At 40.7% G+C, this 70,184-nt stretch overlaps 7 protein-coding genes and 1 long non-coding RNA gene across 14 annotated transcripts in view; 3 read left to right on the top strand and 5 right to left on the bottom strand.

Moving 5' to 3' along the window:
- The window catches only part of LOC109858979 (mucin-17-like), an 11,424-nt gene extending 10,102 nt beyond the window's left edge, over positions 1–1,322 (bottom strand). The window contains exons 1-2 of the mRNA XM_020436761.1: positions 1,291–1,322; positions 1–1,203 (exon numbers count right to left, since the gene is read on the bottom strand). The exon at positions 1–1,203 is cut by the window's left edge and continues 10,102 nt beyond it. Coding sequence (XP_020292350.1) covers positions 1–1,165 — 1,165 coding nt within the window. The 5' untranslated portion in view covers positions 1,166–1,203; positions 1,291–1,322. The remainder of the gene's footprint in view (positions 1,204–1,290) is intronic.
- Positions 1,323–1,328: 6 nt separating this feature from the next.
- On the bottom strand, positions 1,329–1,899 carry LOC109858977. Its single transcript, XR_002250660.1, has 3 exons — positions 1,809–1,899; positions 1,457–1,723; positions 1,329–1,367 (listed from the first exon to the last, which is right to left on the bottom strand). It is a non-coding gene; the product is annotated as an uncharacterized LOC109858977 (long non-coding RNA).
- A 1,028-nt stretch (positions 1,900–2,927) lies between these two features.
- On the top strand, positions 2,928–5,893 carry LOC109858968 (G kinase-anchoring protein 1-like). Of its 2 annotated transcripts, none has more exons than XM_020436738.1 (7): positions 2,928–3,001; positions 3,728–3,925; positions 4,080–4,145; positions 4,434–4,644; positions 4,739–4,996; positions 5,094–5,248; positions 5,339–5,893. In XM_020436738.1, the coding sequence occupies exons 2-7, from the start codon at positions 3,746–3,748 to the stop codon at positions 5,369–5,371; spliced, it is 903 nt and encodes a 300-aa protein (XP_020292327.1). In that variant the 5' UTR covers positions 2,928–3,001; positions 3,728–3,745; the 3' UTR covers positions 5,372–5,893. The 2 variants fall into 2 exon arrangements, with proteins under 2 accessions (XP_020292327.1, XP_020292318.1); XM_020436729.1 differs by having other exon boundaries at positions 4,410–4,644.
- An 11,931-nt stretch (positions 5,894–17,824) lies between these two features.
- Positions 17,825–24,771, top strand: LOC109858597. Of its 2 annotated transcripts, XM_020436029.1 has the most exons (3): positions 17,825–17,957; positions 22,443–23,717; positions 24,098–24,771. In XM_020436029.1, the coding sequence occupies exons 2-3, from the start codon at positions 22,451–22,453 to the stop codon at positions 24,265–24,267; spliced, it is 1,437 nt and encodes a 478-aa protein (XP_020291618.1). In that variant the 5' UTR covers positions 17,825–17,957; positions 22,443–22,450; the 3' UTR covers positions 24,268–24,771. The 2 variants fall into 2 exon arrangements, with proteins under 2 accessions (XP_020291618.1, XP_020291627.1); XM_020436038.1 differs by lacking the exon at positions 17,825–17,957 and having other exon boundaries at positions 21,840–23,717.
- Positions 24,772–24,870: 99 nt separating this feature from the next.
- LOC109858614 lies at positions 24,871–26,276 on the bottom strand. The gene is made up of 2 exons (XM_020436049.1): positions 25,962–26,276; positions 24,871–25,284 (listed from the first exon to the last, which is right to left on the bottom strand). Exons 1-2 carry the CDS (start codon positions 26,172–26,174, stop codon positions 25,060–25,062), a joined length of 438 nt encoding a protein of 145 aa, XP_020291638.1. The 5' UTR covers positions 26,175–26,276; the 3' UTR covers positions 24,871–25,059.
- Positions 26,277–28,399: 2,123 nt separating this feature from the next.
- Positions 28,400–31,869, bottom strand: LOC109858742 (probable isocitrate dehydrogenase [NAD] subunit alpha, mitochondrial). The gene is made up of 6 exons (XM_020436296.1): positions 31,691–31,869; positions 31,078–31,206; positions 30,295–30,467; positions 29,831–30,065; positions 29,484–29,762; positions 28,400–29,394 (listed from the first exon to the last, which is right to left on the bottom strand). The coding sequence occupies exons 1-6, from the start codon at positions 31,715–31,717 to the stop codon at positions 29,155–29,157; spliced, it is 1,083 nt and encodes a 360-aa protein (XP_020291885.1). The 5' UTR covers positions 31,718–31,869; the 3' UTR covers positions 28,400–29,154.
- Positions 31,870–32,672: 803 nt separating this feature from the next.
- On the top strand, positions 32,673–40,163 carry LOC109859038 (myelin expression factor 2). 3 transcript variants are annotated; one of them, XM_020436897.1, is made up of 9 exons: positions 32,673–32,815; positions 33,727–34,099; positions 34,166–34,471; positions 34,555–34,801; positions 34,879–35,055; positions 35,166–35,617; positions 35,686–35,821; positions 35,930–36,016; positions 38,894–40,163. In XM_020436897.1, the coding sequence occupies exons 1-8, from the start codon at positions 32,799–32,801 to the stop codon at positions 35,983–35,985; spliced, it is 1,764 nt and encodes a 587-aa protein (XP_020292486.1). In that variant the 5' UTR covers positions 32,673–32,798; the 3' UTR covers positions 35,986–36,016; positions 38,894–40,163. The 3 variants fall into 3 exon arrangements, with proteins under 3 accessions (XP_020292486.1, XP_020292477.1, XP_020292467.1); XM_020436888.1 differs by lacking the exon at positions 38,894–40,163 and adding an exon at positions 36,088–38,522; XM_020436878.1 differs by lacking the exon at positions 38,894–40,163 and having other exon boundaries at positions 35,930–38,522.
- A 479-nt stretch (positions 40,164–40,642) lies between these two features.
- On the bottom strand, positions 40,643–63,143 carry LOC109859020 (protein fem-1 homolog CG6966). Of its 3 annotated transcripts, none has more exons than XM_020436850.1 (8): positions 62,504–63,143; positions 44,298–44,457; positions 43,669–43,869; positions 43,084–43,335; positions 42,776–42,932; positions 42,224–42,662; positions 41,927–42,139; positions 40,643–41,839 (listed from the first exon to the last, which is right to left on the bottom strand). In XM_020436850.1, exons 1-8 carry the CDS (start codon positions 62,561–62,563, stop codon positions 41,423–41,425), a joined length of 1,899 nt encoding a protein of 632 aa, XP_020292439.1. In that variant the 5' UTR covers positions 62,564–63,143; the 3' UTR covers positions 40,643–41,422. The 3 variants fall into 3 exon arrangements, with proteins under 3 accessions (XP_020292439.1, XP_020292447.1, XP_020292456.1); XM_020436858.1 differs by lacking the exon at positions 62,504–63,143 and adding an exon at positions 49,601–49,740; XM_020436867.1 differs by lacking the exon at positions 62,504–63,143 and adding an exon at positions 44,635–45,286.
- Positions 63,144–70,184: the final 7,041 nt, after the last annotated feature.

Below are 70,184 nucleotides of genomic sequence, written 5' to 3'. Positions count from 1 at the left end.
TTTCGTTTTTCAAAGCTTGACTCATTTCGAACTCCTTGATAATTTCCTTTTTCAGAGATAAACTTTTCTCGCCAAATACTCTGGGAATTTTTCGTACAGGCTGTATGGAAGGCTCGCTCAAATCGTCTTCGTCAAAATCGAAACACGACAGTCGTGATTTCTTATCGTCTTTGTCGGATGCATTTTTGTTCTCACTGTCGGAACTTGAAGCGTCTTTCTTTGGCGGCTTTTTAGTTTCGTTAGACGCATTACTAGAAGTGCCTTTTTCAGAGAGTTTATGTTCAGCCTCAAACTTTCTGTCGAAGCGTATGTTTTTTGAAGTATGCAAATAATCTAATGAATCTCTTATCTTTTTGATCGATAAGTCTTCAGTTTCTTTCAGGAGTTTTTCCGTTTCCGTCATAATTTCATTAGTATCTGCTTTATTATCTTCTTCGTTGTATTCCTTGCTTTCATCGGCGCTCGATATATTTTTCACAGACGAGCTGTTTAAGCTGCTATTTAGGGAACTAGTATTTACATCACCATTTGTATCGTCGTCTAACTCTTCGTCGTCCCAGTCGGCCAATAATTTCTCTTTCAATTTTGGATCAATCTTCTTCTTCTTACTACTTTTCTCACTCTGTTTCTGGCTTTTTCGTTTGCTCGATTCCTCTCCGCTCTCGCTCTTCTTCCTACTCGATTGACTCTTCTCTTTCTTCACATATTTTCGTTTTGGTGTGCTCACATCGGATATTCTACTGTGCGATTGTGAGTATGTTTTTGATTGTGGCGACGGAGATTCGCTTAAGCGATGACTTTTTATGTGACAGATAATTACATTAACGCGTGAAGAGGTAAAACTACAAATATGACAGCGATATACAGAAGAACCCATATTGGGTGATATTGACGGTAAGCTGCCGGGTTGCTGACGAATACGAACCTCATGATCGCTTTCTCCGCGCGAGAAGCGTGGATGTGTGATCTTTTTTATAAGGTCCGAACCGTCACTTCGCCTATGTCCATCTTCTCGATCGCGTCGTTTCTTCGGAATCTTCTTCTCGCCAAATAGTGCAGAGATATCTGGCTTTTCTTCCGGACAGAATTTTTCCTGTCTTAATATGTTAGGGTCACCGCCTGTCAACTTTTCAGCTGTTTCCACATCACCCGGAAATTTGTCCATGTAATTTGCACCATCCTTACTTTTGCTTCGATATTTATCTGTCAAAAATTTAAAAATTCAATTTGGAAAGACAATTGTCAGGAGACAAATTTTAATATCTAAGAAACAAATTGTATCATATTTACCTAATCCCTTTTTAATAAAATCATCTTTTAGGGTACAATTATATTTATAGATTTGTTGATAATTTTTCACAAATTCACTGAAAGAAAAATTAGTTGAGTAATTGTCCTAAATATACTAGACAGTGCAAAATAATTATGTAATAAAACTGAAATTTCTCTAGCTTACTAGGTATCTTCCTGAAAAAATTTCACAGCTGCTATAAGTGGCTTCTTTCGAAACTCAACCTGTATATCCTCTGGCAAATTATGCAATCCAGTAACCTGACCAGGCCACCAGCATGCACCCAGTTTAACCCAGACAACATCTCCATCCAGATAGTTGATTTCTGTTTGCTCACACATCTTGGCAAAGTAATTGATCCAGTTCTTTCATAAAATCAACATTGATAAACAAAGAAATATTGGTAATATTATAGCCCAAACTGTCTGCACGCTAAAATAAAAATTCCCAAGAGTTAGATACAGCAGTGTTACACAATATATCTAAAGTATCTCACGCTTAATTCAAGGATAGATACCTTTACAACTACGTACAACTGTGTGTATATATATATATATATACTATCTAAGCAAAAATGCAGAGTTACATCAACCAAATTAATACATATATGGATTCTATTATAATATTCTTCTCTACTGTTTTGACGATTATTTAGTACTTCATAGATATAAGAGTTGTCGAATACACATTATACATCTGTAGGTTTTATTTGTGAATCATCGAGAAACGTGATAATATGAAAATACACAATCACTGTAAATCACTGGAACTGTTATTGTTTGTATGATGTAATGTTTTCTTGTATCTGCACAACAGCAACACACTGCAACTGTCTTTCAAGCAACTCCTCCTTCTTAATCACAAGCATATTCCTCCACAATAATTACAATAACAATTAGTTCGGAGTTCTCGAACTATATTTAACTTAGCAACAGAATCGACGACACGTACAATTTCACGGTGTATTCATGAAAGAACTGAGAATACGCTCGGAACACGCGTGGTCTGGGTGCTTCAATGCTGACGTTGCTGGCGGCAGCTACGTCGGGCATTTTAGCCCGCGTGACGAGCGCAGTCCGTCTTCGATGTTCCGCGCTGGCGTATATATTTCCAGATCCGGGTGAACCGGCTGGAAACACGATGTACACGCACGAGAACACGCGTGTATACACAAAACGGCAAGGAACCAGTGAGCGTCGTCTCTGGAACGCACAAACGGTGGAAGGCGCGAGCGCGCTCTCTTTCCGTCCGTCCTTCTTTCTCCCCTACGTCTCTCTCACTCGCACGTTCGGTCTTTCTCACGACACCTCGCACCGTTTCTCGCCCGCTTCGCAGCGCACCACCAGGAGGCCGCCAGGAATATCTCGATACGCGATTTCGCGCGCATGCAATCGCCAAGAAGAGCACAGCACCCGTGCTAGGCCGTAACTTGGTAGACACAACGTTTGAAAACGATCTTACGTCGCTCGCGCAACAGACGTACGTACATACTCGGTTACCCGACTTGCAACGGGGCCCCGCACCGTAGATAGATGTGATGGCCGAAGGAATAAACCGTATACTTCTCTCTCTGTCTCGACCGTGTTGCCGCGAGTGCGAGATACTGCAACCGCAGGGTCGCCAACCTCCCGTTACTGGCAAAGCGCGCGCTTTGTTTATCTTCTTCGCTTATTCCGTAGGTGATGACGTTTCTTCTCAGAGATAAGTCAAGTAAGTCATAATTCATCGAAGTGTTATTTCATTTGTGATCGCAAAGCGAACTAGCGTGTGAAAGTTATTATCGCACATTTCTTTTTAATACTCCATAAAACAATGTGTGAACGTATTTAAAGATTATATAAATGTAATATTCACATATATATATTATTATATATATAACGAAAATAAAACTACACGAACTGAAAGAACCAAATCAACCAAAATTTTATCTATATTTGGCAATTGGTTCATAATGTTGAGAGAGGAAGGGTTATCAAATGTTTAACGCGTCTTTAAATTTTGTTCTTGGATTATTTTTAGTACATTTTATAATATCACATTTTTGAGAATGAAACATTCGCGTAATTCTCAACATGTAAAGTGAAATCGCGCGCAAATTTTTTCGCCCGGCGCAGTTGTCGGTCCTGTGTCGCCGGGCGGACAAGTACAGAGGTGATGATTGCGACGATGTTCGCCGCTACGCGACGCTGGTGTCGCGGCTAGCTTCCGGTGCATACGCCGTCTTCGTCGTTCAAGCGGCGCCGTTCAATTTTTTTCGGCGCGCGTTCTGTTTTCCGATTGCACTGGCGTTTCACACGCCGCGGCATTTGACGTCGACGAGCTTATCCTCGACGCCAGGATTCGCCGCCGTTAGCGCGCAATTTCTCCGCATCGTTTCTGATTTAACACCGGAAGTGTCCGGTACGTTGTCACGTCAGTCCTGACGTGTGTTTTCGGCCACTACCAGACGAAAAAATGGCGACCGCTGTGCCGTCACGATTCGCCGTTCTGAGTATCGAGGACGACGACTACAAGCCTAAGAAGACGCAGAAGAGCGCGACGACGAGTAAGACTAACGCGAAGAACAAAGGTGAGAAACCGAAGCAGCAGCAGCAACAGCAACAACAACAGGCAAACAAGAAAAAACAGAACAAAGTACGTATCGCGCAACCATTGTTGGTACGTTTTTGTTTTTGATTAGCCGGCGAAACGTCAAGCCGGATGCGACGTTATGGCGGGAAACCGGGCATTTCAAATCTGGTTTGCGGATTGTTGTGGATACAAATGTTATTTTTTTCTTTTATTTTAGGGAAAAAAGAAGAAAACAAGTAATGAAGATCAGCAGTGGGAGCAGTGGAAACAAAAAGACACGATGGTAAAATTTTGTAGAAAATTAAAAAATGATTTTGTTTTACCCAACGTTTTTACTTTTGTTGCAAAAATTTACTGTTTAAAAAGTGAGTGTCTTACTTTGATAAATACCTTTTTTATTGTTCAGTTAATTTAAAATTAATTATAAAAATATATATTAGTTGAGTTAGGAACTCTTAATAGTATTTATATAATTAGTTATATTTATTTTATAAGTTACTTTTATAATATGTTTCTCTGATGTTTTTCCAATTATAATGTCTTTAAGGCTGTTGAGGAAACATTTGAACAGGAATTGCATCAAGCCATCTTGCTGTCAAAACTGGCATATGAAGAACAATTAGTTAGTACAGCTAAGACGACAAAAGAACAGGATCAGGCTAAGAAATCTAGCAAAAAGTCAAAGAAGGCAACTATGTCTCTGGAAGAGTTCAATAACATGGGAACAAATGCAGCACCCTTAGTTCTAACGACAGATGAATCTTCGGATAATAAATCGAAAGGTGTGCTTTATAGTTAAATACCTTGGGAATGAGCAATTATGCCACCAAAGTCAAAGAAGATTCACATGTAACTGTTAACTTCTAATTGTAACAGAAGTGGATACAGAGTTCTTCGAGAGGGTAGAGAAGGAAACGAAAGACGAAATAACGAAGGGAAAAGAGAAAGATATTCTGAAGGCCAGGTTACATAAAATTGATGATGATATAACGTCCGCACAGTTAAGGGTGGAAATTGAAAAACGCGATGAAATAATCAGCCAATTGAGAAAAGAGGTAAACACATTAAAGGAAGAATTAGCACAAGTTAAAGAAAGGAATAAAAAACTTTATCAAATACTGTCACATGGTGAAAGTAAGTACATTTCTGTGCGATATTAGTTGATATCTACTTTTGATTGTACGTTGAGCACACTTGAAGATATTTATTTATTACGATATTTTCTTTACAGTGAAAGATAAAGCATCGGTATTAGCTGAAGTGGCAAAACTGCAAGAAATACAGGATGAATTGACGTCCGAAGTAGCTTCTTTGCACGCTCAGTTGGAACAGGAAAGATCCAAAACACGTACTTCTAGTACAGATGTGAAACCGTCTAAACAATCTGTATGATTAATTATGCAATTACACATCAATGTGTGTATTTAAATATTTTCAATCATTTTGCACTTATCGCGCGTTTCTTTTTTATTTCAGAACAAAAAAAGGCCGGCCAGTGAAAATGCCTAATTCGCTTCTTGCGGAAAACTGTACCATTGTGATCTACTAATTTTAATTATTAAGCAACAATCTGAGAGAAAAACGTTACATTTATTAAAAAAAAAAAATTTCGATCTCTTATATTTTGTACTTGACCGTTAAGTATAAGTTTAAGATATGTCCAAACAATAAGCGTTGTTAAAACATGATTGTGCATCGTAAAAATGAAATTACAGCCTAGCAGCTTCCAAGTTTTGTTTCTCTCAAAAGACTGTAAACTATATGTGCTTCATTTTCTTTATTTTTAGTTTTAATAAGTTAGAAATTTAAAAAAAAAATGGCGAGTTTCATTAAATACGATAGATCCACTTTACAAAACTGATATTTTGCTCTTCCAAAAGTTAAAAAATTTTTATAAATGTTTTGCATTATTTTTTTCTGGAAATACTCATGCCGACATACATCCGCGCGTGTGTAAATATATATATTATTATTAAAATATTTTGTAATAAACATATTCTACACACAATATGTGACTAGGATTATTGAACATTTCTACGTGTATCCCTTTTAACATTCTATATAATTATTAATAGTTCACATATAAATTTCTTGTCTAATTGTATAAAGGATTGATAATTTTATAATTTCTTATTTATTGGTATATATCTTCATATAATTTTGTTCTATAATATATTATTTGTATGTATTAGAATGTAATTGTAATTAATATACATTAAGTGTTTATATTTTAATTTGTGTATTTTATATATGCATAATTATTTATTGCGTAAACATTTATAAAGCAATTATACAAAGTCTAATGAAAACGTTTTTATCTACGTATAATCGCAAAAAACGTGTGAAGAGTAGAAATGCAACTAATGAATTATAATATGATAATACTTGTGGAGTTAATGTCACGTGATTTTTCAAATTTGCGAGGACTTCGCTTTACGATCATCTCTTTTCTCCAATTTCTGATGCTTTCCACCGTTCCGGTGGATGCCACGTCCATTCGCACGATACTAAGCTTTATCCGGATTATACGTGCGGTTGCGCATTTTTATGGAAATTTTTTTGTTCACTTTTTCTGCCTCGAGTTATTCCGCGTAAATTTTTTTCGGGCTCGCTCACGGCGACTTTAACATGCAGTTCGATACGTTACACCTCACGTTTCGATTCTTTCTTTCCCTTTTTTGTCCTTTTTTGTACGGCTTTGCTTCACATTCGTTCTCCCGTACGCGCGCGCAAAAAAAAAAAACCAGATTTCCATATTCGCGTTAGTTTTAGATACGGATTATATGTCTTGTACAAAAAAAAAACGGATAAACGCGGATTATCGTCTTGGTTTTTAAATAACTGATAAAAATTATGTGTTCGTGTGTAAAATTGAGTGAATTAAAGATTTACATGGAATACCAATCAGATATTAATCTTAGATTTCGCACTTTTAATATGAGCCGCTCATCGGCGTAAATACGGTGATTAAATACGCGGTGTCTTAATTTCGTCCGAGGAGACCGATATGTGGTAGCGACCTGTGCCATCGCGTACTCATCATCTTCTAACGGAGATCTTGACCAATAAAAGGGGCATTAGCGCTAAGTGGACGCTTCGCCTACTCGGTCATAGTTCTGTTTGCCACGCGAGAGCAGAGGGTGGAAAGTACAAGGGGTGATGTGTTTAGCGAGAGATATGACTGCTGCCTTATTGTATTTAAATCTATGCTCTTTTAAATGTTGACGTTTAATAATTAATCGTTAATTTTTACGGACGAGAAACGAAACTTTATTTTTTATAAGTGTTATTGATTTTTTGTGTTTTTAATTTAATTGTTTTATTCTTAATTGCATAACGTAATATGTCAATACTTTGATTAATGAAGAAATTTTTGAAATATCGACAGAAAATGTGTAAGATAAAAGTAACATTTCTTTCCAGGATTTTTCCAAAAAAAAAAAATTTATACGGTAATTAATTGCCGCATTACAGAAAAGTATCTTTTAGACTAGCGAGGTAATTTGTGGCGAAAGCACACAGATAGTTGTTCTCTGGGATAAAACGCGACTTTCTCGAGTCCATCGCTGGCGAGAGGAGAGAAAGACGAGCGTATTATAGGAGGGAAGGAAGAAAGGGTGAGAGAGTCAGAGGGACGGAGAAGAGGGAGACAACACGTCGAAAGGGAACACGGTAGATTGAGGGTTTTAGGACGCGCGGCGGTACAGGGGGCGACAGAGTGGGGATTCATTATCTGACAGTCTATTGTCATTTCTGCGGGCTGAGATTTTGCTCGGGCCAAGAGCACCGGCGCGGTGGCATTACTACTTGCTATATGTATATATAGGATGTGGCGAAATGCGATATCCTCTCTTCAAAAACACGTTTGTTGAAAAGTCGGCTATTTCAGTTGGCTGCATTTCCTTTTACACACGAGACGGCGACGCGCGCGTAGGTATCTCTTTTGCTTTTAAATTTATCCGTCACGCGACACGTATGTGTGAATTCAATGTTTTGTTTTGTTTTTTTTTTTTTTTTTTATATATTGTATATTCAAAAGAACACTATGCGAGAACAGTTACCTATTTATCGAATACGGGTTACAGAAACGTCGAAGCGACGAGAATGAAAAAGGCGAACGGAAAATTAATTCAGCGAACATTAGGCAGGAAAATTAAGGAGACGCGGTGACGACGACGGGGGAGAGACTCGTCACGATGTTATTCATCCTGCGTGTAGCCGCGGTGTCATTAACGCTCTCCCGCGGATACAGCGCACGAAATGTGTCGTCTGTCTCTGTATATATCTATATATATATATATATATATATATATATATATATAAATGTCAAGCGACAAAATTAAGACTAACGAGGAAAGTATTCGGAGAAGAAAAGGATCCTTGCCGAGGAACAGAAGAGATGGTTCCGTTTCTTCGTAGGATAATGAGATCGTGAGCGACGATCAGATCGAAAGATAACATTCGGAAGGATAGATCGTCAAACCTGCATTTTCATATAATTCGATTGAAAATCAGGAACGAGAATGCTCGACGATCGCGATTCGCGTTGTTGTCTGATTCTGTTTTGCAAAAGCAGCTCGTGAAAAAAAAAACAAAACAGAGGGAGAAAGAGAAAAAGAAATGGAGAGAAGGGTGTAATTTAAAGGGACGGAATTCACGTTGTTATATTTTGCGGGACATTTACGCTATTGAACGCACTAATTGAAAAACCCTTGATAAAACGAGGAGCTCGCGACAAGCTCGTACACGCTATATTTTCTTCTGATGTTACGCGATCTCACGCTTTTGCACAAGAACATCGATTTAAGACGATTTCGAAGTGAGCTCTTCAAATTGTGTGTACATTCGAGAATTCGATGAGGATTTGGAAAAGTTTATTCTCAAGTTTCTTTGCTTGTGGTAATAACAAACTTATTTCAGAGTTTGCGATATGCGTATATAGTAGCACACTCCGTTAAGTAAATCGAAATCTTTCTCATTAAAAAAACTGTCTCGCTACAGTAAAAAACTGACCTTTTTTTTCACTCTGTCACTTTTGCTTCTCATTCTTTATTTTTTTCTTCACTGTCTTCCCTTCTTATTTTATCTTGTTAATTGAAATAAAAAATGTTTGTTTGTTTTTTTTTTTTTTACTATTAACGTCGCCCCGATGTGTCGTCGTCGTCGTCGTCTACTAATAAATACAGTTTCTGAATGAGAGAACGAGTCAAGTCGTCGAGCAATCCGCTGCGATCGTTCGATATCTTCCTTTGAATGTCTAATATACATACACATATATATCACGAGTCGGATTACATCGCTCTAAGATCAAGTAGATCCTGCACGATGATATCAAACGATCAGATCGCATACATATTCAACGCGCTGTTTGTCGGCAAATTGTCGCCTAAGATACATCTGCAAGATACACCGATCGAGTCTATTGATATCTCGTGTTCATCGATATCTCATTATCGCACAATGACGATGATCTCTGTACCACGTATTTAAAGCAATCAAATCTGATTTTAAACAGTTTTTTTTTTTAATAGTGTTCTCTGCAAAGGTAGTGTCAGAAAATAATTAACGCGCGTGCAGCGAGCGCCTGCAGCGATACAGTCAAAAATCGTGATGAGGGGGTGTAACGCAAAGCGACGCACATATATATATATATATATACACACACACACACACATGCACGTGAAAAGATCATTGTCATCAGATTGCGAAATCGCGGTCGCGGCTTTGATTACCGTGCGAATTCGAATCGAAGGGTATTTTTACACATCGAGGCCGACTATCGCGGCATGTCAATCCGTCGATGTATGCGAAACGATTAAAATTTTAGAAGTATCGATTCCAACGCGGCGTTACCGTTGACAGACAGAGGGAGATCGTCAAAGAGCATAATAATTACTGCGGGCCCGCAGAGAAGAGGCTCAACCCTTTGTGTTCCGTAGTCATTTTACGAAAAGGGGCCGAACGCGCGAGCGAAGGGGGATACACCCCCTTGTCGCGAAGGGGTTCGCGGTTGGAGAGCACCCGTTTCGACCGCACCATTATGTAATTGATCCGGACGTGCGAGAGCGATCGTGTGCTCCGCACAGATCTTTCTTCTCATACAAAAATGTCGAAAGAGAGATAGAAGAGAAAGAGAGATGTGCGAGATGTATATCAGGCATTTTTTTTTTAAGTAAATTGAAACATTCATCCCTTCTATGCGCGCATTTATATTTTTAGGTCAAGCGACCAACTGAGAAGCTTAAGTCTTAACATAATTCGACAGCGCGGGCGCGGACGTCATTTGAAAAATCCGTTTGTTACGCGCACACCTTTTGCCATGTTCGCGAGCGGAGAGAGAGGAAAAATCGGTTGCATTGCGTTGCATCGCGCGATCCACGGATTTCCAAATTCGCTAGAGAATCATAATTAACAAGAGTCGATGATGCCGCCGTGTAACGATGGACACAATTAGAAAATTGTACACGCGCGCGGATCCCCAGCGCGATTTCTCCGCTACCCTTCTCATCAATCCGCGATACGTTACGATTAACGCGCGCCCTCCATTATTCATTTTCGTTTATATATTCGTCGGCGCAGTTCCCGAAAAGACAATCAAACGAGAATTATATCATCGGTCCACGGGATTCGCCCTCTCCTCACACAGACGCGCAAACGTACAGACACAACCGCGCGCCCCCGCGACGGTAGATATTTAATTAAAGTTGTTTGCGCGACCAAGTTCGGAAACTTCGGGGATAACTTACCGTCCGGGAAGCAGACGGGAGGGAGAACGGAGGCGGGGGGACCACATTTAATTGTCCTCGCATTAAATGCGTCCTTCGAGTTATGCTCGTCATCGTGTCACCGGAAGTCGCTATCGGGCCGCGCGTCACCGCGACGCGCTGTGAAATTTATTAATACCGGCGTCCAATTAATTTCTCCTCCCTCTATTCCCCTCTACTCCGTCCGACCAGTGAACGGAGATCGTTACGAATAAATATAATATAATATTCCATGCTTTTTCCCACACGTTTCGACGCGCCATATTTTATTTGGTTGAAATCGAAAAAATTGAAAAGGCTTTTTTTATATAAAAATTTCGTCGCAATTACTCCCAGACACATTTCTGGATAAAAATGGAATTTTATCTCATAAATAGAAAAAGAAAAAGTCAAAAAGGTTTATTTAGATTTGGGAAACGCGGAGGGGTGAGAGAGACCGAGCGATGATGGTATTCGCGCGCGCGGAACCCTGAGAAACGAGAGGCCACGTGAGATCGCGTAAACGTATTCGTGTCAAAAGCAGCTCCGGTCGAGACCCGAGTTATCCTCTGTGACCCCACTCTGTCATCTCGAACTTACCTCGCCTCCTTTCAACCGCGGCGACCGTGGCTGTTATTTCATACGCGATATTCTATCCCCTTTCCTCTCGAATATTCCGTCGCGATTTTTTTCTCGTCGCGTAAAATCGCACTACAGTAATGTTCCAGAAGCGATTCATCTCCACTCCTCTTATGTGTGTGTGTAAATAACATTTTATTTTATTTTATTTCTTTTCGTGAAAATACGTCTCACACAAATCTTTTCTTACTCGTTCAGCTCGTACAATTCGTGTTCTATTTAAAATTGACATATTCTGTTAATATGATTCGCGCAAATTGTAGATGAAACCAAATCGTTACCGGTAAAAATTTTCGTTCCTATTTTGTAATACGGAAGTGATGATATACATAATTTTACAAGTAATTATTACGAGCGCGATGCGTTTACGCGCGGCGTCTATATCACTCACGGCTGCGCGCTTTTTATTCTCGTAAAAAAAAATTCTCCGGCACGGTGCACTTTAAAACCTCAGTCGCTACGTTCCGAGTGCATGCATACGTTCCGCGAACACTTCGCGCTCTCGAAAACTCGGCGCGATAAAGCTTCTGCCGCGCTTCCGCGATGTTGCCCGTGCTCGTTGGGTCGCGCAAAGATCTCTGAAAGCCCATCGCGGCGTCGCGATGCGCCGGATTATCGCGTTAACATTCCCCGTCAATTAAAACGCGACTCCGTATCAAAAGCACGCTAAAACTGATACTCTTGAAAAAAAACCAAATGTTTATCTGTTTTATTAATGGCGTAATATTAGATTGCATTGTGATCCACTCCGGATCGGAATTCAATATCTGTCCGTGTTGCTCGCGCGCAGCATCCGGCTCGCTCGATATTTTCAAAAGTGAATTTTTTCGCGATTTAATTTTATTTTTAATTGTCACAAAAATCTATTTACTTCTCTTTATTTTAACTCGCAATAAGAATATTTTGTAGTATATTTTTTGTAATACAAAACTTTTTTTTTTTTTTTTTTTTATATATAATAAATAACTTCAAAGAAAGTCTGACGAATGTTCGGTTTTTACTTATCATTTACAATTCATTCACGGCTATTCGATGTGAAAAGTATCGTAATTCTAAAAGAGAAAGACAAGTTACTTTGATATCATCTCGATAAATGCAGTTGTGTATATCCGGATCTTTAAGAACCGTATCTTCGAGCGGCTTCGTGCTCATCGCACTCCCCCGCGCCGGAGGGCAAAGCGAATCCGGCAACCTGCCGACAACAAGGATCCAATATAGGAAACGCGCGGTGAGACCGAGAAGGAGGCTTACGTTTGCGTACACAAAGATATATATACATGTACGTATGCCGCTCGTAAATGTGCGTGCGTGCGTGCGTGCGTGCGTACATACGTGGGTCGCGTTAAGTGTAGCGTAGCTCTATGATTCTCACCCGGCACCCAGGCTCGTTCCATCCACCCACTTTCCACCCCCGCGGGTCGTTTCTGCCCCCTTCCAGTGGCGCGCGTATTCCCTGTCCCACCACCCCTCGGGTAGTCCTCCCTAAACCGCCCCGTGTCGTCCCCCGCGACGCCGCACCACGTCGTCGCTGTCACCAGGCTGGCAGTCGCATCGTATCGCAAACAAAAGACGAGCGAGCGCGCGCCACTCATCGCTCGCGCTCGATGCGACAGCGAGTGACGTTCCCCAGCACCCTCTGCCTCACCCTTGCCGAGCCCACGGCTCCGGCCACCCCCCGCACATGCTTTCCCTTCCCCCCTCTGTTGCACCTTCCTCCTCTCGTCGACTCTCGTCGTTCGTCCTACTCTGTCGTTTCCTCTCTCGCGTGATGACTCGTCCTCCTCGTTTCCACCACACGCACACAATTCGCACCCTTCTATCCCGACTCGGATACCGTTAGACGGAAAAGGAAAGACAGGCACGATCGGAACGACGGGCCGACAGAGAGGGCGACAGGGACTACTACTCTTCCATCCACTCTGCCTTCCATCCGGTCTCTGTTGTCACCCCCTCTTCACCCTCCTCGACGCTGCCGCGTCGCTCTTCTCTTCCGTGGCTCTACGATTCCTGCCTGCCTGCCTGCGCCTGTCCCTCAACTCACCCCCTGGCCTACTCTTCAAGCCCGATTCTCCCGTTACTGTCTCGCTCTTTCTCCCGTTCTCTCTCTCTTTCTCTCTCCCTCTCTCTCTCTCTCATTCTCTTTCGCGTCCCCCCGCTGTGCTGCCCCCGTTTTCGCCTGCTTCTCTTACACCGTCCCCCTTCCTCCCGTCGAAACCCAAACCATCGGCGACCACCACCATCATCGTAGTCACCCACACGCCACGGCGGGCTCCAGGCAGGCGTACCGTACAGCAGAGCTATCTGTTGTTATCACCAGTTATTTGCATCCCTTCGTAGTCGGAGGGGCGGCCGCCGTTCTCTCTCCCTCTTTCTCTACCTACCGCTCTGCTTGCCGCGAGAGAGGACGAGTAGTAGCAGTAGAGATGATAGCGGGCGGGGGAGAAGAGAAAGGCCCATGAGAAGAGCGAACGACGGGGGTTGCGGAAGGGGGCTTGAAATTCTCGGGAGCTTTACTTCCCGGGAATATTACGCACCCCGCTGCGAGCTCTCACTGTGAGCGCGCGACTCGAGTGATTCCTCATCTCTCGCCCTTTTCTCTTAAACCACCACCCGCTGCTGCCTCTTCCTCTTCCTCTTTCTGTTTCACCTCCTGCTCTCGCACCTCTTTCGCGCGCCCCGCGCGCGCGGAACGACAGATGCGCAACAACGGGGATAAATCTCGATTAAACAAGCGCGCGGCCGTCAACCGACTCGCGCTCGACCGAGGGCGCGATTTCGCGAACCGGTTTAGAAATCGAGAATTTCTCCGACGTAAGATTGCGAAAACAGTTTGTTAATTCTTGATTAGAAAAATATATTACAACTTGTGTTTGCTATATCTCGAAACTTTGTCCAATTCTAATTCGCTTTAAATGCGAAGACCAATGGCGACTCCTCCGTCATAAATTTTCTAATTAACAGGAAACGTTCGTTAAATGCGCATTATTGCAGGATATCAACGTCACCCCTTGCCCAGTGGTTTATTAAGCTCGGATTAATTCGTGAGGGTGCCGAATGAATAATGAAGCTTCAGAATCGCATGCGTCCTTGAGAGCATCGGCCGACGATGTTCTCGATATTCGCACGCTCTCAGAAATGCGGAAGGGAGAAAAGAGGGACGGCAAAAATGCAAAAACGCCAAAGAGATCTAGCTACTGTAACCGCATTGTGCCAAGTACCTATATCGGCCAGAGGCGAGCTGTCGAATTCATCCTGCCGGGTAGATGGAGAAAGAGGAACAACGCAAACGGGGATTGAGGAGATGAGCGCAAGAACCACAACGGAAAAGGGGACGAGAAGGCGGAGGAGATAGATACCGAAGAAAGAGCACTGACGAATCGTCGGTGTTTAAAATTCCCGTGAGACTTCGCGGTTTCGCGCTCTTCTCCGTCGCGAAAGAAAACGGCCGGTGTTGGTAGCGCCGATATACGTCGGGGGAATCGAGGAGAAAGGAACGGGTACAGCTATCGGGGTTGCACAGGGGGACAACCGGAAAGGTGGCGGCGGTGGTGGAAGAAGCGATGTCGGGAGAAGGGTTGCAGTCGACAGATTGCCGCGGGGACAAATAAGAGTGTATCCAGTCGCCGAACGCGACGAGGCGAATTTCGGGTAAATTGTTTCCCCGCACCCTCTTTCCCTCCGCTTCTCCTCATTCTCAATCTGTTCCTCTTCATGCCGCCTCTTCGGGTACTCGAGCTTGAAGAAGAGACTCTCGGTGCCGTCGAAACGTCGATTGAAATTTAGGGGTGCTCGCCCGCGAAGGACGAGTTGTCTCTGCTACAGGACCACCCTCTTCTCTCCTCTTCCGTCATGTTACACTCCTTTCTCTCGTTACTCTTTCTTTCGTCTCTCTTTCTTGTCTGGAGAATTCCGCGCGAGTTTGTACGATCCGCTTTGCAAAGTTCATATTTGCGCGAACATCTCATCTTCTTCTCCTCTAATTTATTTAGAGTTATCACCGAAACCAAGCGATCGAATACTCCCCTTCCTCGGTTTTTTTCTCGAAATAATCTACTAAGACAATTCATTATTTTTTTAAATACGTCCGAAATTCTAAATTGTATTCAAGTTTTGTTTACACTTATATCGTTTTGTTCATTCGTTTATTAATTTTTTTAATGCACGATAATGCGGCTTTAATTTGTATACTTTTTCATTCACGCAATAACACACGTGGGTATTGGAAAATAGAACTGAGGAGAATACGGTGGAACACGTTCGACGACGTACGAGGGACGCGGAGGTGCTGGGTCTGAGAAATTCTTTGCATAATTAATGAGCGTGTTGCGAGTGCGTGCATGGATTTAACGCGTCCCTCGCGTCGAATCGACTATGTCAAGAAGAACAGGGAGGGGAGAGGTGGTAAAGGGTAGAAAACGCAGCGTACCGACTTGGGTGGTGTGTGCGAACGCTTTCGCGCGTTTCTACCCCTCGTGGCGGACCAATTAGCATCGTTTTACGTACGGTGCGACGTAAGTGGTCATCCAGCCTCTCGCTACGTCGAGCAAAGAGAACGCGGCTGCGCGTCGCAGGGAAAAGTCCTGGTAAATAATAAATGCGCGCAACGCGCCGGAACAAACTTTCGGCGCATTATTTATTCCTCTTTCCGTTAATCGACCACCCATACATACGCCGCAGAAGGACTAATTACCGTCTTCGCAAAGGAAAACGCTTGTTTGTCAAAAATAATTTACGTGTCATTATTTATTGACAAAAAATGCAAAGTTTTATAAAAAAAAAATCATCTTGTGAACATCACATTTACACATGCATGCGTATGTAATTAAAATGATCAAAAGTTTTTAAAATTTATTTTTATACCGACGTGTTGCTGCTTGGCAAAGAATTTTTGGAATATTTATATCCGAAAGAAATTATTATTTTCAGATCCGTTTCGCGCACACAATGGAGAAGAATATCTTTCGTCGCAAATATCGAGTATACGACGATTGTGCTCTTTCGATCTCCGACGGATTTAGCAATGTGTATTACATTCGCGCACGCAGCTTCCGTACCTACCTATTGAAAAGCACATCGCTCATTGAGCTGCGTTCCCATGCACAGTTCTGCGCGCGTAACGTATCGAGGGAAACCTCGATATCCTTTAAAATCTAAATCCGAGCGCGAAAGAGGGTTCGGCCGTTATCGATCCCATTGCGAAATTTAGAATGTCGATGCGCGCGCGAGGGATCGAGCACCCCCTTTTACACGGATATCTTCTTCTTCCCTGTTGCTTTGTAAAGAAGAGTGACGCATTGTCTAATTTGCGAATAATCCGACCTGTGTCGCAACGTTATTCATATATAATAATTGCAAACTTTTTCTGATTGAAAAATATTAAAATTAAATATGTTTTGTAAGAATTTAATAAAATATTGTTTTTCTACAATTAAGAGAGAACACTCGTGAAGAGATAGAGAGAGGAGTAAGAAGAATTCTGAAACGTTCTCTCTTACTACGCAAAGTTATTCTTCTTTCTGCGAAGTTACTTTGCAGATGCGAACAATGTCTGATGATCTTATCTCATTTGCAAGATGGAGTCCTGCATTCCGCGCTCTCGTGGCTTGCGAGGGGTTGACGAGTCGCGGGGGACACTTGGCAAACTGTACGAGACGCGCAACGTGTGAGTTTTTCAATTCAATCCGGCATTAGAGATCGGCGTGCGCGATCCGATCCCTTCGCGGTAACGTGCAAACATGTTCTGGATACAATACATATATATACGCGCAGTCGAAGAGACACACCGAGAGAGAGAGAGAGAGAGGAGAGAGAGAGAGAGAACGAAGAGAAGCAGAGGAACGAGTCGCGGTATAAAACGGTGGAGCGTGCGGAGGGTAGAAAAAGATTCTCCTTTGCCTATATCTGTTTTCCACTTTTTTCCCCGACAGGGCTACCACGCGAGAGAACCAGCCTCTCTTTCTCCCCGCGCTTACACTCACCCCCTTTTTAGTGCCGCCTTCCTACTCCTCTTCCTCGCGCTACTCTTTCTCTATCTGTCTATCTTCCTCCCGTTTCATTCTTCGCGCTGCAAACGCGCGCGGTTCCTCCCCCCCTCTGCCACCCTCTCCCGCTTCGTCTTTGCCTCGAAATGTGGCATTCAACAGGGCTTCCACGCTGCTTGCGGTGGTGCGGAATCCGCGCCGGTTTGCCGCTACGCGCGCGGCTACGCGGGCGGAGGGGGTGCATCGGGGAAATGATGCGCAGATTGGCCGGATCATCTCAAAAACCACCAACCCTCCCGCCTCCTAGCCCTCCTCCTCCACCTCCGCCTCCTCTTTCATCCCCTCGTGCTCGTTCATCCTCTGCCTCCCTCGTGCTCTTCGCTTTTCCGCAGGCAGCCGCTCCCCGTTACTCTCGCACCCTCGTCGCCGACAGTCGCCAAGGGGTGGAATACAACCCCCACCGTTGCCACCGCCGTCACCACCGCGCTGCCACCGCCGCCGCCACCGCACCATCACCGAATAACCATCTCGACTGCCACGCAGCCGTCGACGACGAGTGACTGAGTCCTCCGATTATTATCTCATTTGCCGCCACGCAAAGCAGCACGCGTCTACATCGCCGCACGGCGCGCTCCGCCAACAGGGATCCATAGATCGTCACCCCCGGGGCGACTGGATCGTCGTCCAAACTTCGACGGCGCCAACTTTGAGAAATCCCCGTCGCGTGTGAAGGTGAGTGTGCAGTTTCTCAGGATGACCGCGTGCCGTCAAGAATATATTTTCATCGGTGACATGGTCTCGCGGGTGACCTCGCGAAAACATTTCACAAAGTTTTCTACGCTAAATTCTACGGTCTTTACACGAGATTCGCAAGTGTTGTCTCATTTATTTGTTACAAGTTCTTTGTTTTTTATTTTCAGAAACAATTTTTATCTCATTCAAGGTCGTTGACAATATAATTTTTCTTCAACTATTGTATAAATCAATTGTTTCGCAACCAAGATGTTGCTTTTAATCATTGTTTTGCGTAAAGCGAAATGTTGCGATGAAGAATATTTTGTTTTGTCCGCGACGTTAATTAAGTACTTATCGTATATTTAAATTTGATTAAATTCATGATTTTACGTGGCATAGCATCATTTTGTGTTTCCGCGATTCTAATCTCACTTGCATTCCTCATTCTTCGAAGCGCGATACAACTCTGATGCACCTGCTACGCTCACCGTACGTGATATCTATCTAATGATGCTGCGGTTGTACCGCTTAACTGGCTATTTAATGTACTTCCCGTTAAACATCTGCCATGCATGTCGCATCTGCATGATAATCAAAACGATCGATTCCGCGAGCGCTTTGTTTTCTTTTGGTGTACATGATTGCGGCGCGATTAACATTCACGATGGATGACCGCAATAATTTCCATTGCGTGACAATGATTGCGTTGACTTTTTGCATTATCTGTAACAGCAATTCGAACATGCACATACAAACACACACACACACACACAGTTTTTTTTAATCATCTTCCGCATCAGTTTAGCTCTTAATCTACGAGAAGTGAGAGAAAAAACTTCGTTTTTGATCAATTATAAATATATGAACATTTTTACTTTAAATTAACGTTGTCTTCTTTTTAAGACGGAAAAATTAAATGTCGGTAATTTTATGAACACGCGACTTTTTTTTCCACGACTTCGGAGAAATTTGTCGAAAATGCTAAAATTGAATATTGAATAATATTGAAAAGTGATAATCAAGTGTCAGAGTGTAACATCTGCTGGCGAAAAATTGTACGCTACTAAACTATAATTATTTCTCGGGGATGTAACATCCCCCACGATTCTTCGAAGTCGTTCGCAACGGACACATTCCTTCGCATGATACAGAGAGGAGAACGTTTGAATTACGCAGAGAGTTCAACCGTAAAAAAGTCCGGATTCTGCTGCGACCGACAATTTTTTTTCTCCCTATGCAAAGCAAGAACATTTTGCCGCTAGAGCACGCTGCAATAAAAATATTTATGTGGATGGTAAAAGAAACTCGGGCACGTCTTTTCTCGAAAAGAGGTTGACGGAGTAAACCTGCGAAAATAATCGAAACAGTGTGATATTGGGGATTAAATATTTTTGAACAAGTGTAATTAATTATACGCGCGAATCATTTATTGCAAACGTAATAAATTTAATATTCATATGTCGCAAATTTTAATGAGAACTTTTTACGTTAAATTGGATCGTTACATCGATTTTAGCAAAAGTTTTGAAACGTGGTTTTATCAGATCGACGATTTTTCATCTTTTTTTTTGCGCAAAATATGCAGACGTCAAATATTGTTTTTAATTTCGAGTAAAAAAACAAGAAGAAGAAAAAGTCTCGAGCGACATTCGGCAGATTAATATTCGCGAACTGAAGAAGATGCGCTCTGTGTATACTTACGGAGGATGGAATGCTTTTCGAAACAATATTTGAGCAACTAACCATAGAAAAATATGAAAAATAGTTAGAGACTGACAACATGAAGAATACAAGATGCCTTGAGGGTGAAAGAAGAGCGCGTTCGCGTTATTCAACAATATGAGATAAAACAGACGGAAAGAGTGGAAAATGGCAATTGTGTCAAAATATTTCTTTTACAATGTACGGTTTTTATAGAAAATATTGGATGTCAATGGAAGGAAAAATATATTGTGAACCGTCACTGAAGCAAATTTCAAAATAGATACGATAGTGTAAGATTTTATTAAATACCAAGCGCAATTAAGAGAAAAAATATTAAAAAATGTAAAAAAATGTCTAATCTAAATTGTATAGACTGATTGCACAAAACTCACATATGAAACATATTTTAATGATAACGCAGAAAAGAAGGAAAAATATATCGTCCAAGAGTTGAATAAAAATCAAAGATAAAAAAAAAAAAAAAAGAAAAGCGGTTCATTATTTGATACGCTCCGCATCTCGCGATGGAGATAGCGATGATAAAGTGAATGCCGAAAGGAGGTTACGCAGAAGTAGACAGTGGAGAGACATGGAGGGGGATGAAGAGGAAAAGAGACCGGAGGATCAGAGTTTAAGAGAGCGACGAGGTGGCAGCGCGGCGGGAACAGGGTAACGGAAACGAGGGGGAGAGAGGGATGAAGAGAGCGCAGGCAGGCAGGCCGAGGGAGGTAGAGCAGCGCGAATGCAAATATTCGCAGCGACAGAGATTGAAACAATCCGCCAATTAGAATCGTCGACGCGAACGGGATTATGCAGATTCGCGCCGCCCGCCCGGTGGCGAACGGGGCTGGCAGCTGCCGCAGCGCGAGCGAGCTTAATTCAATCCGCCGAGTTGTCTTATGAATCGTAAACCGGGCCGTCCCTCGCGCGCCGCGTGAAACCGAGATCGTCGAGAACGAGGACGAGGAGACGGTGACGATGACGATGCGCCCGTTGACGTCCAAGTGATCCGCGCGCTCGATCCGCGCGCTCGCCTCAAGCGGAATAATAATATCACGCCGGCACCGTAAAGTTCCCTTTACGGTCTTTAGAATAGCTCGCGGAGTGTGCCGGTGGTATCATTGTCTCTGAAAGAAGCCTCCGCGCGAGAAAAAAAAAAGATCGTCGACGCCCCGAAGGACCTTCATCCCGGTGGTAACTCCGCTCTTTTGGCAAACGTTTTTTCGCAATACGTCGGTTTTCCGAAATCCGCAAAGAACATCCGCGATTTTATTTTTTTTATTCTAATGAAAAAATATATGTATACCTAAAACTATAACATAATCGCGAGATATTAATTATATAAATCTCAGCGCGATTAGACATTTATTTCTTTTGTATCGCGATAATCGAGACTGTGTGGTCGAGAAACTGTTTTTTTTTTGTTTTTCGATACTCGCGAGAATCTTTTGTCACACCACGACTGCAACTTCGACGTGCACCGTTCGCAATGATACGGATGGACGGAATTATGGCCGCAACGGTGGCTGCGGCGGCGAGCTCCGGCGACGGACGTGTATTTATCACGAAGAGTAAAACTGACAGCAGTCCATTTCCCGTTCGTCCTGCCTGTCTGGTTGAACATAATATCTCCTGACGAAACAACGTGGACGCCGTTTGTTTGGGAAACAATGGACCGAAACAATGCCCGATCCCTCTCTCTCTCTCTCTCTTTCTCTCTCTCTCTCACTCACTCGCTCACTCTTTGCACGCGGACGCGCGGATACAGACCTCCGCTCTCTGTTTTCCACGCCCCGTTGCTCTTCGGTCTTTCTGCCGCATTGAGACCCTTCCAGGGAACCTCTGCTTTCTGCCCGCGAAGAAGAATTTCTCCGCGGTTGTCATTACAAGAATTCAACCGTCGCGATCTAAGTTGTAATATATCACGAATTGTAAAATTGCGAAAATCCTAAGTGCGTCTCGCCAGAAATTATCATCTTCCGCGAAAAGTCAAAAATTTTATTTTATCTCTCTTGTACGGGAGAGGAGAGGTACTGTTTTCTTCTTTCTAAAGATCAAACATGAATAGTTATTACGCGACAATATGTGAACACGCAAGGTTGGAATAAAATTCATTTTAATTTATACATATAGTACAGTTCGATGTATTCTGATATATTGCAAAAAAAAAAAAAGAAAGAGAAAGAATCGGTCATGTGCCAATATCAATAGAAATGTCTACGTGAAAATTCGCGCGATAAATTGTCCCGATAGCTTTGCGGGAATTCACGGCAAAACCGAACGTGCACTTGACAGAAATTAGTATTCCTTAATGGACGGCGCGATATAGCAAGGGCTAGGCTCATCCCATCTTACTGCAAACGCCGTTCTTCCTTGGTCTTAGACTTAAGGCCGGGAACCATTCAATTAATTTCAGGAGACAATGGTAGCTCACACAACGGCGAGCCGTGCTTGTACGCGTCTTGTACACAGTCATTACATCGTCAAACCTCCCCACGTTGTTCCTTCACGGAATATTCGCGATTACTCAGAGAACTTAGAGAAATGACATACGAAGATCTCGTCGCCCTCGGAAATTAAAAAAATTAAAAAATCCTTTTTACTTTTCCGTATATTAAGAGAAAAAACAAAATTTTCCCATCTTTCGCAAGATGAAAAGTGACAATCGGACGAACAAAAAAAACTAAAGTTGAAAAATGATTTAAACATTCGATGTAACAATCTTAGAAATGCAATAATAAATCTCTCGAGATATTCTCTGTTTCTTTGGCCGACCAGCTATTAAAATGACGACGACCACAGGCGATCCGTCGACCCTGAAGACTCCGGCCTCACTGTCGGGCGGAGATCTCGTTTCTCGCTTGTTGGCAGCGACTCCGCCGTACTTGTACAATGTACCACTGACGCCTCACAGCTTCTTCTTCAGCGAGATGCTGCGCTCCTTCGTGCAGGCAAAGACAGAGGCGTCGTCGACCAGCGGTAGCGGTAGCACCAGCAGCGGCACCGGAGCACCAAACGCGTCGCGTCGTCGCAAGCGATCCTGGCGGGACGCTCGGGATCGTCCACTGGAACTGACGACGAAGGAACGGCCGCATCACCATCACCATCATCATCATCATCACCAGCACCCGGATAAATATTATCACTCCGCGTCGCAGCAGCAATCGACGCAAGTGCCACCGGAGACTCGTTTAGAGAACGACGGCAAGCGAGCGACCGACGGTAGTTATTCCGACGTGGAAAACAAGACGTTCGATCAGAAACCGAACTTCGGCAGCGACATCCTGAAACCGATCGACGAGAACAAGACGGAATTTCCGCGGCAGCACGGTAAAAATTACTTCGACGAGCGACCGCGCCACTTCGAGCAAGCTCAGCCGCCGGAGAACGTATTTCCTGGCGGCGAACCGCGAAAAGTGAAGCCGGAGGATTCGCAGCAGCTGGACCGCGGCAGGAATTGTAATTTCGACGGCGGCAGAAGTTACGAGGATCGTTCCAAGAGCATCGCGCCTGGTCAGGAGGTGCCGCAGCCTCTGCAGCTGCCGGATCAGAAGAAGTTGGACTTTCCGCGCGGTCCTTTTCTACCCGGTCTCCCGGGCAGAGGATGCGACGGTGTTCTTCAAGGTGTAAAAGGTTTTCCCTTGCCTGGCGGTATGTCCGGACCGGCCGACTTCTTGCCCGGACCGCTGTGGTACCCGCCGTACCCTATGCCGCAATCATATCCCGGTATCGATCCTTTGCACTTCTTCATCGATCTGCGTGTGTCCGGCCACATCTGGGACCGCAAGCACGCGAGCGAACGGCAGCTGCCCTTCAAGAGCAAGCATTGCTCGGCGTTCAGCGTGCCGCAGTCCAAGGAATACGGCAATCGGCCGTTGAATCTCACCCGCGACGAGGCCACGACGTCCAAGAATCCGGACGCGGAGAACACGCGCGGCACCAATTACATTCTGAAGCATCTCACGAAGACGTATCAGGATATACAGCAGACGAAAACGTCCAGAACGGACGCGCCGACGGAGAACGAGGAGACCTCGAAAGAGATGCAGCAAGGTGAGAAATTGTGCCATTTGCATTTTTATAACTTCTTGCGAACTGTGCGTGTTACGCTACTCGCGGTTTCTCTCTCATCTTTATTCTCTGTAGTTTTGGTTGGGGAAGAGTTGAAGTTAAGCAATCTTGCTTAGCAGTAATACATATCTTTGAAAATATTCTCGGGACGATCATAAAAATTCAATTATTTTGACAATTGTTTTCCAAGTTCTTCTTAAATTTGTACGAAGCTTTAAAAAAAATGCGTTCTTTCTGTCTTCTATTATCTCTGTTCTTTTCCTGACTTCGCGTGAACTTGTTTCTGCTATTTTAACGAAAAAATAGAGTGTATGTGTTATCGCGCACGATAAAACAATCGTAATTTCGCGATGATTTTCAAGCTGGCGAGGATACCGCGAAGGTAGAAAACGCCGGCAGCGCAACGACGAATTCCGAAGAGGAGAGGAAAGATCTGCGCGCTCTGATCGGCCTCGAATTAGTGGTGGACTACGTGAAGGAACCGAAGAGCGACTCGCCGACTGAGCAAACGTCGTCACAAGTAACGGAATAACTTGCACGAACGCGACTCGCAGAAACGCACTTTTTCAGACGGTCTCTTTCCAGTTTTAATCGCTAAAATAGTCGTAGCGTCGTTATTCGACATTTCTCTCATCGTGTAACACCTTCGAAACTCAACAGTCGCACTCGCGCGATCGCATTCTCCGCCGTAATGTAGCACATCCTGACAAGACAAGAGCAAGCAGACCGCGCACGCGAGACCGAAACTTCTCGTTTTACAGTGCGCGATTAATATCTTCGTATTACGATTGAAGAGACTACGTTTGCTGCTTTTCAGACATTTTTTTTTCTGTGTTCTCTTCTCTCTTTTCCGCACTTGTCAGAAAAATTTCTATTTGTTTTACCGATGTTTTCATCGCACAATTCTTTCCCGCGCTTTTGTGATTTCGAACGTTTTCTCACGCGCGCGTCTCTAACAAAAGTATTAACTTGTCTTCACGCAAACACCCTCGAGTTGATTCAGTGTATCTCTATTCTAAAACAATTAGAGAAACAAGTTTTACCGATCGTTTTTCTTAGTTCGGAAACTGAAGGGTCGTTAAGACTCATCGGAGCCGAGCAGCTCCGATCCGAATTTGATATGTGATATGCACTGTAAATATTACAATAGTATATTTCGATGTATCTATATGTATTAATAGAAAGTACTCATTGTTGTAAATTAAACATAATAAAAGCAATGTGGCTTAATTGTGTGGTACGACGTCTTATTTGATCTCCGTTCTTCAGTTGTCGACTTGTCGATGAATGAGCCAGAGTTTCAGTTCAAGCGCGCGGCACGGTATCACATGCTGTTGTGATTGGCCACGACACGAAGCTCCAAGATTACTTCGCCCTTGTTGTTATTGCCGTTCAGCTTCAACTTGCGGCTTCCCTGCGGAACGAGGAAGACATCGTCGTAGCCGCTTCTCCGGGCACTCGGTCCGGTCAATCTGTAATACGCGATCGGCCGATCCGCGTCTCTGTTCAGTTCGATATACGATTTTTCCGGTGCGACGAGAGTGTACACCTAGTGCGAAGAAGAAAAACCTCAATTTTTTTTATTCGCGCACGTTTTATCGAGTGTAATATACTGTACATATCACGGAATCATCTACTTATTATAATTCAACAAGGTATTTGGGCAGATGAAAAAACAAGACGTTTGTGTGCTTTATTGAATACAAAAAAAACTACAGACATTTCGATCCCTTCGTTTAGATTTTCATCGGTGTATGTACAAACAAAATTAAACTTATATACACACGGACATATTGTGTTTTTGCTCACGTCTGCTCAAATATCTTGTTTCATCATCTCACGAGCTTATTCAATTATTAATTATAACTCTTCGCACGCCTGGTCCGAAATAATTAAAATGTCTGCGGTGTGAGGAGGTCTGTAAAACCTTCCACACACAAAAGAGTTAGTTTCTCTGAACAAATGAAGTTTACCTACACAAAACAATCCAATATATATATATATATATATATTTTTTGTAGTTTTTTATATTTGGAAAAAAGATAGAAAAAGTCTGTTAGATCTTACCAACACATGCGAAAAGTTAGCAAAAAGAAAAGATTATTTTCGCGTGTTACAAAGAGAATACAAAAAGGAGAGTGAATAATTTGTTTTAACGCATATATAACTTTCCTCGTTTTATGCAGTTTTAAATAGACTTCTCGGCTTGCAACTGTGCACCCTGACCTTTTTAATCGGAGATACGGCGTTCTCGTTCTCGACGGGGTCTCCCGCGGAGAAGGACAAGTCCAGATCGCGAGAAGCCTGCGGCTCCGCAATTGGATAGAACGTCGCGTCGTTGTTTCGCGAGCCGTCTAAATTTTCCAAGTAATAAACCCTGCCGTTGACGGAAACGACGACGACGACGACGGCAACTACGAAGAAAATAACGTTTCTCATATTCGCGACGACTTTTCCGTTTCGGAAGATGCGTTCGACGCGTTCGACAGTTCGCGACGATAATGGAACGATAGGCTTTTCGACGACGTGACAGATGTCGGACTTGTTAATCCACGGTAAGACGATTACAGATCGTCGCGCACGTGGAATCGGTTAATTAACCGCGTGCGTCAAATAAAATAGACATGTGCACTTACTTAAAGTGGGATTAAAATCTAAATATTCGCGCGATGAGACATGATGGGACTGATAACGGAAGGTACAAGTTGCGTCATTGTGATAAAATATAAAAACATTTCGAAATATCTTCAGTTTCTTTCTTTCAAACAATTTCTTCTCAAAATTCACTATTACAAATAATATGATACTCTAATAACGAAAGAGAGAAATCAGTGAAAGAATACTAATTGTCACGCGCCGCGTATTGTTTGCTCTTCGCAGAATGCATCGGGAAGAGGCAAAATACTTCAACAGGTGATAGTGTCGATGATGAATAAAAAGCGATTGCTCTTCAATGTGCGAGAGTGTATGTACAAGTACGCACCGAGATGTGTCAAAGATCAAGACTTTAAGACTCTTGTTGTAACCTTTCTGAAAAACCGAGGGGCGGCGGCTATGTAAGTTCTCGTGATATCATCGCGAACACACGTAAAGCGTGCCGTGGTGATCCACGCTTCTTAAGGGTGTCGTGACACGTAGGGAGGCGCGTAGGTATACGTACGCGCGTTTATTGGGGCGCGACGAGAGATTAAAAACGACTTTTTTTTTTTCCCCAAAAGGATCGCTCTCCAATGCTATATCGGAGGCGCGGGTTGCATTGCCCCGACGCCCGGGTTCTGAATAATGCATGAAATTTGTTCCCCGGAATCGAATCGCGCCTCGTCACCGGCACGGCGGCACGACGACAAGAGAGCGGGCATAAATCTAAATAATTTCAACCCTCGAATTTTTATTATTCCTATGACTATACGATGGCGCGCGCTCGCACATACGTATGTACATACACACGTATACGACGTAACCCCCGATCCTGCATCTCGAGCGTTGAATATGCATGCGCCGCGCTTTTCCGCACTTCACCACGAGTGTGTCGGACCTTCGTGCGACTATATCCCGTCGCGCTTCTTGCACTGACCTCGCACTCCTCCTCATTGGCATTGCCGGTTACGTCGGGCAGACTTTTTATAAAGAACCTGATACAACGAGAGAGTTTATCACTTTCGATATCGGGTTTTCTTCTCCGAGTTCGAAATATGTTAACACTTTTGGGCCACGTGTCTCTCCATATGTATCTCTCTCCTTCTCTTCCTCTCTCATGTTAATGATTGATAGCATATGGAATACGACACTTTTAGATAAAAAAAAAAAAAAAAAAAAAGAAACAAGCATATATCGAGTATTTTGTTGAATGTGATTCACTGATAATATTGACAAGCAAGTCCGCGCTCGAGAGAATTTAATTATTGTAGGTAAAAATACTTTAAATTAAGACCGCAAACAATCTCGATCTTTTTTCACGACTTATCAACGCATTGTAAAAAAATTCGCGTTCAGGTTTAATTCACGATCGGAAAGCGACGCGCGACGTTGTACTCCCATCGTAAAGAAAATCTAATATCTGAATTTTCCGAGAAGTTAGTCATTACTCACCGCGGGCGGTTCGCGATAAATCACAGAAGGGATTAACGAGCGGCGAAGATGACACTGGGTGTCCCTCCTTCTTCTCATCTCGTCCTTTTCCCCCGCCGTTTTCAGTCGCGGCGGTGAAATATAGCCGGCAACTTTTCTCATACTTGAGAATTTTCTTGAGCGGCGCGCATATCCCGCCTTGCCCCGTATCGCAGAACCGACCTCCGTGAGTAGGGGAAAGTTATGAAGTGGTCGCGCGGGATGAGTGCTAGAACGTAACACCACGAAGGATGGGCCGATACAACCTCCCCCGTGATGTGTCGGTATCAAGAGCGATCAAGAGGACTCTTCGTAAACATTATCACCTTTCTTCGTGATTGTACCCTTCGCAAATGATTATTCGTCGCTTCTGAAATTTTGTACAACGTCTTTTTACACGCGACATGAAAAAAAAATTCATCTTTTGCTTGAGAATAATTAAAGATCGTCTTTGTATAATTAATAATGTGAAAAGTTTTCAAAACAATAGTGAAATTTTACAAAGTTTTTATATGAAAAAAAGAAGGAAGGATTGATTGATTTACGATGTATGTAGATGTCGGGGTTTCGTAAACTTTTTATTTATTTGTAATACTGCGTGAGATTTTGTCATTTCTCAAACTAAGTTGCTAGCGAACATACGCATCTCGCAATAACAATTTCATTATTTAAAATTATGATACATATAACTTTACTATTTAATTTACACGACTAATCTTTACAATGTCTACTAGAGTTCGTTCACAGAAATGGTAGGATTAAATATAAGTCTGCAGCACACACATGATGGTTTTCTTCATCGCTAAATTACATGCGAGCACTACAATTTAGCAATTCTTCGATTTTCAACTCGACACAACTGCTCAACTACCCAAGTAGTGCGATCTAGCGTAAAAAAAAAAAGTATAGTGTGCCGCAGCCTTAATAACGACGGAAGAATGTTGTATGTAACATGTGTCAAACGATGTAATCGAGAGAAACGATGCGTGTGCAAGTAGAACGAAAGTAAATGCCGTTCTATATTTGGCAAATTCGTTACAGTCAGAGCATTAAAATGAATAATGTAACTAACTAAATCACGAGAGAATATATTTAGAGAAAAACCTGCTACGTGCGGACGAATTGGAAAATACTCAAAAAACACGCGAACCGCGTAAAATTCGATTGCGGATTTATACTGAAGACGTACGCGTGAGAGACTGTGCATAATTACATGACACGTGGTAGAAAATAGCGACCCGTTAAAATGCAGGCGCGCGAATTCTACGAGTATTTGGCAGTTCAAGTCTAGACCAACGATCGTATCCGCTCCTTATTGGGTTTGCGCGGAGACCTTCTTGCAAATCTCGTCGGTATACTCGCTGCACTTTGCGCTACCACCTAGATCCCCTGTCAGATACTTCGCTTCTTTGATAGTGTCGTAAGCGGCGTATTCGATGATCTTCGCATGGCTATTTAGACCCATGTGCTTCAACATCATCACAGCGGAGAGCAGCAGTGCCGTCGGATTCGCTTTATCCTGACCGGCAATGTCCGGAGCTGTACCGTGCACCTGTGTGTGATTAGAAATTACAACTTTGCGTCGCACAAAGCAAGATTTGCATGTAACTATAATTTATTAGTCGATAATAGTAGTCGTACCGATTCGAACAAAGCTCCGTTCAGACCAATGTTGCCACTCGGTGTGAGACCGAGACCTCCGACGAGGCCAGCGCACATATCGGACAATATATCACCGTATAAGTTAGGCATGACGAGAACGTCATATTGACTTGGATCCTGCACCATGTTCAAACAAACCGTATCTAGATACTTCTCTTCAAACTTAATAGAAGGGAACTTCTGTGCGGCTTCCCTACAACATCTCAAGAACAAGCCATCCGACATCCTCATAATATTCGCTTTATGTACAGCAGTAACCTATGTAGTAAATTTAGTCAGTTTGGTTAATAAGAATATGTCGCGTAGTCTTTAAATCACGCACAAACCTTTTTCCTATTATTGTCTGTGGCATATTGAAAAGCAAATTCTGCTACCCTACTAGAGGCTTCCTCTGTGATTAATTTAATAGACTGTACAACACCTTCTACAATCTCATGTTCTATACCAGAATATTCGCCCTCTGTATTCTCTCTGATAGTGACAACGTCGACATTGTCGTACAACGTCTTATATCCTTCTAAAGACCGACACGGCCGTACATTAGCATACAAGTTGAATTCTCTGCAAATATTTGCACGTAGATAATTAAGACATATGCAGACTTGTTTCACAGATAATACAATATGAAACACATTTAGAACAGTTGTTTGTATTCACCATGATATTACGATTATGTAATCAAAAATATTGCCTAATACAACTATGTTAATTTTCACACAATATATGTCAGTGTATATCTCAGTTAACTTAAAGAATACTTGAGTGTATGCGGGATTAACAATAAACTTACTTTCTAAGTGCAAGATTGAGAGATCTGTGACCTTTTCCTATTGGAGTCATCAGAGGTCCCTTCAAACCAATTTTATTTCTATTGACAGAGTCAATGGCTGCTTGTGGTATACCAAATTTACCATCTGGACCCTTCACTGGTGTTACGTCAACTGATTCCCATTCTATTGGCACCTATTATATTTCAGATGTATAAAACATTGTTATTAAACCTAAGAAATAAAAGTTTATTGAAATACTTTGAGACAAGTAACTTTTTGAATAAAAGGATATCAAGTACACACAAATATGTCAAGAGATGTAAGTTATCATATTGTGCAAGTTTAACTGTTGAGTGATACAAAAATATCTGTATTTGCTATATACAATATTTCAATGGTGTTCTCTCTTTTATCTTTCTCTTCTTTTTCAGTTGTATGAAATAACCATTAAGATTTAACACACATAAATAAAATAAAAAATAATATAATGACATAACACAAAGATAATAATACATAGAATAAGAATATAAATAAAGAAGGAGATGCAAGAGATTCATTATTTTTATATAGAAATAGTACTTAATAAGACATTTTATTATTGTTAAATATTGTTCAAACATCAGGATCAAACATGGCAATAAATGTCAATTGTTCAAAATAGTATATTATATTTTAGTTTTTACAATTAAAAGATTGACGTTTTATTTTTATTTTTTATTCAGACACACATAAATAACTGAATAAAACAAGTCGATATTATTCTTCTTTGATATAATTATTAAAGTATTAAATATATCTCTCACCTTAGCAGCATTGAAAATTTTCTGAACGGCAGCCGAGATCTCAGGACCAATGCCATCTCCAGGAATAAGGGTGCATTTGTGTACCTTGCTACTGCTGTAGAGCCGTGCGCCAGCGAGCTTCGGAGAGATCTGTTTCAATATCATCGTACGCGTGATTGAAACTCAACAATTAAAACCATTAGAATATCGCCAGTATCCCATTCATCATCACGCGCGACAAATACGAGAAGATAAAATTTCCGTACGACCGTATAACGATACTTGAGAAACTCACCGAAATTACACCTAATTAGAGTCTCCGATTTCATTGCGGAGCGGAGAAGAGAATCGCTGACGAGGAAAATAGAAGCCGTACGGACGGAATTAGAACCTTGCTATATCGCGAGAAGAAATAGAGACCGAGATAATATATAGACACAAAAGAGAAAAACAGAGAAGGAGAAGAGGTGACGCGAGGGCAAAAGCGAGACGGAGAGAATCGTGCGATACGATTCGCGAGGAGTTCTAACCTTGCTCGGAGCTGGGAGGACGTAGAGGCAGACGGGGTGGTTGTTATGCACGATGACGGTTCCTCAAGGATTTCGCGGACGACGCGTCTTCGACGCCTACTTACTGCTGTGCGGATCCAGTGAGCTGCCATTCCTCGTACAGATGATTGATTCGATTAAAACAAGTAGGATTTTTGCGGTTCGCTCGCGATTTACTTCGACCACATAGAACACACAGAGGTCGTTTACGCAGTGGCGGCACGTCAGCTAGCAGTCGCTTTGCTTGTGCCATGCGCGACGGCACGATCTTGCATAATGCATAACGAATGAGACACAAGAGAATCAACCAATCAAAGCCTTCCAGAACGAGAAGCGAGAATGAAAATAGAAGGCTGGATTTGAAATAACACAAATTGTAAATATTAAATTAAATTCTATTTATGTCTACGTATATTGCAAATAATTTAGAAAACTAGCAAAGTTAATCCTCATTGAGTTTCTTTGAGTGCGGCTGATGAGAATCGATAACGGCTATCGCACGCAAAATGGCGGCGCTCAGCAAAACAATTGCCGAGTTTTCGTCTTGTCAACACTCGACGTTGATTTGTTGGTTCTAAAAAAGTAAGATCCAATCACGTTTGATGGCTACAAAGCAGCTTGTTCTGCCGAACGCAGCCAAATGTCACAGCTACATATACACTCGACTCAACTTGAGAAGAGAATTTCGACGAGAACAAAAACTCGTCCGTTTCGCGCACATTCTCTACTAAAAAGTCTTCTTACTTCACAATAGCCATTTTCAGGCTGTCAGCAAGTGTTCCATCAATCCCGCACGCAACGCTACCTCTACTTTCTCCGCTTTTATTCCCCTATGCGCAGTAAAATTCTCTTCTCATATTGAACGCAGTGTAGGCTTGGCCGCTACAGGGTGCGTTCGGGAAGCGCGCTATCAGCGCTGTTGCATCATTCTATCTTTATTGCTCATTGGATGTAAAACAAAGATAGAATGACGTAACAGCGCTGATAGCGTGGTTCCCGAACGCGCAGCCTCATAGTCATATCACTATGGCGACTTTATGCTAGATGCTTATTGACAAACGTAGTAATGTCCGGTAATGTCGCGGTGTTTCCGGTGACGGCCATTTTATATGACGACGCTTGGTATATAGACTGTAATTTCTTGTACGAAGCTGTGAGTAAACGAGTTTTAAAAAAATCAACCAACTTGCGACAATGATTAAGGCGGAGGAGTAAGTACATAAAGTGTTTAGCAAATTAGACGTTTAATGACGTAGCAGATTCAAGTGCTTTTATCTTATTAGCAGTTCGCGCAACGAACGAGGAACACGCGTGTCGAGAATACATTCGCCGCTTCACGCACACAAGTTTTGTAACGCTAATACAAAAAATACATGTTTTTACATCTTCCACTTAGCATTTCGCGATATTGGAACTGTACAATTGTTTGCCTCATCTTAATTAATGTGTATTTTACCTTTATTTACATCAGTTTTTCGTATATAATATAATCTTTCCTTCTTTCTCCTTAAGTTTATGGTGTATTAGTACATATAGGTTTATATCTGATTCATATATAGTACTCGTACTGCCTTTGATTTTGTATATTGGAGACTTTGAAGATGTAAAACTGCAAGTAAAGCTGATAGATTTATTGCATTGGTCAAATAGACATATTTGTGAAGTATAAAAGTATTTCAACAACTTCAATTTGCAATACCAAATTACTATACAATAATTTATGTTTAATGATCAATGTTTAGCAAATCATTGATTATATATATAGCTCAGTATACTATTTACAATTAAGTTAATCATCCAATTAAGAACCAACTGTGATTGGTTAATCATAGGTAGAATAATTAGCTGATTAAGTTAATTAAAAGATTAAAATTAAAATTTTTTTACACTGCAATATTTAATGCAATAACGCATGCAATGTTTCCTTGCATATGTGTACTAAGAAAATTGCAAAAAAATGCACGTTGCTACAATGAACATTGCTCAGTTAAAAATTTTAATTAATAATATTTAGTTACTAATAAGAAATAATAAAACTTCAAGTTCATAATGCAACTAGAGAAAACATAATTTCTGTTAAAAGCAATAATTGGAATGGTGTTTTTTTATCTTGTAATTGCAGTAATCAAGTGCAAAATAATGACGACAGAGACAGAAGCAGGGAACGCGATCGCAATCGCAGATCTGATAGACCCAATCGTCTGAACTCAGCTAGTCGCGATCGCAGTAGGGAGAGAAATGATCGTGGTGGTAGAAAAGCTTCTGACAGACGGATTTATGTGTCAAACATACCATATGATTTTCGTTGGCAAGATCTCAAAGATTTATTTAGAACTGAGGTTGGCAAGGTAGCGCACGTAGAGCTGTTTACAGATGAAAATGATAAGCCCAGAGGATGCGGCATAGTAGAATTTGAAGATTCTGAGTCTGTAAAGATAGCGGTGGAAAAAATGCATCGATTTGATATTAAAGGAAGAAAGCTTGTTGTCAAAGAAGTAAGTGTGTACAAATTTTGAGTCATACAGAATTTTGAAATAATGTTTTTATTGTATTTCTGGTAGGACTTTGATGTGGAACGCGATAAATATGGTCGATTGACCACCAGTCGTAACAATGAAAGAAATCGCGATGACAGATTTAGAGATATACCTCGACAACAAGGAGGTGGAAGACAGAATATGTCCGCACCCAGTGGAGGCGGCGGCGGTGGCGGCGGCGGTGGTGGTGGCGGTGGCGGTGGCAGTGCTCCAGGTGGCGGCGGTGGTGGCGGTGACAATAAATTCGGAAACACATATGGTCTTAGCACACAATTTTTGGAATCTTTAGGAATCAATGGTCCTTTGGTTACAAGAGTCTTTGTGGCAAATGTTCGTAAAGAATAAATCTTTAAACTCATACTTAAAAAATGACTTATACTTAAAAAATGTACATGTTCTATTTGTTTCTTCAGCTGGATTATAAAGTTGACGAAAAGAAATTACTCGAAGTCTTCAAATTGGCTGGAAAAGTGTTGCATGTTGAATTGGGTAAAGATAAAGACGGCAAATCGAGAGGTTTTGGAGTTGTAGAGTATGATCATCCAGTAGAATCAGTACAGGCCATTTCTATGCTACACAATCAACAGTTGTACGACAGACGTATGACTGTTAGGCTAGATCGAGCTAATGAACCAGACATGCCACCCAAATTGCCGGAAGGTTTGCATATTTATCAGTCTGCAAATCAATACTGTTTAACATGTATATTGTAAATAAATTTGTTTTGTAAATCACAGGTTTGAAGGGAATCGGTATGGGACTTGGAGCTGGCGGTAACAGGTTGTTAGATGTAGCTAGAAACATTCCCAATGTGCAAGCAAATAACCCGCCGGTAGTAAATCCAATTTCGGCGCCCGTCTTAGCCGCGGGCGCTTTCGGGGCTGGTTTAAACAACGTCGTTCCTGCACAATTAGGTAAATTTGTATTTTTTTCTCTATATTTTTATGTAAATTTAATTTCAGTATAGTTGCGTTCTCTGGTCATTTTTACGTACACATACATAAGTAATCGTATTTCTTCACAGCATCAGCATTGTCGAATACTAACGCAGCGGCTCTTCAAGCCAGTCTTGCTGGCGCCGGTTTAGGCGCCAATCTCACCACTAGTTCGTTGTTGAATTCTTCATTGACAAACGAATTGGCATCGAACTTGAACAATTTCGGTGGTGGTGTTGGCGGCTTGAGCAGTTTGCAAGCGTCTTTGGCGGGCGGACAAGGAAACACCACATTTGCACCACGTGGACTGTCTAAGTTGGATAATGACATAGGATTCGGCAGTAGCAACACTTTCGGCGGTTCTACTTTCGGCGGTGGCGGAAGAGATTTTGACGGTGGGTTTAACAGAGGAGATGGTGACCGCGTTTCTGGAGGTGGTGGCGGCGGCTTCTCCGGAAACCAAGGCAACCAAAGCGGCGGTGGCAACCGACAAAACTCAAACGGATCGCGACCGATGTCAGACACTATTCTTATAGGCAACGTATGTATCTTTATTTATATTTTTCCTGTTATTTATTTTCACTACTTAATATTGTTTTTTCTTCACAGCTACCTCCAAATACTACGTGGCAGATGCTGCGCGATAAATTCCAGGACGCTGGAGAAGTGAAGTTCGCGGAAATGAGAGGTGCCGATATGGGTATGGTACGATTTGCGTCTGAATGGGACGCTGAGCGTGCTGTCTGTATCCTTTCCAAAGCGACATGAATATTTTGATGTTTTATAAAGACTTCGTTTCAATGTGTATATATTTTTTTGTTTTTTTACGAATTTTCTTTAACATCTCGCTTAGCTATGATGAATCGATCGCGCATCGATGGCAGAACAATTGACGTGCGCCTGTACTAAAAACCAGAGGATAAACTGCGAGAAAGTCCAGGTAACATTTACAAAAAAAAGGATCATATCGCTGAAAAAACCTGATGCTTAATCATAAACTTGTTGACGCAGCGTTTTGGAAGCTGGGTGTTTGTATATCGTCTGCAGGATTATTCCACTCCTGATGACAATACTTGAAATTCATCCTAGTTGTATCGCAGGACAAAGGGTGAGAAGTATCTCAGTCTTCGGAAGATCAAGCGAGTCGTGTTTTTACAATGGCTACTCAACGTCGAAACGGTTGTGTCGACTACTGACGAAATTTCACCCTTCACGCACCTTCTCTATCCTTAACTGTTCTCATTTCGTTTCCCTTTTGCAGTGGAAGTCTTTTATTAATTGTCCACTTCTTATACCAGTTTTTTCTAGCGATTGGTGGACTAGTTGCGTAGGAGTAGGTTTTCATGATGATCTATCGTACAATAAGATAGTAGATTCTTTTTTCGTGAATAGGTTATTTGTGCTTGTAGGTTACTTACAAGTAATAAATGACTTTATACTCTATAAGTCTTACTTCATAGTTGTCATGACGAGAGAGAGAGATCGATCGGATTCTCTCCATTGTTCCGATCTAAAGTGGCGCTCTGCTCGTTCGCAGATTGGGTCCATCGAGCAAGGAATAGAAAACTAATTTTTCTATCGTGAAAATGCATTTTTTAAAATCGTTACTCGCTCGAACAACTAAAATTCTCAACTTGCGACTTTATCGAGATGTTGGATTTTCGTCGCATCATTCTTACTTATCGTACTTTCTTAATACGTAGTAAAAGGCACGAGGTGTTCTATAGGAAACAGCGATTTATCGAATTTCTATACAAATTGTTTAGTTTTTTTTTTGTTTTGTTTTATATTATACACACACCAAGATACTCTGCATCATTAACAATTTAACGACCTAATTGTAGTATACAAAAAATTTATCATAGTCGCCATTTTTTTTTTTTTTAGGAAGGTTTCCGTTCGATTCACTCGCTTTCAGATTATGGCGAACAACCATTTGTATCACAAATTTGGCTGAAGTGATCTGCGTTTTATTGCATTGTATTATGTTTACCAAAAAGTAAGTCGTGCTTTCGGTGGCATCAAACCGTTTTTTTTTTTTTTCTTTTTTTTATTTTATTTTAGTCCCTTTTCGATGCATGGGAAGTGATTTATATAATGTCAGTTATAGGTTGTTGGTATAATAGACAAATTGCAACGTTTCCGGGATGTTATTTTTTGGTAAACATAGCTCCTCTCGCCATGTAGATTCGAGGAAATTCTGCGCATTGTATAACACTTTGTATAACTTCTCATAACAGTGATTGAATAAAATCCAAATTCGTTAAGACTACAAAATAAACCATGATGGTCGATGTGTTTTATTTCTGTGCTGTTGTGAATTTTTATTATTATTATTTTTTTTTTTAAGAGCGGCCACTCTGTCGCGATGATTTGTGAATGGAATCTTGTCAAGTGAGTTAAACATATGTAAATGAGACATTTAATAACACGACGAATATTGTATGAATGAGTTGCATTTAAGTGGATATAAGAGTTCCACACATTCGTTTTTATTGACACGTCTTTAAATACAGATCGCTCCTCCGATCATCTTCCACATGTTGGGCCGTCGATAATCCGCACAAATGGGAAAATGTGCTTGCTTATAACATCGCAGGTGAGATCTTTTTTTTCAGATGATTTTCTTCCCCGCTATTTTCAAGATGTTCCGAGAAGAGAGGCGATTGACGATATTTGGCTCCGGTTAGCAGCACGATATCTCTGTTTGTGTTGATCACAAAGCGTGTTTCTTCGTTCTCTAATAAGCTTTTAGCGATTTTTATTCGCGGATGAGAATAAAGTGAGATTGATGGACGGTTTTATAAATGGTCACCGAGAAAGAAGATGAGATTAACAAAAACGGGATGTTTTTTCGTCGTCTCTAACGTGTATTGTGTAGCTTTGATTTATTTCGTATGTAGAATTTTTTTAATGACGAACCATGGAATCTTCTTCGACATACGTCGATGGGATTTGTAATTCGAAGTATATCTGCAAATAGTTTCTCTATCCAACCTCTGTCAATCTATAGCGTATGCGAGACATTGTACTTTTTTTTCTAGACTTTAACACGTGGTAAATATATATTTCGTAAACATGTTTTTCCGACAGTTTCACTTTGCGTTGGGCGACAGAAAATACAATTGCGTTGGCATTTTTGGTCACTACGTTGGTCTCTGGATTTCACGAGCACCTTAACTTTCTTACATTTTCGGGGATGTAATATTATCTCCTCTCTCTCTCAGCCGATTTTGTTACCACTGACATTGGTTGAAAACTCTGTTACGGGAGAATTGTTGTTTACCGTGTTTTTATTATTCGTCGAGAATCTGTTTACATGTTGTTTTAATGGTTCGATCAATTTTTGAAGTTCAGGAAACTCTTCGCTGTTGTAACGTATTTTATACTATTCGCAATGTGTAAAATTATCTTGTATCGCAAAAAAAAAAAAAAAAAAAAAAAAACAAGAGTTTTTCCTTTTCTGAAATAGAGTAAAATTATATGTTATCTTCGTGCAAGGATAAGTTTTAGTATACTTTAATATAAGTTGTAGATATACGCATAACGTGTGTCAATAGTATTAAGAGCCAGTTTCATCATCTTCGATTAATTTTAATCGGCCACTTATTCCATTAAAGTGGATTATGGTTGTTTAACGGAATTGACCAATCACAGTTGACATTGATTTGATTGGCTGATGAAGTTGGTTAATCGAAGATTGTGGAACTGGTCCTAATTATTTCCAGATCGTACATCGAGAAATATTTGTGTAAGGTAAGTTTTAATAAGAGCTGACAAAAAAACTCATTTTATACAAATATATGTTCTCTTCCAGGAAGGCTGTCACGAGTGACGAGTTTTATATGATATGGTAAGTTTGTACAATGTAAAGAAAAAAAGTTATCAAGTTGTGCTTTTAATAACACTTGTATTTGTCATATACTCGGTTTATCTTTTACATTACAAAATAGTTTTCGGAGGGGGTATGTTGGTTAAATATAAAGACACACTATCTTCGTAACGCGACATCTACTGATAATGATTAACATATGGACACGTAAATGTATGTGTGTATATATATATATATATATATATATATACTCGTGTATATATATATATTTAACTAGCTAACCAATTTAAATGAATATGTAAAACATATAAAAAAATTGCTTAATAGGGGATTCCTTTTAGTAAACTAATTAAATGTAGACAGGATTGCAACAACCGCGTTTGTATTTTTAATATACGTAAACAGTGTACCTTTAATATCTCTCGAAAGAAAAAGGCACCTTGAACATTACACGCCCGTTTTGTCATATGTATATATTTGTATAAGTTTATGTAACGATACGTGTCTATAGGCTAAGTGTGTGTACGAATTATCACATTCCAAATAAAGATATCAAAGTGCAAAACCTCATAGCTTATATGAATAAATTGTCAATTCCAGTGTCTGCATTGTTTTTTTTTTGTGCAAAAATGTCAATGGCTCATACAGCAAAATCTCGATTAAATCGCGTGACATATTCGAGGCGCGCTGAAACAGAAGATGAACGCAATACAAGTTTTAAACGCAATTGTCAAACGTGTAATATGCAATTCTCGTAATTTCGTTTTTTTTATTTTTGTATTTTTATTTTTTTAATGTATAAATAGTAGAAGTTTTATATTTACTTTACCGTCTATATCAATATCAGAGAAAAACTTGCTTTTATAAATCCATGATTTTCTCTTTATTTGTTTATACAGCAAGGTAAAAAGTCTTTTCTAAGATTACACACTTGAATATTCAACATACGTGTTAATCGGTAAGCGTTATCAACATGGTACGCATATATATTTATATAATATGGCTTACGCGGGGTTTATGTATAAGGGGAGAGGCCTTTAATTAGCCGAGTTCGTAATAATAAAATCACAATATTCAATATCATCGCGCCAACACGTTGTAATATTGATGAATACTCGCCTACTTTATTGTACATAAAAATTCTTCAAATTCTTTCAAGTCTTTCTTTCATTACAAACATACTAAAAGAGATCTAGTAAAATATATTATGTTGTAATATGCTAATAATTGGCCAATTAAAGTTAACATTAAATAAAAGAATATCAGAGGAGAAACTAAGTTTTATAATAAGCAATTTTTATTAAGAAAGCAAGTGATGAGAATTTAATTTAATTATGAATTATGAAAATGCGATCAGGCGATTACAAATGTTTTGCNTTTNNTTTTTTTTTTTTTTTTTTTTTGAATTTTTTAATGTTACTTTTTTAAGAAAATAGATTTTTTAGTATATTTTACTGCCAAATCTTGTATTAAAATATATATGAAATTTTGTATTTTCTATTATTGAATATAATAGGGTTTTTAATAGCAAGATAGTAACACACAATTTTTTTTCAAACTTTATAACCGCGTGATTTTGAATTATAAAACACAAGAAAATTTGTTAACTAAAAATGTTTCGTTTTATGAGAATCTTTTTTCATAAAAAACTCACACAATCAAAATTTAATTTTAAAAAATATACAAATTAAAAGAAACTTACATTCGTGTGATATAAAAATGCAAAGATAATTTTGAAACAAAAATTTTTAATCTTGGAACATTACCACTCTCCTCTCTCTCTCTCTCTAAAAAAAAAAAAACGATGCGCGCATGTCCGCGAAAATATCTGGAAATTTATATCATACATGTCAAATTTTATTCTCACAAAAGAGAAGCAGTTGCGATCTTTCTGGGATCATGTAAAGGTATATACAGAACAAATAACAATCGCCAGATATATATATCTATCGGCAAACTGGCAACAGTTGACATCCCGATCGGATACAGCAGTTTACATCCAGAATCGTTGTTTATTTTTTGTTATACATAATTAGTTTAAGTGTGTTTAACAGAATTGACCAAACCAATTGGCATTTATCACCACTTTAATTCGACTAGCTTAATCAGAGATTGGGAAATCGGTTCTTATCGGTTATCTTTTGATGTCATACTGCTATACTTAGGCAATATGGTAAAATTGTCGACAATATTTATCTAGTAACTTGGAAACAAATTGCCAACATTGCTTCCGTACGATTACTCGGCATGTATATCGACTTTAATCACTTACATAATTCCGTACCATTGATTAAAAGAACTATATTTTACGGGATCATTTTATCTTTTGACACGGATTATAAGAAGGCGAGTTTCTTCATTTAATTTAAAACGAATTAATTACAAATTGAGTGTTTGTCAACGCGCGAATTATTTCTTTTCTTAACGATCAGTCGTGTGGGAGATAAAACGTCAGTCGCGGCATCTTATTACCGGCAAACGTTACCGTGCTCACTCGCATTTTTATCGATGTTGTTAGTGCATCTCAACAAAAGCACGAAGATGGTGAGGTACTCTGTTAATATTCTGCGTCTTTTTGACCACCCGCGCGGCTAAACAGGCGAGCGTGATATATTTCACTGGTCGGATCATGTTGTAACGCTCTTCGTCGTTCAACAGATCCTTGAACGTCTTGCCATTGTTGTTAACGGTGTCGATGTGCGCTCCGGCATCAAGGAGATCGGTCGCTAAATTCCAGTGCCAAGTGCGGCCCAAAGAAGGAAACAGGGCGGCCAAGTGTAGAGCTGTGTTTCCATCGTTGTCTTTGGCCGTTACATCTGCGCCTACTCTCAGCAGTGCTTGGGTCAAGTGAGAAGACGGAATCTTGCACGTAGGGTATCTTCCGACCAGCGTAACGTCTTCGCTGTATACCAATTGCAACACATCGCGACCCTGAAAAATGCGCCACAAAATCAATGATATTAGAGAAACCAATCTTCTGCGTGCACTTTTTTCTGCGGTGTTTGATCGATTACTCACATGTTTGCCTTTGGCATGTATTCGAACTAACTTGTAGATCTCTCTATGTAACTCGTCGTACTCTTCACTACCTTTTTCCCCGGTTTCGCGTGTTAACAGACATGCCAGGTGCAGAGTAATGATAAGAACCCTGTTTAAGAACGTAAGATCGCGCTCGCATGCCAGATCGCCCATCTTTTCCAACATCTGCTTTCCCTTACTAACTTCATTGACCTGTAATGTTTACGAGATAACGATCAATGTCAACGGAACGAGGATACATGTCCGGACAGACAATAATAACGTTTTTAAACTCACAGCTTTCTGAAAAACTTTCAAGAGATCCTTTCTCTTTAACGGCGGTACTCTACGTCCCCTGGTTGTATTTCTACCTTCCTCACCTACCATAAAACTAAAGAGTTCGGTGAAACTGAATAGAGAGCTTTGCGTCATTGGATTCAGCGGCTCCAGCATGCTTTGCTGCATGTCGAGAGCGTAGTTCCACAATTCGATACAGCGACGAAATTTACCAGCGTCCGCGTATACCGCTCCACGATATCTGATATAGTAACTCGTATCCGGGTGAGCTGGTCCTAATATACGTTCTCTTATCACCAATGCCTGCATGCGCATTTTGTCGGGATCCGCCAACAGATTATCCAATTCTTCGGGAGAAGTCACTTCTCGAGCGTAATCGTAAGCGGCTACAGAAGGTGGAGATTCGGGTTTTGGTATCAGTGGGCCGTCTCCCCGATATCTGAAAGACAATGCAAGAGATCCGATGTTTTTTCTTTCTTTTCACAAAGTATGAACATTTAAAACAAAAAACGCGATTTTTTAAAGATAATCCGAAAATAGAAAGATATGTACCGCTCGTCCATAGCTCGTTTCCATAGCTGCAAGGCGCCTATTATATCCCTCTTTTTATCTACATAAGTAGCTCCAAGCAACTCCAACGCATCGATACGTTCTTTCCTGCTGAACAGCTGCGGAATGCCTATCAGATACTCGACGATATGCGTGTGACCTGCAAGAGAGGAAACGAAACAAAGATGTTTGATTGGCGCTCGCTTTTTCCTCGGTCGTTCAAGCGTCGAGCGGAACGGATCGCTTCAAACGAGCAAAATAAACTGTCTTAGGGGAACCTTCGACTGATGCGTGGAACTTTCTGCTTTAACCTGTTACTGCTGCCGCGAGGAGTGGCGTCATCCCGTAGGAGTCCACGTCCATCTGGGCACCGTGCTCCACGAGTATCTTCAGTATCTCAAGAGATCCGCTTTCGGCACAGTCGTGCAGCGCTGTGTTGCCCTTCACAGACTTGCGATTCGCATCCGCCTTTAAGGAGAGTAGGAACTTTGCGATTTTAACGTGTCCTCGATAACATGCAATCATCAGGCATGTATGTCCGTGTCGGTTTGCCATCTCGATGTCTACAACGGAGATACTCTGCTGTAGCTTGTTTATTTATTTGACATTTCAAGTCAATTTATATATCGTATGTGCTCGGCCGAACATATTTTTTATTTATATTGAACTTTAACAATCACCCAGACGTAATTTTAGCAAAGTCATGATAAAAACATTTTGTAAGCTGCTTAATCTTAAATTATTCAACTTGAATGTATGCTTAACAGATTTGTTTGTTGTTTTGTTTCCATGCTAATTTATGTATTCTTCAGAGAGACGCGGAAATATTTTTTATACGCATTGTCATAAAAAACATTTTTTCTATCCTACATCTACAGTATGTTCATATTTTTTACCTGCACCGTGTTGCACTAAAAACTTAACGATGTCATAATGTCCATCGAAGCAAGCGGCGCGAAGAGGAGTGGAATTTGTTTTTGTGATCGAGTTCACCTTAGCGCCACGTTTCACCAATAATTTGACTAGAGCCAAGTGTCCAGCAGCTGCCGCGCACCACAGAGGTGGCGCACCCTCGATTGTCTCGCCTTCGAAGACCACTGTTTTCGAACAACATATCTCAATAACAAAGGGAAAATATGTTTCTAAAAGGATTTATCGAACAAAGATGCTCTATGAGCGTTTTAATTGCACCAAAGTCAAGCGCGCGAAGATTTAGTGCTCGCGCAATACGTGTTTAAAATCTATTTTTTGTGATTTTTTTTTTCATTTACGAAGATTAACAAAAGAAATTCCCTAATCTTATACAGAATATTTATTACAATGAGAATATTCATTACACGCTATTAAGTTTTTTCTCACCGCTAATCCTGTCTAGAAAAAAAAACAATTACGACTCGAATCTGTTGTAAAAGAAAAATAAATCTCTGCCAAACATGAGTGTTTTTGGTTTGAAAGTTGCGAGATCAAGATGATAGATGGTTCATCCGAAATGGTCCGAACAAGATCGTTAATGAAAGATCCTCACCTGATCCTGGTTGATCCACGTCTGCTCCGCATTTCTCAATGAGATACTCCGCCACATCATAATGTCCGTTCCGACATGCCATGACTAAAGGTGTTGCACCATGGGTCTTGGCAGCGACTAGTTGTCCTACCTCATCCTTGGCACGATGATCCAGAAACACCTTTTGAAAGAGAAGAGAAAAACTTCTTGACACAGGTGTCACAAATCTCCACAGCACATCGCAAACTCTCATCGCAGAAAACGGAAACGAATCGAATTTTTAATGCAACAAGTAGAACGCGTCTTTCGCCTTTCAGTAGAAACTGTCACTACGATCGCAGCTGTCACGTCAACTTACATTTGACAGTACGGTACCCGTGTTGAACCGTTTAACAAGTTAACACGCCAGCAAGCACGAACACGTGCCACTCGATGTATGTGGACAGGGATTTCAAACCCGACTGATTCAAGATTCAAGCGATATTTTTTGTATATGGCGTCCCACACCAAAAGTCGAGGATGAGCGGTGAATGTAAAATATCGAAGTTTCAAAAGCTCCCGATTTTAATCACACACGTGCAGTATCGCGTTGGTAAAACAACTCGCCTAACACAGAATCGATCAACTTTTCTTCCAATTTCTCACTATTTCTAGTTTAATATTCTTGTGAATTTGTTTTTAAATTTTTTGTCCTTGTATATTATTGATTAATATATTTACATTCATTTTTTTTAAGAAAATGACTATGATATTTAAATTAAAATCAAAAGAAAAGATAAGAGATGATACTCCGTTGAGAAGTGTCAAAATAAGAAACTGGTTTTGAGTTGGGCGTTTTTTCAGACAATCGCGGACTATCTTCGCCGAGTTACCGTGTCGACGTTCACTGTCGATCTGAGCACCACGTGCTTGGGAAACACGTTTCGTTTATATGCTAGTTGAGAGATGGTATCCCTTGCGTCAACCGGTGCGAGAACGTTCTTCGCAAACATGCACTGTCATTACATGTACGTTTATACTGTATTATAATATACCGCGAAGTGACGACAGTTTTAGCGCGTTCGCAGTTCCGCACGAAAACTAATTTACACGATTTCAAGTATCACAAAGCGAAGTGCCAAATACCTATGACAATATTAGTAGATTGTTAACCGTTCACACACAAAACTAGCAAATAATTACAACAAATCGATATTGCGTCACAAGGACGTTAAGTAAAACTTTGCGAGGAACCGTCAGGTTGTTACCGAATCAAACGTCGAGTCTGATCGAATCGCGTCGGATTACGTTTGGAGACAATCGCGAATTTTCGGTTTTATCTCTTCCAAAAGATCGAACGATTCTTTGCGTTTCTCAGTGTTATTTGAAGAAAGCTTGAAATATCTCTTCGCATCGAAGACAGAAGAAAATCGTCCACGCGCGCACCCGCCTAGAAGAAGACTGAGACGCAAGAGCCGAACCCCTTAACGCGCTACCTTCTGGAGAAATCCTCGTGGACATGCGAGTCCCGTTAAACGAATAATCGAAGACATTGGAACCATCGTGACAAGCAAATTGCTGTTTAACGATGGACCTGCTAACAAAGAAAAAGAGTGGGGAGATTTACTTTCTTACTCTTTCTCTTCCTCCCTCTTATTCTTCTTTCCTTCTCTTTTTCTCGCTCTCCTTTTAACATTCTTTCTTTTGTGAAGAAAGAACCTACTTTTCGGGAATGTCTTACTTTGCTCGTACGACTCCTTTGTAATCAAATTTTTCGCTCACGAATTGGTTTTTTTGTCAAACTCTCACATAAATGTGATTTTATTCTCTTCGCAAACTCTCTTTGGTGCCTTTTTTTTTACATTTTTGAGTTATTGTATACAATATTTTTTTCAGTTACTATTTAATCAATTTCACAGCTAGTATGATTTTCGTCGATAGAAAAAAAATACTAAGGTTTCTATCTTGCGCGAGAAATTTTTCTTTCGTTCGAATTTTTGTCTCTTGACCACACTCGTATAGAACAGGTGCCGTTATTTCTGTGACCGATTTACTTTTTCGTGGGCCGCCTATTCTGCATCGGTTCCTTGCTCTTTCTTTCACGTTCCAGTTTTGGTTCCTCGATGAAATGTAGGTAACTGGCACAACTCAATACCGAAACGAGCTCGTAAAATACATAAGACAGAACTTAACTGCGCTTTTATATGTTCACGTTGAATGAAAACACACGCCTTGAGAGCGTCACCGCGTCGGCAATTTTCCACTTTAGGAGATACGTGCAACAGCTGCGGAAAGCGGTCGCTCGCAACAATAATAACGCGAATAATCAATAATATAACGACCAAGTTGCACCCGAAAGAACACAGGTTGCAAAACAAGACTGATTGGTCGTTTCAGATTGCGCGACGGATTTCGACGAACTCAAAAAGGAAAGAGAAAGAGCAGATAGACCCCGTCCTCACTTTTCTTTCTCTCTCTGTCTCCCCTCTCCCTCCAGCTAATTGATAAAAATTGCAACTCCAAAACGTTAGCGAGGCGCGGTTGCGCAAACTCGTCGAATGCCGAACTTCCTCGATGTCAGCGATAACGTTTTCGTAACTGCGTTTGATGACGAAATACAATACCCTATTTCGACACGCCGATAAACAACCAATTTCGTCGCGTCGCAATTAAATTAATAGCTGTGAGTAACAAATTTCAAACAACGACGCGACACTACGTGCCACGTTCATTTCCGACGTTTGTCTCTCGTGGAAAACAGGTTATCAGAGTCATTTCCTCGACTTCTTCAGACATTGTCGATTTTTACGTTCGCTTTTAAAAAGATGCTTTAATAAGGCTCTCTCTTTTGTCGATTCTTCATTTATTTAAATTAATCAACACATTCGGACACAACAACATTATCGACGTGTTGTTTACAATTCTAGTTACAAATTTGACGTAATTTCGGGACAATTAATGTACAAACCGCAGTCAAGTATCGATAAGCGGATGTCGTATTTGTTTTGCGGTCGAATAATGCATGCGCAATTGTTAGCGCAACACACACACACACGCTCCACTTAGCTTTTACATTAGTCATCGATAGGTTCACACTACAGGTCGCGCTGTGTGAGAAGTGGCACGACATGTCGCAAATATATCTATGTTTGTTTCGCGTTGATTAAACGTGGCAATTAAATCTATCGACTCATTATGGAAAAAGCTATCAATCCTCGACGAAACACAACAAACGTCGATGTTTTACAATGTTTAACGTGGATTGGCACGACGAGAAATTTACGAATTCGCGCGCGCGCGCACCGTTCGGAAGACAGAAATAATAAAGTATGAATGAACGGAATATCACGTGCACAATGGCGGCGCAATTGACAGGATCGCGTAATAAATCATCATTCGTTAGCGATTATTACCCGCGGATAATAATCGCATACGACAATGATGATTTACGATTGATTTATACGTGCATTCATGTGTGACGAGCATTATGCAAACCGAGATTTACCACGATTGTAGATAAATTTCGCGTGCACGTAAAACGGTATTACGGCACGCGCGAAATGAGTCGCACACATACGACGAACCATGTAATTCACGCGAAAACGCCGCGAAAATCCCATTACGACCGACCTCGACCGACTTGCCGCGCACAGTATAGTTGTAATTACGGCGTTACGATTGCATCGTTGGGTATTCCGGAGCGACAAAAAGTTTCCGCGACAATTACGATTACGGAATTCGAGAGAAAGAGAGAGACGACGTGTAAGAATTGCGCTCGACCAGATAATTTTGCGTCGCGATTTCCTTCAGACAGAATGTATTGTTCCGAGTAAAATTATGATCGTCGTGTAATTGCGCGAGAAAAACACGCGGTCGCTGATCCGATCGATAACGCGAGTAACGAACGCGACCTATCGTATGTAGAATCGCGCGACGACTTAGAACGTGATCGATGCCGGTCGTTATTCGTTATTACCCCGCATTCGTTTTATACGAGGCGGCGCTGTCCGGAAAATTATCTAATGCCGTTCTCGCGACGCGATTTAATCGTCTTCTTTTTTTTTTCCTTTGTACATATCGATCATCGGAGTAATCGTTCAGCAAAGTGACTCATTTCCTTCGCTCCTGTTGCCACCGATTTTGTAGAAAGTTACTCTATTGACGATAAACAAGGTTTGGGTTCGATTACTTGATCACTTTGTCACAGCGAAACTCGTTCCATTTCCCCAAGCACGGGTATCAAATAATATTCGACAATTAACGTGATTGTATATAAAACAACATTATGACTCAACGACAATTCGGCTCGTGATTTTGTCACCCATACATCTCACAATACATATTCATTGTTAACATCACGCATATCTTATATCTTTATAAGTGACATCACGCTCATTTTATATATTACTTTGTTGACATTTAGTTTTTAGTCTGGCTTTACTTATCACACACACACACACAAATCCCACGAAAATGTTACATGACACTATTAAGTATAAACAAATTAGTAGTAAGTATTAGAAAGACAATATATTTTGATTCGATGGGGAAACAACATCGAGTGATTTACCACAAAAAAGAACAACCGCCTATTTTTTTTTTACAAAATTTAAATCTTAACTCGATCGAGCTCGCGTCGCTGCGACTATGTGCTAAGAGCAAACTTTTACAAACAATTATGTAATCGTGCAATTGACAGAAAGTTAAAACATTCAAATCCTCGTTAAATAGCGAATAATTTACTGAACAACATAATAGATCTATAAAAATGAAATATTTTCACCAGCCGTCAGTCGTAAGTAGTCCGTCAAACGTGATGTTTCTAGCATCAACTCGTTGTGACGAACACATTGTTGAATAATGTTTCTCTCTTACTGACGGACACAACCGGTTCGTAACAGAACGCGTTTCTCGTAAAGGACAACGAACTATCGTTGTCGGACGAAAATATACTCAAGAAGAAGAGCGCGCGCTTTCTGTCTGTCGTTTTTCGCTGGAACTCTTTCTCTTGTGACTCAAAGAGGAAATTACTCCGCATCATCGCAATGACTAGCGGGATTTCCAGCTGTCGTCTGGAAATTTCTGCGCTGTGTTTGTCCTAAACAACAAAGAGACCGTCATCTAAAACCTAAGAAAATTGTCTCGTTCCAAGACAATGGAGCGATCTTGGCATTTGTGTCTTGCGACTCCCGCGATTGGAAAAACCTCACATGTGTAGCATTCCATTGAGAAAATCCGCGCGAATCACAAGTTACGTAGAAAGAGCAATTAAATTAAAAAAACAATCTTGGTTTACGTTATTCGCATAATTGTCAAAAATTAAATTGCTTTGCGTAAAAACTTACCAGCGTAAACAACTCGTCATTTTCCTCATGCTCCATTTAATTGCAGTTGAATATTTAGATGTGTGTAAATGACTCGCGAACAATTAGAAATTACACTACGATAAATGCAAGACGTTTCGAAAACAAAACGAGCAAGATAACTTAGAAATATTTTTTATTATAATTTCCTGATAGTTTGTATAATGTTTTTATAATGTTATTCGCGCGATAAATAAATCGTCGTTTATTTTATCATTAGTTTTAAAAAACAATCACGCTTAAAAAATAAAATATTTTATTTTTTTTTATTATCTTACGCACATGGAAGATTGAAATCTGATTTTGCAAGTAATTATAAAATAATGCAAATGTATAAGCTAATAAATTACGTAAGCAATTATAGAATTAATAATTTATCGAGTAGTCAAAGAATATAGAAGAAAACTAATTTATTGTATAATTTATTATTAGTATCAAAACATGTGACAGTTGGGATTTAGTTTCCTCAGACAGCGTTTCAAATCGCTCTAATCCTCACTATTATTAAAGAGAGATTCATTTTGCGAATTAAAAATTAAATCGAGATAAAATGTACTCATGTATATTCAAGAATTCGCGCAAATCCAGATCGAAATCGAGCAAAAGAAAAAAAGAACTCCGATGTCAAGCACACTGATGTAGATTCGAATTATTACTGAAGCAGTTTCCTCGAAGCAGGCAAGGATCTAGACATCACGACTGCACGAGAAAGGAGTAGGAGAGAAGTTGGACTTCGAACTCCATTCGTTGGAGGTGGACCGATGATTATCGACCTCACGCAAAGATGTATTGAACTCGAGAAAGTCGTCAGTCCAGATGTGCTCGATGTCACCGTCAGTAAACGACAGTGCTAATATATGTATATACTTGTTAAAGAATATTTGTTACATCAGAAACAGCGATTTAAAAATAAATACAACGTCGCTATAAATGCAATATCACTTAAATTGTCACGATTCGATCAACATTATTCTAACAACATCTGAAAATGGTGATGTCTCATTTTGTGTTTTGATAAATTTATAATAACATAACTTAATTAAAATTGCATCTAAACTCTTTGTGAAATTTTGAATTATCGTTTTTTTGTTGTATATAAAATATGACATCAACAATGAAAATTCCGAAAATAACAATTCAATGACAATTTCGTGACATAACGAAACAAGCGACGAATTCGATTGGATGCACTAGTGCGCACTGAGTGCGTCTTCTTTCAATGTGTTGTAGAATATTTCAGTGTTGGTATTTTACTAAACACTGAAAGAGGACGCACTCAGTGCGCACTAGTGCATCCAATCGAATTCGTCGAAGGTGTTTAGGCGGGGAAAAACAGAATATCCGTGTATATGATTTATTGAATACAAAAAACTATCTGTTTTTTATATTCTCAGACATTCCAAATATCTTGTTTAGTTTCGGGAATATTCTCTTTGTTTGAAAATCGCAAAAATTCGAAGACGTTCAGTGCCGGCGAATAAGTGATTACAGCCGAAAGCGTAGTTCATTGAAGTAAAAAAAAAAAAAAAAAACACCTGCAGCTTTCTAATTGTTCTTCCTGATCGGCTATACACACTTCGTAGACGCGCGATTACGCAACGAGACGCCGGTGAAAAGTCGAATGATGTTTTGCCCAGTCGATTACGTGGTGTCGCGCAAAACAATTACGATATTATTGCGCGAGAAAATTGAACAACCGCGAACGAATCGCTTATCTCGAGCAATGTTTGGGAAAACCACACGATGTGGTTTAGATACTTAGTGTGAAATTAAAATAAATTTGTAAAACCAAAGACCTTGTTTACCACAATGCGCGACCCAGACGGCTCTTCAAGTGAAGTCAACACTTTTAAGTCGCGTGCAAAAAAAAAAACTTGCAGACTGTTGAATAATTCTTCTGAATAGTGCAATTTTTATACTTCATGAGCGCAACAGGTTATACCAGCAGAAACTTGTAGCGTAAACATCAATTTTTATGCGCTATATATGACTCAATAGGCGTAATTATTGCACTGACAAGTGTTGCGAGCGTCACTGAACAAACGTCGTTTGTGCTTATTCAGATTCAACATCATCGAATCTCCAACACATCTTTGTGATGTTTGTCGTTTTGTTAATTGCAAACATATGTACTGCGTACAATGAACGTATCGTTAATAAAAATGGTACACCAGAATGTCGCAAATTGACGCGTGGTCGCGCGTTCCGTATGCAAATGAGATGCACGAAAAAGTGAGAGAGAGAAAGAGAGAAAAGCAAAAATCGAAATGTGCGAAATTAACGGCGTAAGAGTCAAGTTGTGTCAAGTTATACCAGCGCGTTTACTTTCCAACATAAGCATCGTTACGTAGACCTTCGAAGAAAGTATTACGACTCCAGCTATGAGCGGTGACATTATCGGCGACTACGAGGACGCGCGTACTCGAGACACGGTTGAGTAACAAGCCGACCTGATACACCGTCTATTTGATACAATCGATATCTAATCACGCTTGTATATCAACCGATACATTGATCTTGTGAGAAAGATTAATTCATCGTAGCGCTGCTTATGCAACGCATCTAGAAAATAAAATAACATGTCGATCGGGAAATTTATCGATTACGAGAGAGAACGCATCGATTTGCATAATCGAGAAAACAGAAATGCCATTAAGCCATTAAGATCTATACGAGTCAAGTCGAGGAAGTGCACACGTACTTTCAATTAACGTTCTTAGAGAAAATGTACGCGAGAGAAACAACAAAGTCTACAAGGAAAATCTTAAGAATGACATACAAGTGAAACGTGTTTTATATAATTTTTGTCTGTTTTCTGAAAATTCTTCTCAAATTACACGAGTTAATCCGCATTAAGATATGACGCGGTTACTTGACGTGAAGTGTTCCTCATCGGTATTTGTCTATCGCATCATGCGATGTAAATGAACGGCACGAAGTTCATTCCCATTAAGTCCGCCGATAGAGCCGCGTCACTGTCACGTAGCTACTAATTACTTGCTCGATCGCTGTTCTAATTGGAGATACCGCCTTTAGGTTCCGATTAAGTGCACGCGTATATCCATACATAGAGTTTACAAGTCACGACGGCGGAAATGAATGACTTTGGAAAACATTTGAATCTTTTCTCTCGCACACATTTGAATATATTTTTATACACTGAATTGTGGGAAAAAATACCCGTTTCTTCTATGAGACTCATTAATGTTTGAAACTAACTCAATCATTTTAGATCTCCTTCTCTATTGCATTTTCACATCAAAAAAACAAACAGTTCTCATGATATATCGATAATTTGTAAATAGACATAGAAAAAACACAATTACGAATGAATTGAATGTCAGAGAAGACGACATAAAATGACAAATTAATCGCTTCACGCATGAGTACAATTCCATGACTCACTGATATTGATCTCGATTAAATCTTCCGCGTTTCATGCTGCAAGAATCTAGCACATTTTCCTCATACTTTTTGCATGTTTTGTTTTCATACGCACATACGTGTGTGATTTGTGTCTACAACTCGCGTTGCTATCTCTTAATGTCTCAAATAATAAATCTTGTCTTCGTTGCGTTAAAAATATATGGTTAAAAGTATATGGTTAGTAAAACATAATTGTAAACAACTGCAAAATACGCAATGTGTCGGATGATAACCGACACTGAACTTGACATTACATAATAGAATCACGCAATAAGACAAGTTGTTACGTTAGATATGCGAGACAAAAAATTTACATCAGGACAAAAACACTTTTTTTTTCTTTCTTGCAACTTCATCTTTTACTGTTATTGTTTTTTGTGAGATCTTTATATCTCTTTTCTTTTTTTTTTTATTATGAATTTTCGACGCGCAATTAAAAGGGAAAAATTGCGCAATTTTAAAAAACGCCTCTTTCTTTCACTCTCGAATCGCGTTAATTAATTAGACATTTGCACTCGTGTGTGTATGTGAAATTTGCGTGCTAAATGTATTCGTTTTTACGACTGACCCGGTTATCACGAACTTCCGGACCGGACAATGTAACCGATATGCAATCAAATAATCGCACGATTTCACTAGTAACAGGAAGTGATGCCTGAAGTCGCTCGCATTTGCGTAACTATTAATTAAATCATTGAATTACGACTTTATGTTTATTTATTGCAATTGCACGATTCCTATTTTATATTCATTTTGAAATCACAAATAAGATGACATAATGATGAATTTGCTAATGCTGAAGTAAATATTTAAGCTGGATTTTGCAAAATATATAGCTTTTATATAAGAGAGTCAAGATGCCGAGTTCACATAGATGTATGTTACGTTAAAAAGAATCCAGAGTTCGATTGGTTGGTTTTCCTACGATAAACTGTCAGAAGAAACAAAAACCCTTCACTTGGTCATAAAAGAGGAAACAAGAGCACGCGTGACTTTTGACCGGATTGTGTATCTTCTCTCTCTCTCGCGCGCGCACGCGAAAGTTAAATAAATATTCTATTTCTGCAGAAATCTCCTGAGTACTTGGTGTTTCTGAATCCGATTTGAAAAGCAAAGCTGCTTTTGCATAGTCTTTATACCGTTTGGATTTCGTCTGAGAACAAAGGCAAAATCTCACGAGCGCTAATGATTCAGCTCGGAAAGTAATCCAAGAAAAATTCTAACTCGAGGAGAAGATAAAAAATATTAAATAATTTATAAAAATTTCATTCGCGCGAGTGTGATTGATATTTAATTATTTAAACACACTTTTCTTTTTCATTTTAGCCCGTGTCATTTATTAGCAAACTTTCACACAGCAAACACTAGCTCATGAACATCTCTTTCTGTTCTTTTACAATAACAAAACAATTACTAAACCAACAATTATTTTATTTTGGCACAACATATCTTTAAAAATATGGAAAATAAAGAAAACATATCGAGAAATGTACAGCTGTTTTTTTTTGTTACCGTGTGACCTGTTTTTCGCGTTCATTTATCTGCTTTATTGATTTATATCTCTACAAGCTGAAATTATAGGAGCAAAATGTCAATCGCTAGTCGAGCGATTATCAAAGCAGTTCTTAGCGCAAACCAGGACGCGGAGGCGAGTAATTGCACAAGTTGCAAGCGGTGCAACAGACAACAGACATAGACGTGTGTGTGCAACACGCAAAAGACGTTAGACCAAAACAAAAAAATCCGCGAGTAAAACGCGGAAAAGCGTGGCACGAGACGGTGGTATCCGAGCAATGTCAAGGTATCGAACGGAGCCTTCCTGCGATTACGAGTCGATCGCACGCCGAGAGAGCTCGCTTAGAACGCGTTTGTGAGCGTTGTTGGCAAAAAAGGACGCTCTAGATGGAGATAATACAACTAGTAGAACGAAGGTTTTTATCGATCCTCAACGGCTAAGCGTCACACACTACTACTACCACCGCTGTCGCATCACTTTACAGAAGACTCGGGGAATTACATAAGACCATAGAATTTACATTCCCAGCAGGATCGAACCTGCATTAGGCAGAATAATCGGTTTAACGATCGGCATCATCTTTCCTTTGACCTCGATGAACGAACATCGGATATAACGTCTAAAGAAACTTCCTATTCCTTTAAATTGTTTTGTCATCTTGTCATTTAGCTTTTATTCACTAAAGAAGACGTCCTAGAGGACAAAAACGTCTAAATAAGATAAAAAAAAATAAATAAATAAAAAAAAAAGAAAAATCAATTCTTTTTACCATTCAACTTGCTCGTACTGTTTTATTCTTCTTCCTTCTTTTGATGACAAACATTTACATGTTTTGACACATTTGATACTTTCCCGGTGTGTGTTGCAATAATTTTTGCACGTGGTTTCCAGGCTGCGTTTGTGTCATTTTTCACATCAACGTTTTTGTGGCACTTCAGCTCACTTTGTCGGGGTTTGGAGCAACTTGATACTGTTTATGTTTTTCCGATTTGACTCGAGGAACGAAACGTTCTACTAATCACGAAACGAGAGCAGGATATCTCTTTTTCTCGGTTCGTCTCGTACGAGATCGTTGGGAAAAATATCGGCGCTTCATCACACACACACACACACAGATTCAATATTATTATAGAAATTTTCTTTGTTCTCGATCTAAAAGAAATTGATCTGAGAATAGTTTTAACCGCACAAAAGTCTATAAATATATTAAAAACCATACGTGTACTATCTTATAAACTTATTATCTTATAGACAGAGGAAGAATGCAATTTGTGATCTGTTTTCCGAAGAAAGCAAGCGTGACTGTAGGGGAAAATGCAATTTACGTTATCTTGTTGTGTCTTGATACGTGTTCAAACAAACTTTCAATTATATTGTAGACATTACACATTATATTTCAATTATATTGTAGACATTATCATAAACAAATAATTAGATGAAACACTGCTAGCTAAAGGCAAAGTGTGCCTAAGTTTTCTTCATACGACAACATGTCTAAATTTCTTGCCTCTTGTTCATTTGTTGCAATCTTCAACATTCGGCGTATAAATAATAATATAAAAAGGCAATTTACAGGTGTTACAATTTCTCAAAACAGATTTCAAACAAGGCCTCGTAGAAAAAATACCGCGGTCGAAAAATTGCTTTTAAAATCAGAAACGGCGGTTTAGTTGTAAATTAGAGCCAACCTTGGAGCCGAGATTCTGCGTTACGCAATTGCGCGCGTACATGCATGTGCGTGTAGATACATTGAACGCACTGTCGGTAGTTCGATAACTGTTGTATTATCTTGCGTAATAAGAATCTGTACGCGCCACGACACGACGGATCAAACACGAAACGAGCTTTTCGATGACCAGTTTAGTCGTTAACCACTTGTCGACCGGTTTTAATTGCGGACGAGGTATTTGTGTAACTCTAAACGAACGTCATAATCGTTTCAGGCAATCGGATAATCGTTAAACCCGCGCGTTCCTTCACCGACCGAGAAGAACGTGCAATCGTGATCGGTGAACGATGCTAAATTACGCCAACAACATAATTCGTTTAATACGAGAGGAGAATCGATTCCTTTAAAACGTATCGAGCAAACCGAGTCAATTCCGATCTGCGTGACAACGATATAATACTCTCTCGTCGATAATAACCCCGCTGAAAAGGTCAGGGGTTCTCTTGTAAATGGTCACTTTGCCGATTGAGACTCATTTCAGGTTACACCTATGCGCGGCTATTTTGATCATCCGCATCCACCGAGATGCTCGTGCCCGTATGTTGACTGGTCTTATAAATAGAATTTCTGTAGAAGAGCGGATCGATCTCGGTGCCATTTATACATTACACTCGGCCTGCTGGAGTTATTAACAAAAATATTATATTACTTTATTTAGGCTTGTATTAACCTCTCGCATTTTTTTTCTCGTGTCTTTACTTGTGTTAATTATCGACGTAAGAAATAATTTACTGAAAGGCGCTTCTTATCGAACCGAGTTCATTGTATTCTATCGAGCACGAGAATCTTATAAATGGACCTTCGCTCGCGTGTGTGACGAGATAAATATCTCGAGACTGATATCGCTCGTACGATACAAGATAGTGTCTTAAAAAGAAAAAAAAAACTGAATAAACACTCGACAGATCACAAATATTTTTAATATGATTACGCATACGTTCTCTCGTTCTGAACAAACTGTATTATATACCTGTTATTATATATACGTTTTTGCGTTGTAAAGCGCGCTAACTTTCGTTCGTGAACAATCGATCGAGCTCGACGACGAATAAAATATGACGTGCCACGCTAAGAGAGCATAATATTACATGCAAATACGAACATAGTCAATATACGATAATATCTCGAAATGCAATGTACGAGCGATTAAATAAACACACGGATGAGTAAATATAGTCTGTCGTCCGTGAAGTCGAGTTCGTACAATTTCCGGAATTAGATTCCTCGCCTCGAAGAACGTTGAGAGCGGTCGTGCGATGTCGCGGTTCGACGATCGATCGGTAATTTATGACGAAGAGAGTTACCTCGCAGATTCTAGTTGAGTAACACGCGCGTGAGGCGAGCGACGTCTCGCCAATTTACTAATGACTATTAATAGCTGCAAGCCAGCGCACTCATCTTTCAGTGTTACTATTTTCTATACGTAAGAAAAACCGCCAAATCTCATTAATCTTCGCGCCTCCTTCCTCGCTCTCTCTTTCTCTCTCGTTCTATGTCGATAAATATTTACAATATTTTATCTTTATTATATCGACGTAATTAACATATAAATTGTCTATGGAATTTAAAGAAGACATGTTTATTTTATTAATTAAAAAACAAATTTTAATTTAATTACGTTTTAGTCAATTAAAATGAAGCAAAACCTGACATCATTACATATCGTTTTACCAGATTTGAAATCGAAGTTCTTGATACAAAATTTGCAAAGGTGAAAACTTGATTTTTTCCTTAAGAACATTGATTACTTATCATCAGATACGATTGAATAAAAGACCAAGTGCAATTTTGTGCAAGAAAATATTTTTGCATTATGAGCGACTGATAAGTAGATGCTAATTTTATGATGATTCAGTCGAGTTCCGGTTACATCGGTCCATATACACTTGTTTTAAATTTTATGAAGTTGCAAGTATAACGTCTTGATACCATCTTACCAATGAAAGGTGCAACTTCATATATAAAAGCATATACCCGACTGTGCAGAAATAAAAATGTGTGGGTGTGTTAATGTTAATTCAAATCAATTCTTTATTTGTATCTTTTTAACAATGACAAACACGATTACTAATTCTATGTGTAATGTGAACTAATCAATTAAGCTGATCGATCAAACTATGAATTTACAAGAATGTGTGTACCTGTAAACTTCTTGATATTCTTTGTTAAGCGATTTGTTTGTTCAGTGTTGTATCGTATCATATCGCGAAATCATATCATTTCAAAGAAACGTAATAAATTGCAAATTAATTTCCTTCTCTCTCTTTTTCATATTTTTCCTTCTTATTATCTCGATCGCGCCTAACTAATTAACTCGCGTTTTGCGTAAAATTTTCCTTTTATTTCTCTGTAAAGGAAGTATAATTATAAATGATGACGACGTTGCTTTTTTGCGAGTCGTTTACTGTTGACCAGGCGCAAGTAAAGTTAAGACGCGCTGGACATCGCATCTTTGTGTGTTTACGCATCGTTCAACGTCGCGAACGAACGTGTTCGTCGCCGCCGACGAGACGAAAGAGACACGCAAGATCGATTTCATTGATAAGACACGCGATTTCGTGCTGGCCGATCGGCTTACCGTGTCGCTCCACCACGTTGCGCTTCTGCGATTTTCACGCGTAGACGCATACATGATACGTATGCACAACATGCAAGTTGCGAAGAGAAACGTGTAACAGAGAGAAGCCGCGCGACCAGAAATATTCAACTGCGAGAGCGCGTCTTACAAACGACCCGCTGGCTAAATATAAACTGCTGTTTGCTGCGGCTATTTTCCTACCCGAGATAAACATAAGTCAAAAGGCGAGGAAAGCGCGTGTGTGTCTCCTGATTTCGCCGTAGAAATTTCCGAAGAATCTCTCACTTTTTTTGTCGCGGCGTCACTTTCTTTTATCTCTTATCACAACAATAAAACTCATCTCAGCCGAACCGTGTTCTTTGCATAGCTGCTGATTTCTTTTCTCAGAGAAGATGCAAACTTTCAAAGATCAATACGCGATTGTTCAACTCGAGAAGTCGACCGTAATAAAAATCAAATCCTAGAAACTACAGCAAGTGTAAATTTAAGTTGATAATATCAAACATAAAAGACATAACTCCGAAGAGAAAAAATTATACGAATGTTATAAATAGAAGAACTGCACGGAAGCGGAGAGTTATAAAGAGATTTATCCTTCAACTGTAGAAGCACCTTCTCCACAAGTTTAAGAAAATTATCGCAAGCATAAAACCAAGAATAACGACTTGATGAACATCGTTTGAATCTTTTGAATAATTAGCGAGTTATATAATATTCTCTAAAGTAAGAAGCCTTTGAATGCATATTACTCTTTGAATTTACTGAGAACTTTGACACTTGGTGGTAAAATTTTTTTTGCACACAAAGTTTTATTTCTATTAAGTGCATTTTTTTAAAGAAATCTTTTAAATAGCCAAAATTGACTTATCGTTAAAAAGATAAGTGCGTTGCATAAACAATGTAATATCTGCAATTTATACCACAAATATATTGTAATATTTTATAAATATTTTAAAATATTTTATAAATACATGTATATTTAGATGTACTCTTGTATATAAACTCGTCGAAGTTTCATATCTGTGTAATAGCTTAAATCGCGTGTTTATCGCAATATGTACTGCGGATTCGTCGCGTGTGCAGCTGAGCAAAGCCAATCATATCGAACAAGTTGCAAAATACGCGAACGGAAAATACCGTTAAATATGAATTTTATTTTTAGTACGATCTGTTAACACGGGAAAAACAGACGAGAGATTTTCAAGATTTTCGTGGGAAGAAATCTATTCGTAGTATTGTTTGCTAGCAGATGATTTTACAAAGAAAAGTTGCAAGCGTAGTATTAAAACATTCGCGATTTGTCAGAAAAAATTGCCGGGGAAAAACCGGAAAGAAGCGACTTCGCGAATGTCTAAGATTGGGAAATTACCAGCTTAGAGATTACACAAGATGTTCGATAAATATGTAGTTTAAAACAATGAGATACTAACAGCTTTCAAGAGAACATTAATTTTGTGATTTTAGCGGCGTAATGTGTAGCAGCAACAGCAGCAGTAGTTTTTATAAGAGAACGCGTGAATGTTTCACGAAGCAAACTTTTTCTAATTTAAGAAAACGAGATTTTCAAGAGTCAACGCGCATGTCGCGTTGACGCAAAATGTGAACGTCTATTTAATTACACGTTGGCGTATATATATAGCCAAAGCTTTAAATATTTTACATTCTTATACTGTTATATATGTACATACATACATATGTGATTATGGCGTCTCTTCTCATTGTGATATTTTTATTATTAAATTAAATTTAAATACAATTCGCAATTATCGGATACTTTCTCGAGCTATTTTATATTCACGTGGCAAACGAGTTAACGATCGCGCAGCAAAATTTCGAAATTACGCTTGACAAGTCTGCGCGCATTTGCCATTTCAGTTTCACAAGCTGCGTATGTCCGCCACGTTACAACGCTATCTCGTGAGCTGCAAATACTTACCCCAAATACATGCGCCAACGCAGAACACGCAGTGAATAGTACAATATTTTAATCCAAATGTGTGTGTGTGTGTGTATTTCCTATGTAGAATATATATTTATCCACAGTATAAATCTCTAAATGGACAGGAAATATATATATATAAGCAGCAGCTATATTTCTCAATTGGTTTTTGTTTCCTCGCATTTTATTTTTGTCTTGCAAACTTCCGATTCAATGTTCAATGTTTAAGCAACTCGAATTTAGAATAGCACGAGATTATTTAATTTGTAATATTTCTACTCCGTTTTTATCGCATCTGTGCATTGTTCGAATATCTGACACGCAAGTAAAGACTCATTTGAATTTTTGTCATGCAATTTATACTGAGGTGATTTGATTTTTTTTGTTTTTATGTAACAGATGTCATTAATCGGATTTCGCCAAGTTTTTTGTTTTCGATTATTGATCACAGCACTTAAAAATAATCGATTCGTCTATTTCTAGAAATGTAAATGTGTCGCAGAAATTATAATTCTCTTTTCTGACGTCACAATATCAATATGGCCGCAACAACGACTATCCAAAGCCTCAATATGTAGTCTGGCAATTGTTTTTCTCATTTTGCGCGCGCACAGATAATGAACTGAAATCTCTCATCGAACACATAATTCGTAATATAAAAGTTTAAGTGGGACACCGAGAAAGCGTCACGCGAGAATATACTGTTACGGCAACTTTGAAAAACCACATCTCATTTATTGCCTCACAAAGAGAAATTACGAATGTGCGGTTTTTTGTTGTGTTGTGTTATGAACGTTACGCTTTTCCAAATAAATTTTGATATAATAAATATGTGTGCACAAAAAAAATCGCGAGTTTAGCTCTCACGTTTAATAATTTCACTGAAATAATTAGAATAAAAACTATTAATTTTGCAAGCAATTGTTATTTTTACAATCTTGCGTGTCGTTCAAGCAGAGATTGAAACGGTACATTTTATGCGTAAAAACCGTTTCGAGTCATTTTTGGCGAAACGACCTCGTCAGCTGTTTCCATCCTGTTGTGTTAAGTAAGAAGTTGTACTTCATACAGAAAATAGTCATGTCTAGGTTTCCCGTTAAGGTAACCATTAATATAGACTCGGTCACAAGTTATCTCTCAGATCTCTCACAATTATAGAATTGTCGAAGATAAACTTATTTGGTGCACCGCATTCCCGAAAACGCTCGAAGTGGCGACCTCGAGACGCGGACAACAAAGCGATATCGGAAACCGTTTCAACAATGTAGCACAACTCGAGGCACGGCCGTTGCTTCGCGTCGTCGTCTCGATACGTATAGAATAGTTGTAGAGAACACGGAATTTCTGTCGATGTCGAGGCGATCTCTTATACCATGTGTTTCTCTCGATCGATTATCAACCGCCATCGAAACCGGCACGAACGTATCTTTTATATGTACTCCATTACATATTTCGAGATAGATACAGACATACGTCAAACAGAAAACATTCCGCGAAAAAATATGGATTACCGTTTTGTCTGATGATGATCTTCTCGTCTCTAAATTGTACGATTTCGACAGGGAGTCGCGAGCGATTCCCCGACCGCAAGTCTTCCGAAAATATTATTATATCTTGCTTGTAAAATAACCATGTCTCCGATGAAGTCTGAGAGAGAAAGAGAGAAAGAGAGACAGAATAATCCGAAAGAGACTCACCTTAAGGCGTCTAAGCTTGCCGTCCCTCGCAGCATTGTACACCACGCTTTTACAATCCATTTTCACATAATCCGGCCCACGTCACACGTTCGAGCAACGGCCCTCTTAGCTCTCCTCTCGTTGTTGAGCGCAGCACGAAACGAAGACGAACGAAGAGTTTCTCTCCGAAGAAGTACACACGACCGCGAGGACGCGTTTAGGCATCTATTTATTACCTTTTTGCCGTCAACGTCGACGTCGTTTTCACCCCGTCGTTTTCAGAGACAGAAGCGGAGCGGCGCTTCCTCTGCCCCCCTCTCCTACCTACCACCGGCGCGGATCGAGAAAACGTTGAGACGAAATCGCCGTTACCGTCGGCTTCGCACGTTTTCGCGAGAAACGTTTGAAAGACGCGAGAGAGAAGTGAAAACGCCGTGAAAACAGCACCGCACACAATTGTACACAAACTTCGGCTTTAACGGAACGAGAAAGAAAAACAAGACAGAGAACGAGACTGTTGTTATCTCTCGGTTGTGTATCTACACGGCGACCGTCAGGTGGCGACACCGATATAGTCTGTCCGGCGGTTTGCAAGTGACTGAGCTTGCGGTGCCAACCGTACGGGATCAATCGTCAGTGGGTTGCCAGCTGTGCGTTCTCTATCTTCGTCTCGCTTTTTCCTGCGTTCGCTTTGTCCTTGCATGTCTCTCGTACGCGACGCATGCGCCGCAATGTTGACAAAATGCAATGCGTCTGTCTAGCAATGCGCGCGCACGCACTCGTTGCTTTCCTTCTTTCGGATTCGCGCGTAGTTCGTCGTTCAAAAAGAGGAAATGTCGCGTTTTCTCACGCTGCTGCACCGACGGATCGGAAGGAAACCGTCTAAAAGGTACGTCCGAACACCAACAGAGTACGCCACTCTATGATCGTGACGCTGTTCGCGGTCGTGTAATGAACTCAGGCGCACTCAACGACGTGAAATTTCGGAAAGATAAGCGAAAACTGCAAAAATATCTCCGGTAAAGGTTAGTAACATTTGTTATTAATTGTCAATTATTTAATTATCAATTGTTTGAGTCGAGAATCAAAACGCGTATTGCATTCTAGCAAAATTGGTGATAAATATATGTCGTTTTTGTTGAGTTTAAACTGTCTAAACTGTATAATCAGCCAAATATTTCAAAGTATTTTTGTTAAAATATTTGTAAAAAAAATATGCAACACGACTGTGAAGATTGTTCTTTGTATACACGTAATGATATATATTGCTTCAATTCGATCGAAAAAACGCTCGGTGCATCAAATAGAAAAAAACAACTTAACGTCACACTTGTCGTAGATTTTTGTTTGTTTTTATAATCTGGTTTTCAGACAGAGTAAAGATCTGTTCAAGAAAGAAATCTCGATTCAAGTTCTCGAAAACAGAAAAGTTATTAAAACATCACAAAAATATTTCTTTCTTATTAATTTCTTTTGCATTATTTTAACTTACATTGAATAGCTGTGCAATAACTTTATACGTTACGTATCCTTAAGTCAGATGAAAAAATTAACAGGCTGAATATTCCACGTGCCGCGTCGAGAGAAAGACAGACCTATTACTGTTTTTTTTTTTTTTTATCTCTCACGTAACTCAACAGTTTTTCTCTACCAGGGAGATAATTATCCGGTTCGCGTGTTTCATCGGTTTTACGGAACTTCGTAACGCCTTCGCGAGAAGTACCTTTTTACAATGGACTATTTTCTCAAATTAATCATTCCCTCGATCGCGAGAAGCGAATATAGTTAGAGAAATCTCTTAACAAACAAATCACGTTAAACTTCCTATTTAAGTGCCGTTCACACACACATGCACACATGCACGTGCAAATTTTAGTAAAACTTGAACAAAACTGTAACAGGAAATGTTATAAAACGATAGTTCAAAAATGTTATTTCGTTAAATGTGTTCGTGTTGTTGAAACAATTTTCTACCGACGATACGCGCAATTTCGGAAAGGTGTATATTTGACTGCAGTTCGCGTGTAAATCAATAAGACATCCAGTAGTACAATGTCAGAAGCTGCGATTTTCACGACGACCTCGCGTGCACTCGCACTCTCGTAGATATCGATTTTCTTGACAATGCAGAGTCCGCCAGAGAGCCGTGTAATACGTATTGCTCGCTATAATTACCGACCAAATTGTTACTGACGAACTCGAAGAGCGGCTTGTTATTAGTCACGCGACAAGAAAACGCGCGAGACGATGTTGTTACTACGACCTTTGCTTCCGTGCGAAAAACACGCAAATTGCAAGCAAATCGTCAGGCGTGCGTCGTCGCGGAAGGAAACGTCACTCCAATGAATCAATTAATTCCCAAGAGTCTCTAAATCGATTTATCATCGAAACGGTTTGAGAGTTTAAACGCACTATGAGAGTTCTCTATATGCAATTACACAGATTTTATTTATTTTTCAATTTCTTTTGCGTGCAACGCGCGTGTGTTTGCGCGTTATGTGTGTATTAAGATACTTTTTTTTTTTTTTTTTTAATCTATGTACACACACATACACACACGAGTGTGCATTTGGTGCGTGCCTTGAGAATTGAATTCCCACGACAAAATAAATTTCCTCGCTCACGCCATCACTTCGCAATTCTTCTCCGTATTTCTTCGCGGACGCGGTGCAAGAGCGTATCCACTAAAGATTTCCAATTGCGTTTACGGCTGTTTCCTCGTATACTCCCTCGAAGTATACTCCCTCGCACGCTCACACCGATTTTTCTTTACACACACACATATTCTTCTTATACACACACACACACAAAACGGCCGATGCGACCGTAAATATGGTTACGTGCGACGTTCGCACGAATGTGTGCGCGGATAATGAACGCGCGTGTGCGTGCGCGATCAAAAGTGCAGTGGGCTGCGGCTTGCGGCTGCTCCGACGAAGAGATGCAGAAAGAGACGGGCGAACGGTCCAATCCTACGCTATCGGGCGACCACATTCTCGCAAATTGCGACGCCGCCGACACTGACTGAGGCCGAATGACAATAAGTCGACGGACAGCCAAGCGCGTTCGCATCGCGATCACGTACGCGTAGATTAGCGATCGTTTGTCCGGACCTCGGACGCGTGATAACCAGCTACGAAGTCCGTCGTGATCATCGGCTACTTGCTTTTATGTACCTTGTTGAATCAATGCTGCGCTACTGAATTTGTGTCTATGATAAACACGACAATCCAAAATACAATTTGATCGTGAACGTTGTGTTAAATATAATTTTCATCAATCGGATTTTGTTTGAAGATCCTAGAAAGAGATATTTGGAAAAATTACGTTTATATAATTAAAAGTTTTCTGTAACTTCGTGACATGCAGATCATGGAGTAAAAAACTCTAACCGGCGCGAATTTCTCGAAACGATTTTTACGCGATTTTGGAGATATTTCACATACAAAATCTATTTAAAACCTTAAAAACTCGCATCTGCGCGAGTCACACTTTTTTTTCGAACTTCAATTCTCGAAGGAAATTTCAATATTTGTGATTCCATTATTCCGGAGCGAAACATGATGCAGCATCGCGTCACGGCGTCCCGTCGATTTCTATTCATGATCGATCACGTCGGCAAGGAAGACATACATCTCGCGACGAGATGCGCAGGAAAACGCATCGGTGCAATAGTCGCCGTTGCTCTCTCACTCGTTCCGTCTCCGTTCCCATCGCTCTCGGAGTATTGGAATTTCGAAAAGCCCCGGCTGCTCAGGTAGACAGCTCTGATTTAGAGCATCTCCCTCCCCTCCTCTCAGTTGGCGGGCGTTTAACCGAATCGAGGATTCATCTCTCCTCGCGCGCGCCCTCAAAGCAGCGCGCGGCGGCGGCGGCGGCGGCGGACGCGATGCATGAGCGGTGTGTAATATGATGAGCGCCACACGTACACGCGGTGCGCTTTATACACAACCGCCTTCATGCACGTATATGTACACATATATTACACGTACGTAAGCGCGCTCGCACACTCCCCCATCCACCTATACGCTCGCGGCGGTTACACCCACGTCGAGCTCTCTACTTACGTTGCCGGTTGACTCGTGTTGTCCGGCGCTCTCCGCCACTTTGACTCGCTCCGTCTCTGTCGCAGTCACGTACACATATATGTGTACATATGTGTACATATCTCCACACACAGCCCGACATTCAGCATTCCCGCTGCACCTCCGGTCTGTAGATTGCGGGGGCGCGATCGAGAGAGGGAGACAGAGAGAGAGTGAGACAGATATAGAGAAAGAGAGAGACAGAGAGAGAGAGAGAGAGAGAAAGACACACACCAAGAGAGACCGACATGAGAGAGCAAAAGATTAAGAAACATCGGCGGTGCGACGGAGAGCGACGATAACGACGAGTGGCAGGAACGAGCGCTACAAAACACGGGGTTTATCCGTGGCACGAGAGTGCGAAGAGAAGAAGATGCTACGGGACGAAGAGGGGACAGATGCGAGAGCGAGAGCGACAAAGCACATCGTGAAAAGCAGGGGTGTCGATAAAGAGTTTTCGAAACTTGCCGCACGCGCCGCGCGAAAACGAATATATTAATGCGCCGCCGAGTTCGCCTTCATCTTCGCGTGATTGAAGATCGCTTGGCGGAAAGTCGCGAGACAAATGCAAGTATTTGTCGCACATACTCCAAATATCGCGCCAAATTAAACAAATATATTTCCGTGATGTTTTTTCTCCTTTCTCTTGAAACGTCATAGTCCACTATTCTTACGACTCCGAAATTTCAAGTTCTCTAAAGTCGAATTCATTCATCGATTATCGAGATTTGCTGATTAACGAGGCGCGATGACAAGATAAAAGCGAATGTTTTTATATTATTGTCGAATAAATTTGACATTGGCGATAAAATCGCGGAATGACGAAACACAAGAGTGGAAAGAAAAGGACAGAGGGTAAAAGAGTATATCAAAAAGATAGCTGGTGCGCAAGTAGTAGATTGAATCTTTTTAACGGCCTTCGGGGAAGAGCCGGAGCCAAAGCGCGCGGTGAAGAAGATACAGATTCTCTCCTCTTCGTAACCCATAAACTCCGGGAGACGACGGAGCGACTCTCTCGCCCCCGTCGGTCGACGCCCTTGACTCGCGCGGGGAACGATGAGTGGGGGTAGGACAGCTTGCGGTGGAAGTGAGACGGAGCGGCGGAGCTGCCACTGCTGCTCAGCGGCGCTGTGTTGTGTGTGCGTTCGTTCTCATTGATGCGTCGGTGTGGGCCCGCCGCGGCGGTTGGTGTTGGTCGTCGCTTATTGGTGTTCGCGGCGCGCGGCGCGGCGGTGGCGGCGGCGGCGGCAAGCGGCGTTCACACGTTCCCGTCATCCACTTCGATTCTACCCGGCTCGCAGTCGAGCGTCGTACGTTGCGCGGTACGGTTGTGGTGTTCCTCGTTTGTTTCTCGGTGCTCGGTCGCGACCGTCATACATACACGTTCGACGCAGACGTGTGTCGGGGGGAGGCTTCGTGCACGCGTGTCTCTGCCCTACGAAAGTGTCAGTGCGAGACGGAGCGAGAGAAGAAGATATCAGAACAGGAAAAGAGAGGGACGCATATACGGAGTGTGCGAGGCAGGAAACGCGAGTGCTTTTTCGCCGCAGTGCCAAGACACGGATTAGAGGACGGAAGACGCGCACGTCTATTAGACGGATTTCAATATATATGCCAACTATTACTTCACGGTCGAGATCTACGGAGGCGATACTTTCGTTAGATTGTTGAAGGTATGGATCGCGCGTTCACGAGATTGTTGATTTTCGAGTGATTTTCAAATGACTTTTTGCAATCTTGCGCGAAACGTTCGACCATGAAGTTTGTCGCGATAGTTAGCGGCGCGCGAAGTCACGTGTCCTCGTTAGTTATGCAGCCAACTTCGGAGCGTGACGCGTCGTCCTTTCTCGCGCAAAATATCGATGAAAGCGCGAATAATAGTTTATTGTTTTCACGCAACGCGCGCGCGGGAGGGAAGAAAGAGGAAATATTTTTTTTCTCGTGCTCTTAGTCTTTGCGCGTCGCGCTGAGACTATATCTCGTTAATCTTCTCTCGCCCACGGGTTTGCTAGCTCAGGGCTAATAATTACAGCGTTCGACCACCTTTCGCGAGACGAAGGGTAGCCGAAGGATCGGCGGCGGAGTCACCCGCAAAAACTAATCCTTTCCTCCCCTTCGATCGAAGCTTAATTCCCTACGCTTCGCTTCTTGATCGATAAGACGCGCGCTCTCTTCCGAGAAAACGTTGCGCCGAACTCCGGTTCGTTAATTGAGTTTCAAACAACGGCCTTCTTCCTCTCTCTCTCTCTCTCTCTCTCTTTCTCTCTCTCTCTCTCTCTCCCTCTCTCTCTCTCTCTCTCTCTCTTTCTCTCTCTCTCTCTCTCTCCCTCCCTCTTTCTCTTTCTCTCTCTCTCTCTCGTGTTCTCCGAATCTTTGCTCCTCGTTTACCGATCCTCAACATCTATCGCGACACGCTTAATGGATATTGGGATGATAGATAGAAGTGATTAGCCCTCTCTCTAAACTTGGCAATAATTTGGCGACAACAATGATTACGTACATAAGTGCATCTATAAGAGTATGACCTCGCTCAATACAGATACGTTCTGCGAGTTTTGATTAAACAGATGAACCATTTGTCATTTTCTAAATTTCACGATTATTTTTGTATGAAATGCTTGTATGATTATTGCAGAAAAAACTTGACAATAGCTTCATCTATGTCAAGTGTTTTATGAAAACAAACAAATTACCGAAGTCACGATATGCTCTCTACTACATAGACATGAATAATACATTTTCTTACAAGATAAAAATACATTTTCTTTCTTTTTTGACACGGACTTTTAACAAATTAAATACTTCAATATTATATAAACGGACAAATATTCAACACAAATCAAAAGTTAAGAAATTAACAACGGATTGTGTACATGTTTAAGTTAAAAAAAAATCGCTAATTTTATTTGCGACGGTATAATTACTATCCTTAAATTTCTTATTTCCCTTCCGGCAATTGGAAGAGTACATGTTGATAACCGAATTAATTAAATCGTCACTTGTATTATTGGTAAGAACCAACCACGATGTGAAGGTCGATCGCGAGGAGTGAGGAAGAAACGGCGGGTTAACGATGTTGAGGATAATCGACGTACACGCCTCGTAAAATTGTCGGAGACGATCGACAAGCCCGCACTTCGCTCGGTTCTCTTTGTCGTCGTGCACGGTTCGCGGAACTTTTACACGTACACATCCCGTAAATTGCGAACGGCTTTTCGTTTGCTGCGAGCTCCTCGTGGCGAGATAGTCGCCGCCAACGTTTTTTGCGTCACGGCGGCGCGGCGGCGGCGGCGCGGCAAAGGTAGTTTGTAACTCGGAAAATCGTCGAGACTTCCGATCGATTGGAAGCTCCGATACGAATCGTCGATATCTTGGATGTTTGTCCGTTTCGAAAATGATCAATAATATAATTCAGATTGGCGGAATAACACAATTAGTCCGTTATTAATCCACCGTCCAAACAGAGTGCCGGTAATTGCGAATTCGTTGTTCACACGCAGAATTTTATAGCTATCGATCCCGACTGTTCACGCGATATTACGTAATTGTTAATTCGCTGGTCAAACACGAAATTTCTACACACACACACACACATACATACACACACATATACTTGC

The sequence above is a fragment of the Pseudomyrmex gracilis genome, unplaced genomic scaffold (genome assembly GCF_002006095.1).
Source record: "Pseudomyrmex gracilis isolate BER0280 unplaced genomic scaffold, ASM200609v1 scaffold_6, whole genome shotgun sequence".
NCBI classification, from domain to species: Eukaryota; Metazoa; Arthropoda; class Insecta; order Hymenoptera; family Formicidae; genus Pseudomyrmex; species Pseudomyrmex gracilis.
The sequence above is the reverse complement of the archived record's forward strand: the minus strand, read 5'-3'. Positions and strand labels throughout refer to the sequence as shown.

Coding starts and splice junctions, on each gene's coding strand:
- LOC109858968 (XM_020436729.1), top strand. CDS start 3,746: ATGGCGACCGCTGTGCCGTCACGATTCGCCGTTCTGAGTATCGAGGAC. Junction 4,146..4,409: donor GGAAACAAAAAGACACGATG/GTAAAATTTTGT, acceptor AATGTCTTTAAG/GCTGTTGAGGAAACATTTGA. Junction 5,249..5,338: donor TGAAACCGTCTAAACAATCT/GTATGATTAATT, acceptor TTTTTATTTCAG/AACAAAAAAAGGCCGGCCAG.
- LOC109858597 (XM_020436029.1), top strand. CDS start 22,451: ATGACGACGACCACAGGCGATCCGTCGACCCTGAAGACTCCGGCCTCA. Junction 23,718..24,097: donor CTCGAAAGAGATGCAGCAAG/GTGAGAAATTGT, acceptor ATGATTTTCAAG/CTGGCGAGGATACCGCGAAG.
- LOC109858614 (XM_020436049.1), bottom strand. CDS start 26,174: ATGAGAAACGTTATTTTCTTCGTAGTTGCCGTCGTCGTCGTCGTCGTT. Junction 25,285..25,961: donor CCGTATCTCCGATTAAAAAG/GTCAGGGTGCAC, acceptor TCTTCGCACTAG/GTGTACACTCTCGTCGCACC.
- LOC109858742 (XM_020436296.1), bottom strand. CDS start 31,717: ATGGCAGCTCACTGGATCCGCACAGCA. Junction 31,207..31,690: donor CTCACTGGATCCGCACAGCA/GTAAGTAGGCGT, acceptor ATATTGAAACAG/ATCTCTCCGAAGCTCGCTGG. Junction 30,468..31,077: donor AAATTTTCAATGCTGCTAAG/GTGAGAGATATA, acceptor GAAATATAATAG/GTGCCAATAGAATGGGAATC.
- LOC109859038 (XM_020436897.1), top strand. Junction 34,802..34,878: donor GCCACCCAAATTGCCGGAAG/GTTTGCATATTT, acceptor TGTAAATCACAG/GTTTGAAGGGAATCGGTATG. Junction 35,056..35,165: donor CGTCGTTCCTGCACAATTAG/GTAAATTTGTAT, acceptor ATTTCTTCACAG/CATCAGCATTGTCGAATACT.
- LOC109859020 (XM_020436850.1), bottom strand. CDS start 62,563: ATGGATTGTAAAAGCGTGGTGTACAATGCTGCGAGGGACGGCAAGCTT. Junction 44,458..62,503: donor GCAAGCTTAGACGCCTTAAG/GTGAGTCTCTTT, acceptor CTCTTTCAAAAG/GTGTTTCTGGATCATCGTGC. Junction 42,933..43,083: donor CCTCGCGGCAGCAGTAACAG/GTTAAAGCAGAA, acceptor CCTCTCTTGCAG/GTCACACGCATATCGTCGAG.